The following is a 62665-nucleotide window of genomic DNA, read 5'->3' as shown; positions in this document are numbered from 1 at the left end:
CGTTCTAATACTGTTAATTTATGATTGATTGGTCCGTGTCAGCGTGTAATTCCTTGGGGTTTCAGGTGAGATCTTCGGGGTTGTGCTTCAGTGGTCGGGACGTAATTCCATGGCCCCTGTTAGTGGGTGTCCATGGTGGTGACCCATCTGTATAACTAAGTAAGGATTCAAGGTAAGGATTGCATCCTGACACTCTAAGGGGTCAGTTAGTCTCACTTAGAGCGGACTAACCCCTGTGGTGAGAGTAGCAGGAGGCCTGAAACTCATTAAGGGCTAACCTTGTGGTGAGGGAAATTTGATTCATTGCAACACTTGTAACACTTAGCTCGGGGGTGAGCAGAGGTATCACCACAAGTGCAAGCATCCGCTGAATCCGACCAAGTTATACGTATCCGGATGAGTCGAGTCGAGTCGTAGTGTATCGTTTGGAAGGTCGTAACATGTTTGGTTGTGGTATGAATATTGGATGGTGAAAATGTAATTGACTGTATGATGAATATGTTATTGGCTCTAGCTTATCCTGTTTGTTGTATGATTGTCTTGTATGTGGTTCTTCTTCCTTGCGATGATCATCAATTCGATTGATGTGAGCAGATGGGCAAGGTTCTCGTGGCCAACAAGGGAATGGTGATTCCGCTGCTTAGCCATCTGGGCTGGAGTTCTCTTCATATTTTCTTTAGGGCCAAGGTCCATGTATCGTTTCATGTGTTTCTACTTTACACTCTTTGTTAGGTTGGTTTTCAGTTTTCCTTTGGCATCGTGGTGTGTCCGGTTTTTGTAGGGGTTGTGTTTAGAATCACAGGACTACGCTACATTGTTATCTCTGTGTGACGTTTCCTTTAATTTTACGCATTAAATTAAATGGGGCGTTACAATGTACATGATGAGTAGTGAGTGACAGAGTAAGAAATACTATGTAATGTTTGAATGTGTTAAAGAAAAAAATAAATTAAGAAGCTTTAGAAAATGTGTGATTATTATAATTATTTATTTTTTATTTTTTATTTTGTGTCAATTTTTGAATTCAACTTACGCGTCACTACTTTTTTTTAGTTCGGGTATTTTTATTTCATTTTCTTGCAATATATCTGGTTTTTTTCTAGTCCTTTTATTTGTGCAATGGCTCTGTATTTGGAGGACGGATTCGATGACTTTTTTATGAGAAAAGTAACATAATTTCTCTTAATTTTTATGTGTTGAATTATCAACTTTAATTTTTCAAAAAAAACTATATATATAAAAGAAATGGGTCAAAAATTAACAAAACATATATATATAAAAATGGGTCAAAAATAATTTAGAGCTTACAAAAATAATTCTAAACATAAAATTTACAAGGAAGGAATATAAAAAGTTTTAAATTATGGAAACAAAAAAACTTAATCAAATCATTTAAATATATTTATAGCTTTTTACAAATTCTACTATCTTAGATTATTAGTGTTAGTGTTCACTAAACATACCAAATGCCACAAGTTCACCATGTTTGTGTGATTTATGCTTTCATCTATCTCCAAAAACAATAAGTTTAGGAATTTAAAACTTAAAATCTCATCGAGACACAAGAACCTTAGTCCTTGTTTTCGAACCAAAAATACATAAAGTCTAACTCCTAATTTTTTTTATAATGACTGTAGTTATTAAAATTTGAAATATATTAACATGAGTAATGTGTCTCAAAATTTTCTTAAAGAACATGGAGGTTCTTTGAGAGATTTTTAATTAGTTGTCAACTTATATTGTACAATTTATAAAATAAAATTCAAAATAATTGTATTATGTTTCTCAAAAATTTAGTTTTGTCGTATTTTGAAGTCTAATTCCTCATAACAAATAAATTCAGTGTTCATATTTCTTGTAGGGGTTATACTTTTTATTATTACAAAAATCTGAAAATTTGACAATAGTGCTTACATAAAGTAGGAATAAACCTTGAGAAGATTTTTTTATTTATTAGCAAATATTATTTATCGGTATTAATATTGATTTTTTTTCCCATGCAGCACACTTTTTCCAAAATATTTCCCGGATAGCATACTGTGCACAATATTTACATTCATAGCACAGTTTTATTTTACGTTGAGAATTCGGTTTCCGGACAACCGAATTCTAAATTCAATTTTGCAATTTTTTTTTCTTATACTAGTCTGAATTCGGTCACTAGGGACCCGAATTCTGTACTGGTTTTTTTTTTTTTAAATGATGGAAACATAAAGTTTTTTTATAATAAAAATATAATTAATTTTTATTTTTGTTATCAATAAAATAGAAATAATTAAATAAATTATTTTAAATAATAGAATTATAAATGTGTTATTAGTTATTAGAAAAAAAAATAATTTTATTTGTTTTTGAATTTGTTGATTTTAAAATTGATATAATTATTTTTTTTTAAATAGATAAGAGTAAAAAAAATTAAAAAAATCGAATTAGTAATGTTTTATTAGTTATTTGAGGTGTTATTTGAAAAAAATAGTAAAATAAAGAATAATTTATTGTGTTTATGAATTTGTAAATTAAAGAAATGAATTTGTATTGTATAGTAAGTGAATTTATGTGTAATTTCAAAATATAAAATTCAATTTAATTTTAAATTTTGTTTCATAATTTGTGAAGTATGAATTTTTTTTTAATATGTGTTAACAAAAATTGGAATTATAAGGTTCTTTTAATTTTGGATAATTGTTAAAAATTTTATATTTTAAAAACATTGTAAATTTGTCTAAATTAATTTAGAAATGAAGGAAATAATTAAAATAATTTAAAACGATTTTATTATTGTATATGAAATTAATTTTTTACATGTTTTTGGTTTATGTAAAATAAGTAAGAATAAAAGATAATAAGAAAAGATGTGCCATTGAATTGAATGAAGTTTATATTTATTGAAAACAAATCAAAGTACAACATAAACTATTAGGACAATGATTTCTTGTGTGTCCTTCAGTTCTACAATAAGAACACTTTGTTGATTGTCTTCCTTCCCTAATGTCCATCTCAGTCCTAATTCTACTTGATTTAGGACGACCCTTCTCAGTCCTTTTTGTGGCAGGATGAGGCCAAACCTGTGGCCCTTGGTATGGTGGCCAATATTCTTCATGTCTTAACTCGCCAAATAAATTGTCATATACTTTGACGATGACATTCAACCTGTAATGTGGACTTATGTACATGCTGAAGTCGTGATGTGCATACTTGCAAGCTGCAATAACATGTGAACATGGTAGATGTAGTTTTTGAAACTTTCCACAATCGCACCACCTTTCATCTAACCTGACTACAAATTTTCCTACCGGACGAACCTCTCTGGGATTGACCATCTCCTCCACTCTAAATCTTGTGGTATTTCTATCAAATTCAAGGACGTGGTGCGTGTTGGAGTTGGAGTCTGCATCTTGTAGGAAGTTCGTCGCATATTCAGAATACACATGACCAGCACTAAGCATTGCAGTTATTTGTCTACCTCTTTTGGTAAAGTATGTGTTGCACCTGGTGTACGTGGCCAATACTATGGATGAAATTGGCAAATTTCTTGTCTTCTTCAAGACAGAATTTATTGCTTCAGCCAAATTTGTTGTTACGTGACCCCACCTTCTTCCTTGATCATATGCAAGACACCATTGTTCCCTTGGGCCACTTCAACACACAATGGAGTACATGTCATGGTATACTTCAAACTCATTTTATATTTGTCAGTTCCACAAATGTTAAATGATCCTAGAATGCATCGTCAATCAACATCGACAAATGTCCCTCCACCACCACAAACTACGCATGACTTAAACACTCCTCCCCCACCACAAGGTATGGAGGGAACAAGGAATTCAGTTTCACCAAACTCAGAACTAGGCATACCAAGTATGTTTGCAACTTATGATGAAACTCCACCTTCTGCACAACCGTGGTTGCATACATATTCCCAAAGTCCAAATTTCTTTGAAGGTCTGCATCAACCACAACAAGACTCAGTTTACTACGTCCACAATCCTTACACACAAGCATCATCATCTGCTGCAAATGATGATCATGAACCTGATGAGGAACATGAACGACAATCTTCACTGGTTGAAGAACCTAGACCTGAAGTGCATAGGAGGAACCCCACCAGTAACAGGCGTCGACCTCGGTGTGGAACTAGACACCACTACGGTGATTAAAAGGACAAATATGTACTTTAATATTGTATTACATATGTATTAGGTCGTCTTTATGTGTTTGTAAGAGTTTGTCATGTTTAACACAAATTCGCATATCAGTAATGCAAGAACTTAATCATTCCAAATGCTTCATTGCTAAATAGTGAACAATAACTTCTTTAGATAAAGTGAACAAGTTCAACCATCTTAAAGTACAATGTTAAAACATATAAAAGAAAACTAAATATGAACAAAGTTGTCACACTTCTCAAGGCATGAAAGTGCCACTATTGAAGTTCATGTGCAAAACATTGCACTTGGGTTACCATTTACTAAGTCACGGGTTGACACATAGGGAATGAATTCATATGTTGTTAATTAAATTACAAAAATTTTATTCCTTAACTCACCAACATATACTCCCCACTGGTAATGACGAGAGTGAAGATTGAAATAAGTTTTGTACATCCTTTCACACATGTTCAAAATGTATACCACAGGTTAGCACTTATGTAGCAATGGGTAACCAAAAATACTGCACACTGGTAGTGAAGAAGAAATATATACACCTTTATTTTTCTTTTCCAAACAACAAATAGGGGCAAACTAGACTCACTTGAAGGAATATGAGTATGAAGATTTAACTTTATCATATGAACTCAAGGCATGAAAGTGCCACTATTGAAGTTATTGAAGAAAGAAAAAATTCATGTGCAAAACATTGCACCTGGGTTACCATTTATTAAGTCACGGGTTGGCACATAGGGAATGAATTCATATGTTGTTAATTAAATTACAAAAAATTTATTCCTTGACTCACCAACATATACTCCCCACTGATAATGAAAAGAGTGAAGATTGAAATCAGTTTTGTACATCCTTTCACACATGTTCAAAATGTATACCATAGGTTAGCACTTATGTAGCCATGGGTAACCAAAAATATTGCATAGTGGTTTCACACATCCTTTCACACTTTCTGTTTTTTCCCTTCCAATTTGCATTTCCACCTTTTGTTTTTTCTCTTTTTGCTTGCTTCCAAAGAAAACCAACGTGAAAATTGAAAAACAAAAAAGAAAGTGACAATAAAACGTCAAGTTGTGAGTGAAGTTCTCAATAAATGGATGTTAATATATCATTTTCCTTAAACTTAATACCTACTATAAATTCTAACAATAAATTTTACATTATTTATTTTTGTGTAAAAATAAATATTTTATCAATAAAATTCTTATAAACAAATCAAAATATAAATATATAAATAAAAAATAATTCGTACTTCAAACAAATTTTTTAATTTAAAATATTTAATAAACATTAAAAAATAAATAATACCACACCACATTAAACATTATATATTAAATAATTTATTTAATTATTTCTATTTTATTAATAACAAAAATAAAAATTAATTATATTTATTTTAAAAAAACTTTATGTTTTCATCATTTAAAGAAAAAAAAAACCAGTACAGAATTCGGGTCCCTGGGGACCGAATTCAGACTGGTATAAGAAAAAAAAAATTGCAAAATTGAATTTAGAATTCAGTTGCCCGGAAACCGAATTCTCAACGGAAAATAAAATTGTGCTATGCATGTAAATATTGTGCAGAGTATGCTATCCAGGGAATATTTTGGAAAAAGTGTGGTACATGGGAAAAAAAATCAGAAAGAAAGAGATATAAGCTAATTTTGGGGGAACAATCTTTCTTTTACTTTTTCTTTCTTCTTCCCGCAATTGTGAAATTTGTCACGGGCACAACACATGGGCACCATCACTCATATCAGAGACCATACATAACTTCTCATCATTACACTCTAACTCCTTTTCAGTTTTCTCTTCTTATAACGTACCAGAACACAGATCCAGGATCCACTCCATTTTCACTCTTTATACACTCCACCATCAAGGTTCGTCTTCTCCGCACCGCCTAACCCTTGTCGGAGTGGCTACTTCCCGACGAAAGCCACCGCGCGCCGCCCTTGCCTTAGCCTGTTCGCTTCTCCTCTCGGCGTCGCTATAAAGCGTCGGAGCTCGGGCCTGTCTCTACCGTTTCCGGCGTCCATGAGAACAATCCGCCTCCGTTCTCAGGTAAGCCTGATCCTCTCCTAGCCTTGCTCTCTATCCCCTGTTTTAATCCCTTTATCTTTATAGTCTGGTCTCTATCAGATTCGCTGCTTACCATTTTGTTTCATAATTGTTCGAATTTGGTGTTTTTGGATGGAATTGATTTTAGTTGGTACATGTTTTTATGATTCTGTGAGTTTTATTTGGAATCGGAGGAAGCCTATTTTGAATGTTGGTGACGTGACCAGTTTCCAATGGAAGGATGCTTTTGTAAAATTAATTCAGGATCTTTAAGAGTTATGATTCTCACTCCATAAAACATAATAGAGCACTAACCTTGATCCATGAGAGATACTGTGAATATGCGTTCTTCAAATTTGTAATCTTGTGTGCTCTTCAACCACCGTTTCCCAATCTATCTTTTTGCCTTTCTTTCTCTTCTCACACGTTCTTGATGGGTTACCGTGAAAAGAACCTTATGGCTAGAGACAGAACCCCAAAATCCTTTTATACCAACGTCCATCAAGTTGGTTTTATTTTATCTTTATCTTTATTTTATTTTATTATCACTTCCCATAATAATAACCAATAAGTCTTTATATTTTTTTATTAAATCACAGTTGGGTCCATCATAATATTTCAAATGAGTCACTAATAGAATTAATTCGTCATTTAATTCTAACATTCTCCCACTTGACTCATATAACATTATGTGATTTAATACATAAACATAATGCGCAATAAAAGACCTTGCATAAATTGATTCCATCATTATTCATAATTAAAGATACAGAAATAATAAGAGTCATGGCGGTCACACATCATTTGATCGACATGATCCCTTCTATGTAGTACTATATCATCCATAATGGGTTCAAACATAATGTCATTTTACAAAGCAATAACATAACATAATTTGTTTTCTTCATCATAATTTGCATGCATAAACATAAAGAAGAAAACACAGATTTCAGAAATTTATACATTAGGGAGCTCAGAGTGTCACATAAACATTAAAAAACATTAACATTCAACATTTAACATTCACTAGTAGACATAATGCCCATATTCTTTACACGACCAGCATACAATTTGGGCGGTAACCCTTTTGTTAAAGGGTCAGCAATCATAAGATCTGTGCTAATATGTTCTATTGACACTTTACGTTTCTGAACTTCTTCTTTAACGGCAAAGTATTTCAACTCCATATGTTTAGCACCTTTAGAATACTTGTCGTTTTTAGAAAAGAAGACTGCTGCGGAATTATCACAATAAATTTTCAGCGGCTTGGAAATACTGTCGACTACTCCAAGTCCTGAAATAAAGTTCCGCAACCAATTAGCCTGAACTGTGGCCTCAAAGCATGCCACAAATTCAGCTTCCATGGTGGATGCAGCAATGACAGACTGCTTCGCACTTTTCCATGAAATCGCTCCTCCGGCTAAAAGATACACATAACCAAATGTAGACTTTCTTGTATCCACACAGCCGGCAAAATCTGAATCTGTATAACCTATCACCTCAAGGTGATCAGATTTTCTATAAGTAAGCATGTGATTCTTTGTTCCTTGTAAGTATCTTAAAACTTTCTTTGCAGCTTTCCAATGCTCCAGACCTGGATTACTTTGGTATCTACCAAGCATACCAACTGCAAAGCTAATATCTGGCCTCGTACAGGTTTGAGCATACATCAAACTCCCAACAACAGATGCATAAGGGATATTTTCCATCTGTTTCCGTTCCAAATCATTCTTTGGACATTGCATGAGACTAAACTTGTCTCCTTTCTATATTGGAACAGGAGATGCTGAACATTTATCCATTCTGAATCTCTTTAAAACTTTATTAATATATGCATTCTGAGACAAACCTAACAGTCCTTGTGATCTGTCACGGAATGTTTCTATTCCTATCACATAGTATGCCTCACCCATATCTTTCATTTCAAAGTTATTAGAGAGAAACCTTAGTCTCAATTAATAGACCAAGATCACTAGTCGCAAGCAAGATATCATCAACATACAGAATCAGAAATATAAACTTACTCCCACTGACCTTCAGATATATACACCGATCAACGGTGTTTTCCTTAAATCCAAAGGACATAATAGTATCATTGAACTTAAGATACCATTGCCGAGAAGCTTGTTTAAGTCCATATATCGATCTCTTAAGTTTACACACCATGTGCTCATTTCCTTCTTCAGCGAACCCCACAGGTTGGTCCATATAGACATCCTCTTCTAAATCCCCATTCAGAAAATCAGTTTTAACATTCATTTGATGCAACTCAAGATCATAATGAGCTACTAATGCCATGATAATTCTAAAAGAATCTTTCTTAGAAATAGGCGAAAATGTTTCCTTATAGTCAATGCCATCCTTCTGAGTAAAACCTTTGGCAACAAGACGGGTCTTGTAACGTTCAATATTACCTTGAGAGTCACGCTTAGTCTTAAAGACCCATTTACACCCAACTCTCTTGCATCCTTCTGGCAATTCCACAAGGTCCCATACGTCATTATGTGCCATTGATTTAAGCTCATCTTTCATGGCATCTAACCACTTATTAGAATTATCACCATTAATGGCTTCTGAAAAAGAAATTGGATCATTATCAATGCTTAAGTCATTTTCTGACTCTTGTAGATAAACCACATAGTCATTCGAAATAGTAGACTTTCTATCTCTGTGAGATCTTCTTAATACTATTTCTTGTGGTTGTTCTACTATCGGTTCATTATTAACCTCGGGATCATTAATTTGTTGTTCTTCTTGATTGTTGTGAGTTTCTACAACATGTGGAACAACTACTCTTGATAAAGAAGTACTAGTTATAGGAACTTGTACTCTAACTTCTTTAATCTCCACATTTCGTGAAGCTTCACTCCCACTGGTTTCATCATTTTCAATGAACCGAGCATTTCTAGTTTCAACGATTCTTGTACTATGGGTAGGACAGTAAAACATATACCCTTTTGATTTTTCTGGATAACCAATGAAAAATCCACTGATTGTTCTTTCATCCAGTTTCTTTTCTTGCGAATTGTATATTCTTACTTCTGCCTAACAACCTCAAACATGCAAGTGTCTCAAACTGGGTTTCCTATTCGTCCATAACTCAAAAGGAGTCTTTTGAACAGCTTTACTAGGAACTCTGTTCAACAAATACATGACAATTTTTAAAGCATGCATCCACAATGATACAGATAAACATGAATTACTTAACATACTCCTAACCATATCCATTAAGGTTCGATTACGCCTTTCTGATACACCATTTTCTTGTGGTGTGCCTGACATTGTGTATTGAGCACAAATACCACGTTTCTCAAGGAACTTAGCGAACGGACCAGGGTGTTGTCCACTTTCATCATATCTTCCATAATACTCACCACCTCTATCAGACCTTATGATTTTCACCTTTCTGTCTAATTACCTTTCTACTTCATTTATATAAACTTCCAAGGCATTTACTGACTGAGATTTCTCATGCAGTAGATAGACATGTCCATAACGCGAAAAATCATCAATAAAGGTGATGAAGTATTTTTCTTTATTGAAAGAATTTATATCAAACAGACCACATATATCGGTGTGTATGATTTCAAGAAGCTGAGTACTTCTCGTGGCTCCTTTCTTTGTGTGTTTAGTTTGTTTGCCTTTAATACAATCCACACACACATTCAGATCAGTAAAATCTAAATCCGGAAGGATTTCATTCTTTACTAATCTTTGCATTCTTTCTTTGGAAATATGTCCCAAACGTTTATGCCACAAGTAAGCAGATCGTTCATCCATTAAACTACGTTTAGTGCCAACATTGTGATGCAAAGTCATAAGTTTATGGCTCGGGTTGTAAGAAATCCCTGCATCACATTAGAAAAATGAGTCGTACATCCAGAATGAATCCACCACGTATTATGGGGAACTTCAGTTAAGTTTGATTCAAAACATACTTAAGCATTATGCTCACCTTTCTTTTCGAACCAAGCCTTACGCTTTATGCAGTTCTTCTGGAAATGTCCAGACTTCTCGCAGAAATGACATTTGTCATTTTTCTTCTGGATTTTGGTTGAGGACTCGTCAATCTTCAGTGGTCCTTTACCATTTCCATGTTTCTTAGCAATTTTCTTTCCAACAGCTCTTTGATTCTTCACATACTGAATAGAGTGGCTTCCTAAGTTCTTCAGTCGGGTCTCCTCCTGAACTAGCATACTGTGCAACTCATGCACATTCCACTTGTCTTTCATGGTGTTATGTTCATCTAGAACGGACCATACTCAGACGGTAATGAGTTCAGAATGAACTGCACGAGAAAACCTTCATCTCGATCACATGCTCATGCATAGTACGCGAACCGTCAAACTTCATAGTGGTCAATGTACTGATCAGTGTCCCAGCGAGAGACTTATCAGCAGTTTGGGAGCGCTCTTCCACAAATTTCATAAATTCTTTTGCGTCATCAGTTTTGGGAAGAACTGACTTTATATTGCTTGCTATGCTCATTCTCATAAACATTAAGCTAAGTCTGTTTGATCTTGCCCAAGCTTTGTAATGGGCTTTCTCTTCATTGCTACTAGCATCCGTGATAGCAGCCGACTTTTCAACTAGAAGAGCTAGATCAAGATCCAACACACCTAAGTGAAATTGGACTTGCTCACTCCAGTCAGGGAAATTCAACCCATTAAAGACTGGAACAGATGAAGCATGCGAGTGTAACATCAATGCTTTGAGTCATAAAACTAAACGTAAAAAAAAACAGATTCAGATATAAACAATCCTTCTATGCATACTAATGTTCTCCTTTGGGAGATCCACTAATACACAAACATAAACATAATGATGCTAATCACATTATAACATTATTGATAATTAAAATATGCATCAACTAGAATCACCTACTACCTTTGGGTATATAAATAAAACTAGTGACACATACAAAATTATCTACAATCATGTTCATTAATTATGAGAACAATTAATCAACCTTTGGGCGATCCTTAAATGTCTTATAATTAATGAATTTTAATTAACCCATAAATTTAATTATTCATAATTTAGCATCCATATTATGGGTAATTAAAATAAAAAAACATTAATAATTTGAAATCATATAAACTTTAAAATTTTGGCCACTTTGGTGACTAACAAAATTTATCATACTTAATTTCAAATAAATAAATACACATTTAATTGCTATAAACTTTATATAGCATCTTCATTAATTTTAATTTAACAATAACAAACATAAATATTATTGCAAATTAAAATTAATTATTAATTATTTATATAAATAAAATAATTAATATTATTTATATAAATAAAATAATTAAAATAAATATTATTGCAACTTAACTGATGCATGATGCACGATGCACACATTGGCAGTTCATTCCATTCACATTCACACATTACCCATTCACGTTCACACATTATTCCATTTATTATATTTGATTCCAAAAGAAAAAACAACTGATGCATTCACGTAAAAACCATATCATGTGATTCCACGCATGCACTGTTCAAATCATGGAAAAGATAAATCTCCTTTGACATACGCATGTAATGGAGAAGCTTGATCCAAAAACAGTGACAACGTTTTAACACGCTGCTTTATCCCATCAAAAAGAGAAACGATTATAATTTACATGAACGCAGCAGAAAACAATTAAACCCTTAAATCTTTAATTAGGGTGGGTTTATAACATTAGGGGAAAACATCATAAGGGATCACATAATAGGAGAATCATAAATCCTACAATCTTGCTCTAATACCACATGTAAAATTAATTAAGGATCTTTAAGAGTTATGATTCTCACTCCATAAAACATAATAGAGCACTAACATTGATCCATGAGAGATCCTGTGAATATGGTTTAGCGTTCTTCAAATTTGTAATCATGTGTGCTCTTCAACCACCGTTTCCCAATCTATCTCTTTGCCTTTCTTTCTCTTCTCACACGTTCTTGATGGGTTACCGTGAAAATAACCTTATGGCCAGAGACAGAACCCCAAAATCCTTTTATACCAACGTCCATCAAGTTGGTTTTATTTTATCTTTATCTTTATTTTATTTTATTATTACTTCTCATAATAATAACCAATAAGTCTTTATATTTTTTTTATTAAATCACAGTTGGGTCCATCATAATATTTCAAATGAGTCATTAATAGAATTAATTCATCAATTAATCCTAACATTCTTACTAATATAAATTACTATAAACTTTCTTTGCTTATTATCTTTGTCACGTATTCAATTAATTAAATTAATTTTAAATATTAAATTAATGAAATAAAACTCCAACAAACATATATCATTAAAACATTAATGAGATTACAACTGTAACTACCAATATATTTCTGAATGTTATTCATCATGAAATTTATTGTCAAATAAGAAAATTTTGTTTTTGCAGAGTCACTGGTACTAGAAACTATATTTTACACGAATTCTCAACGGAAAATAAAATTGTGCTATGCATGTAAATATTGTGCACAGTATGCTATCCAGGGAATATTTTAGAAAAAATGTATTACATGGAAAAAAAAATCTATTAATATTTTGTAACTCATAACCTCTTTCGTACCCTCCTTTCCAAACTCATCAAATCAATATTATAACTCCCAAGTATTAGGGGAGAAGTTAAATCTACAATTTTTTTTCACTTTTCTTTTCAACTTTACGACTAAGTTACCTTATAACTTTAAAAAAAGATGAAGTTTAAGCATGTAAAAACGAAATTTAAAAATTTAGTTTTATTATTGACTAGAGTTTTAGATTTTGTCCCAAAAATTGATGTGAGTAAACACAAAACTCAACCCTCTATTTCCAATGTGAGTTGTGCAGACAATAATTGATTCCATGTATCTGTCAAGCCTGCTACACACCAATGAGTACAGTCCATGCCTTTGAAGGCATTGTAAGAACTAGGATGTGCATCTTTTCTCAACTGTGACAGAGTTGTAATGTTCAACAGATGAACAGGTTTGGTTATGTTCTTCAACACATCTTCCACTACATACGATGCTTTTGGCAATCCAGCTGAGTAAGTTGATCCATTTATTGGCCTTGTCTCCTTTGCACAGTTTCTCACTCCTGGCTCATTCCACTCCACGCCACTGATTTATATACAAATTCAAACACCAAATTACTAATTAAACTTAAGATTTAAATGCATTTAACTGATTTTTTTGATCTATTTGGAGTGACACTTTTGTTGTTAAGACACTGATATTTTGATATCTTTTATTTTAAAAATGTAAAAGTTAATTTTGTTAAAACTATTTTACCCTTATATAAGTTGTGAAATAGTTAGAGTTGTCAAAACGGATAATTCGATCCGACCCGACTCAATCCACCACGGGTTGATAATTTAGTGAGCCAACCTAATCCGGCTCACTTTTTTAGTGAGCCAAAAAAAATTTGAACCCGGTCCAACCCATCACGGGTTAGTGGGTTAAACAGGTTGGTTCACGGGTTCAGTTAATTTAAGAAGTATAATTTTTTTTCAGTCAAAACTAAATTATAATTCTAGTTAAAATCTAAATAAACTTTAATACAATTAAAATACAAACCAAAATAAAAAAAAATACAAATTATTTATGTGTTGGCTAAAAAAACAACCTAACATGACCCAAATGTAAAACCCAACTTGATAAAAAACACTTGTGTGACCCTTTTATTTGCACTAACCCGGCTCACCACGGGTTCAACCTGGATGAGCCGGGTTCTAGATGAGCCGGGTCAAAAATCAACGCGTATTGAAATTTGTAAAAAGATTTCAATCCAATCCGAATTCGTGGTGAGCCAGGTTGGCTGGTGGATTCCAATCCATTTTAACAGCTCTAGAAATAGTATCCAACGACATTTTTCCTTTGTTGCTTACATGAATTTATTGATAAGAAAATGTTCAAAACTTACTTGTAATGTTGAGGAGAAATTCCTTGGAAAAGAACTTTGGTTTTGTCTGTATCAACCTCTGCATCCACCCATTTACCCCATGTTGTCAAACCAATTTTGAAAGCTTCCATGCGATCCATGTCTTTCACTATCTTGTCACCTATCTGAATATAATCCCATCTGCAGAACAAACAAAAGGTGAAGTTAATGCTTAACTATTGTTAGAATCACAGCTTCTGCTTCTGCTGCACAAAATAAAATATTTATGTTCTTCAAAAAGTTGATTTTTAACTTGTATATAAGTTATTTTAAGCTGTTCTTTTTATGAAATGTGTACGCAGAATCTGTGTTAGCAAAGATTAAACGACTTTGAAGAGATCTTACGGTTGCTTGGGTCCTCTGCGATACCACCAAAGCCAAGTGTTGAAAACCAGAATGTCCATGTTTTTCCATATGCTTCCACCATTCTTGATGGAATCAAGCTTCAGAACTCGACCAATTTTTTCCACTTCAATGTCAACCAAGTGAGTGGAATGAAAAACAAACAATGAAACTTTGTATTCCTGCAACAGCATTGTAGATGTGATTGCTTCAAATATTTGGTAGAAATGGTGGAAAAAAGTTACCACAGTTATGAAAAAGTGTTTGTTTATGAAGATATATGTCACTAACCGGGAATGTGTAGTTATACACAGTCTCATCAAGCTGATCCAATATTTGAATTTGAGGCACAGAAGAATGAAGCAAGCAAATTAGTGATTGCCATTGGTTCATACTCACTGAATCTCCTACAAACATGATCTGCTTCCCCCTCAGTTTTGTCAAAAACTCTTTCCCATCAAATCTGCAAAAGGGTATTTTCATCATATTCATCTCTCTATCTATCTACATGTTTAATTTGATATTCACAATTTCTTATCACTTTTCAAATTTGAAAAATGAAAACTACTTAGACATATATGATAGTGTTTCAAAATTTGGCTCAAAGTTTAGGTTTGGCGGGGTGGATTAAATTTCTGATCACTAATGCATAAATATTAAGTACAAATAACAGGTGTAGTGAGATGCATGAACTTCTTACGTGAATTCTCACAATTGAGAATACAATCTCAATTCTATAAAATCAATTTATAAGATGAGAATTGTAATTATTTCTATCTTGAAAATCCGTTTTAATTCTTATCTCAAATATAATCCTTACGGTCACGTTAGAAGTGGACTTTAAGCTTAATTCAACTCCACAATTTGTAAGGTTAGGTTTGCAGCTCACTTATATATTTTAAAATTATTTTTTCTCTTTCAACATACCCCTCACACCGAGATAAATACATCTCGTGCGTGAGACCAGAAATTAATGGACAGTTTGATAGCGGATGGTACAAAATGTCAAAAAAACTCGCTAGGATAGACTTTTCTTTTTTTTTAAACAATGACTCTGATACTATATTAGATATAAATCTCAAAAATATCGTTACACACTAATAAGTAATTTAATATAATTCGATAGTAGACAAAATAATAAATTTAATAAACAACAAATTTTATTATAATAGACTTTAAGTTATTCTGAAACTATGTATCTTTGAAAATTAACTTTGGATTTAACTTAAACCTAAAAAGACAGACCTATGTTCATGCCTAATTTGACTAATAGTGATTTAAATTTGAAATTTGTGTGAAGGTTCAGAGGTTCTTGATTGTGAAGATTTTGTGAACCCGAATCAAATACTTTAAGCTCACGGGTTAACAGATGATACTGCAGAAGGCTATCTACACTCTATTTCTTCATTGACCAAGCATGTTGCAACTTTATCACATGTCTCATTTACTAAACCCCAAGAAACAAAACATGTTCTCTATCACATTCCCAAGAGTGATTATATTAAATTTTCATTTATATTGTTTACGTGTAAACACATTACTTTTATAAGACTTCCCTTTTAATTCAATGGAAAAGTCTACCAATACTTAATTAATATTTTATTTAAATATTTAGTATTTTAAAAAATAAAAATATTTATTTTATTTTTGTAATTTAAATTCTTATTTAAAATATAAAATATTAAATTTTATGTATTTCAAAATATATTTTAAAATAAAAGTCCTACAAAATTTATGACCTTATAACGCACATTTACCTTTTATGTTAGAGAAAATTAATTCTAAAGAGGTATATTTTTCAAACATGGAATATATATATATATATATATATATATATATATATATATATATATATATATATATATATATATAAAGTATATGTTTGGTATTATTAGCTTTTATAAATTATTATGAAATTATTTAATAATAATAAATGCGTGTATATCAAATAATTTATTAATAATAAATTATTATTTTAACTTTCGTCAGTGGATTTAAATGTATTTAATACTAATAAACGCCTAGAAAGATATAACGTAAATCTCTTAAATTTGAAAGATTTGAGTTTTGAACATTGTAAATGGGAAAAACATAATTCAGAATAGGATCCTAACAAAAATTGACACTTAAATTCTCCTAAAAATACTAGTCATATGTAAAATCATCCAATACTAGTATTAGGAATAACAAAATTTTCTTAAAAAATACTCTTAAAACCAATGCTTTTTAGATTGAAAGAGTGAAAAAGAAAAAACATTAATAAGATACTAAATATATTGTGTTTCGATGTATCTATGTCCCTATCCTGGCATGAAATGTATATGAGCTGTGCTTTCATTCTCGTCCATGTGAGTTTCAAACATCATTACACCGTGCTTCCACCCGTGACTGTCTTTTTGTTAATCAATAAATCATCAAAATCAAAATGCACTTCAACATATTCATTCATTCTATTCTATATCCAATTCAAACTCACATAAAAATTAGTGTAATTAGTGTTTAATCACCGATTATTTTATATTAATTACATAAAAAATAAATTATATTTAAATTTATCTTTACAAAATTGGTTAATAAAATTGATTTTCCACATAAAACAAAATCAAGAAGACTTTAAGATGAAAACTCAACTAAGTTTATACGGAAAAGTTAGAAGAATGATTGTACTCTTACACAGATTTAATCTTACAAAATTGACTTATAAGATGAAGTTTATATGTAGAAGCAAGAAGATCAACTTATAAGATGAGATTTATACGTAGAAGCAAGAAGATCTGAAAGATGATTGTGTACCTTGGTAAGTTGCATTTGGAGGGTTGCCATCTGTATTTGAGGTAAAAATGATCAGGACGACCATATTTGGAGCAATCAAACTCAGAACGAAGGTGAGGACATTTTGCAGAGTCATAAAGAGGATAAGAATCATCCCAAACCCACTCTCCTTCATACAGGTTGCAACCCAATCCATCTTCTTCTCCACAACAACTCACCAAACTCAAACTCACACACACCAACCCAAAAACCCAACAATTGTATAACCTCATTGCAACATTCATTCTTTCGTTGTGTGTGATTTTCAAGATCAATAGGTTTACCACACAATCTTTGAAAATTGTGTCTCAACCATGGTGGGGGACTTTGCTGCTTCTCTCTCCGTGTCTCTTTATATAGAATTTGGGGGGGAATTAACGCAGATTTTTATTTAAAAATGTGAAGTATTTAATATTTATTTAATAGATTGTGTGCATGTCTTTTTTAAAGCTTTGACTATTTTAATGTAGTTAATATAAAATTAATTAAAATCATTTTGGCCATGTTCATGTGTGGGATGGTCAAAAGAATTACTTTTTATCATTTTCTTTTACTAAGAGACACATCTGGGAAAGTGAGTTGCATAAAGGAGTCTCAATTATTTGTATAATTTAGGTAGAACAAAAAACTACTAGTTAAAACAACATTTTAATTCGTAATGTTATTTTGGTCTTTTTTTATACTTTCTTTTATTTAGTTCTATGATTTTAGAAAATTCACAATTTTATTAGTTAAATTATTGATTTTATATATGCTTAATTTATATTATTGTAGTATAATTAAATATTAAAGAACAACTAATGTTTAAAAGATTAAATTGGTTCAAAATTTCAAAGAGGGATTAATTCATATTTTTACTGAAACTTAAAGGTCCAACAACATATTTAACCATTTTACTTTAAGTATCTCATCATATAATATATTGTTTCGATCCTAGGGAATCATTAGGATCAATCACTCCTCATTCGAGGTATTGTCCGTTTTGGAATTTATGCTCCGTCACGGTTATGTCCTTAAAAGGTGCATAAGAAGGTGTAAGGAGAAAAAGGTATTTAAACCACCTTAGACTTCAACTTCTAAGTTATGTGGGACTATTGGGTACACTAGGAACATAAGCCCCCCATGAGTCAAGGTCTAAGGGGAATGAGCATGTAGAGGGCTTAAGGGACCGATGGTTCGCATGTAGAACCTCGTTATCGGCCCCACAATTTGAGTATGTAGATGTTTATGAATTTTTTCTATAGGGATGGGTATAGAATAGCGAAACTCGTCATCTTCTAGTCTTGATGTCATCCCTAATTGTACCGTGTCTCTTTCTTTTTAACTGTTTCTCTTTCATGTTAATGTTGTTAAAAATTAAAATATAATTAAACGTAAAAAAAACATAAATTAACAAAAAAACAACAAATAAAAGAAAATAAAGTAAAAAACTCAAGATATCAACTATCAAATAATAAAATGTTAAACATCTAAAAATTATAAATAAAATATAATTAAAATATAAATTTTAGACTTCATTTATAACTTTTCAAAGACCTTTTACAAAACAATTATAGAAGTAGAATAAAAAAATAAATTTTTAGAAAGTATAAATTTATATTATTTTAATTAATAAATTAATAATTTCAAATTTTAACATAAATACAGTGAAACCAATACTAATTAATTATATCTTAATTCGTTATCGTTCCATATTTAATAGTGACTTAAATTAGTGATTCAACGTCTGAATCGGTTCGATATTGTTTAATTAAATAAACTTCTTCAAGAGTCAATGCGCTGTCTAGTTGAAAGGATTAATTATTGTTTTCCAATATAAATAAATAACATATACCAGTACTAAACTATTTTAAATTTGTAGTCTCAGAAAAGTTTGATATAAGAAAAAAAAATATTGATGTCGTATATAAATATAAGATGTAATTTTTATATAAAAGCCAACTTTGTAAAATTAAATTAAATAAGTTTTTTTTTTATTTTCTAATTTCACAAGTGGTGGATTTAAAAAAAAAAAAGTGTGAATTTCACATGCAGCACATGAGCAACACCTCACTCCAACAACAACAACTATGTTATTTCTCATTCTTAATTCTACAAATTCTTTTTTATGTATTGTGGATAGAAACAAAGAACAAAGAATAAAGATGGTATGAAAACATATTTGGAATTTGGGTTTTCAATGCAATGTATGAATTTTGGAAGGACATGGGAAAGAACATGAGTGCAAACAATTATTGTTTTATATCAATATTAACTATTAATTATTATTGGCATCAGACAAATTAATTCTTTAGGTAGATTCGTTGACTTTATTTTCCTTACCTTCTATTTTTTTTTTCAGTTGAAATTCTTATTCTTCTTATTATTTCTCTTAAATAAGATTCCGAATATGATATCAAATGGATTTTTTTTATTCTTATTATTCATTCTCTAAAATAATATTCTAAAATTTTCTTTACTTAGTTATTTGTATCTTATAAATATGTGTTTATTGTGTTATTATTTGAGAATGAATATATTGCTACGTTCGCGTCCTTGTCCCTTTGCTACATACAAGTAGGTATCTCACCATTCTATTTGTTTCATTTATGATATAGGTTAATAACATTAATTTGAGCAAATATTTTTAAGCATTGGTGATTTAATAATTTTAAAATAAATTGTTTGTTGTGATATTATAATCATTTTAGAAGTTTCATTACTCACATAGTTATTATAAGCGTGTTTTGTTGCTCAAATTGTGGTTGGAAATTACTTATTACTTATTGCATTACAAGTATTGGGTTGGATCAAAAACAAATAATTTATTACAAAAATGAGACTTTCTATACGTCAAGGAATTCAAAAATTGATTTAGAATGTGTTTTTTATTCCAAAATTCCGTGATGGTAGTGAAAAACCATATGCAACATCGACAACCATCATAGTCATAGTGACACCATATGGATATGGATTATTGTGACATCCATACCATTGTTAACATCAACCATTATAAGTATGGTCATGCACACCATCTATTTAGGTAAGAAGGTTATCTTATCTTGCATCAAGTTTCTTTAATGTGATTGTATGATTTACGCCACTTTTATATAACAAAAAATCACTAAGATATATGCATGACCATACATGTCTTCTCATATTTCGTGTCTAATGAAAATATTTATGTATATTTAAATATGATACAAGTAAAAGAGGCATTCTTTTAATTTTTCTTTGACATAGTAAACTTAAAAGTGATTGTTCAAATATATGTCTAGCCACATATGATATTTTTAAATATAATAAACTTTAAAAATGGTTGTTTAAATATATATATATATATATATATATATATATATATATATATATATATATATTAGTTTCCACTATTTAAAAATATTAGAATATTTTAAAGGAAAAAAGAAATTATTTGAAATATATGTATATGGTAATACATGTCAATAAATAAATGTCATCTCACATTTGAGTATTTAATTATTTAAAGACCATTTCAATATAACAAACCTATTTCAATTATCTTTTAAAATAAAATTTACACTATTTTTTTATTATATTATTTGTAAGTTTATTAATCAATTGTGAATGAAAATATGTAAAAAAATGATTATTTTTATAAATATATTATTTTTGTTCCGGCAGACCCAATAAAGTCTCATATCGCTTAGGAGTCGAGGTCAAACGCAGTTTAAATACTCATATCACCCTCCACCCTTTAAGGCGCCTTTTAAGGACAAAACTGTTACGGGGCCACATGCTGCTCCAAAGTAGACAATACCTCGAGAATGCGATGGTTATTCCTAACGATGGCTGCCGGACGGACTTGGGTTGGATCAGAACAACTAGATCCCAATGTATCCCCCTAACAAGGAGAAGACGACATTCATCACAAAGACTGACAGATACAGTCACGTGTAAAACTGATTCCCAACTAGTAGTAAGACACTTGGACCATGCCACACTTGACCAACCCACTGTGACCCTAATGGATAGCAACACTATAGAGGTAGTTGTGTTAGAGGATGAGGAGTGGTTCTCGATTCGTGTTGATTGGCAAAGAATTGTACAGATGGGGTTTCTCCAACCCTTTATTAAAGTGCATAACAAGTCGTCAGGCTCAATATATTATGGAGGAATTGCACACGGGAATTTGTGGCTTACATACGGGCATGGTAGTCAAAATCGAGATCCTACTCAAGATCAGAAAGGAAAATATAAATCGTAAATCAAAAAATCGTAACATGGATCGTAAGATCCTACAAATTTTATTGTCACTCAAAATTCATCAGTAAATTTTATAATATATGAAATAAAAGAGCACATCACTATGTGCAAATCAATATCCTACGTATATAGGAATAACAAAATAATGATTCTTCTAAATCAAATAGTCTTCTAAGTTAAGTTCACAATCTTCAGCTCCACCATTCCTATCTCCTTCGTCATTCAAATCAGCCATATCTAAGTCTTGACTATGTAAAGTTTCATCTTCCTGAACTTCAACTGGAATCAAGTTCTCATTCAAATCCAATGCTTCATTTTGCTCATGCTCATCTTCCATAATCCACTCTTCATCGGATGAACAATCATCAATGTTAATTCGAGTTGGTTTTCTTGTTTGTTTCTTCTTGGCTAATTTTGAATTGGCCATAACAAAAACAACATCATTCATTGTGCTTTGCTTTAGCCTATTTCTTCTCTTTGTATGGACCTAAATAAATGCAAAGACAAATATAATAAGTGAGCACTACTAGTAATTTATTATAGTGATATACTCTAACATTAACTTACCATCTCAAAGGAACTCCAATTACGCTCACATCCGGAGGAGCTACATGTCAAGCTTAATACATGAATCGCAAATTTTTGGAGTTCAGGATATTCATCACCATAAGACTCCCACCAATCTGCTGGAGTCTTTAAATTAATTGACCTAGTAGTCAAAGGACAACCAAAACATTTTGCTCATTTTCTAAAATCATCAATTTGAACATCAATGAGAGTTTGTTCATCCTCATCCTCGACCATCCTAGTTATACATTCCATCAAACCTCGTTTCACTTCCAAATCTGCTTTAAATCCGGGACGATAATGCATTTGAGGGTTAAGAAAATAATCTGCAGCATGCAAAGGCCTATGGAGCTGCTTGTCCCACCTTTCATCAATGATGTTCCACAAAGGCAAATAATTAACCAAAATACATTATATTGAGTTAGTTTTTTGTTTTCCATTAAAAAATATAAATAGTTAGATGACTAACACCTTTTTTTGACAGCATTAAAAGCCTTTTGAATCTTCTCCTTTGCTTGATCCATTGCTTCATAAATGAATCCCATGGCTGGCTTTTGATTCGAATCAACCAATCGAAGCAATTCAATTAAAGGCAATGTACCCTTCAAACAAGTTATTATATTCTTCCAAAACTTCTTATCTAAAACAATATCTTCAACTATTTTACCATCATTGGTTTTAGCAAACTTGCTAGACTTCCACTCATTACTAGTAAACATTCTAATCAAAGCTCCTTTATTCTCATATAGGCATTCTAATGTCAGATACGATGTAGCGAAACGGGTAACACCCAGCCTCACCAAATCCCTTCCTTTTGTGAAATGTTGTAATAGACAAATTAGAGAAGATCTTGAATAAATAAAGGTAGAAATTTTTTTACCTTTTGGAATTGTCTCCTCATGAATGGGGATCTTCTTTTCATAATCTTCTAACATTAAGTCGACACAATGTGCAGCACACGGTGTCCAAAATAGCCTTTTTCTCTTTGTCATCAACAAGTGGCCAGCAACTTTATAGTTTCAGCATTATCGGTGACAACTTGAATGACATTTTCTTCTCCCACCTCTTCAACAATGTTATCCATCATCTCCAAAACTTTCTCAGCTATTTTAGATATTGAAGAGGCATTTATAGACTTCAAAAACACAGTTCTCTTTGGGCTGTTCACCAAGAAGTTTATATTGTCCTTCTTTTCTTATCAATCCAGCCATCGGTCATAATAGTACATCCCATTTTTTTTCATTCATCTCTATGTGCCTGCAAAGCAAGGGATGTATTTTGAACTTCCTCCTTCAAATATTTAACTCTGATCTCATGATAAGATGGAGGCTTAAATCCAAGACCATGTCTTGAAACCAAATCAAGCATAACAATGAATTCTTAACTTTTTGCCACATTGAAAGGTATAGCATTGTTATAGAAGAATCTAGCAATTTCTTGACAAGCTTCCTCTCTCATACCTTTCTTAAACATGTTGTTGATAGTAGTTTGTGTATCAACTACGCTTTTCTTAAAAATATTTGTAGGACTTGAAGCTTCACTATTTTTTATTTTCTCACTAGCTTCTATTGTTCCCTCCTCCATATTCAACCTTGATTTCTTGTTTAAATTTTGTTGCAAACCAACAACAATTTCCCACATCTCTTTCTTCACTTCATCAGTAACATCCTTGCAAGCACCAACATCCTTTTGAGTACCAATCAAGTGATGCTTCATTCGATAAACTCCCTCTATTACTACCTTCTGACAGTATTTGCATTGCAACTTTCTAGTATCCCCACCAACAGAATTACAATGCTTCCATGCTATATCACTCCTATTTCCTGGGGCATTTTTTGGAGCCATGGGTATAGAAGATTTTGAAGTCATTTTAATAATGCAAAAGTAGAATGGTAGTTTGGGTACATATAGTGAAAAAATAGAGAGAATAAAGGGAATGGTAATTTTACTGCGTAGTACAATAGTCTGTGTCATGTGTGTCATGGTAGTTCTATTTTATAAAGAAGAGGGAGTAATTTTTTCAATCTTAGCAAAAGAAGGGAATTAGTGATTTTTAATTGTAAAAAAGTGGTAGCAAGGAGAGAATTAATAGTTTTTTAAGGTAAACAATCACTGTCCCAGTTTTTAATTTTGGAAATTAGTAATTTTTAATTGTAAAAAGTGGCAGCAAGGAGAGAATTAGTAGGTTTTTTAAGGTAAGTTGTTTAGTTTTTTTTTTTGGCTTAAATACCTTTTCGGTCCTCATTTTCGTAATGTTTGTTGCGAATGGTCATCATTTTCACAAAATGTTTAAAATGGTCTTCATTTTTACCGAATGTTTAGAATGGTCCTCATTTTCGCAATTCGTGTTTTATTTGGTCCTTTTCTGTAACGCCGTTTAAATCATTAACAAAGCATTGTACATGTGGCATGATTTGTATTAGGGTGTATTACGTGTACTGTACAGGTGGCTTAATTAGATATTTGGGGATAAATAAGTGAGCTAGGGTTTTGGTAGGGAATGTTTGGGCAGTTGGTGAGTTTTGGCAATCTTGTTCCTCCATTCCCAATTGGTATTGCTGCAATCTTCTTCTTCCTGCAATCCCATTATATAGGTATGTTACGGTCCCAATCTTCTTCCTTTACCTCTGGTTGTAATCGTTGGAGGCAACCGTGTTGTATCACTTCGTGCACTATTGGTGGTTCAACGAGAAACGAATTAACCCCGATTTGTAGTTGCAGAGAGATGGCTGCTTTGAGGATGGCAAGAACTCCAAAGAATATTAGTAGAAAAAATTTTGGGTACAATCTATTTTTATTTTTGTGTTAATGATAAATTGGTTTTAATTTTTGGTTTATTGATTTACAGAGTGGTGGTTCCAATAATGTGGGCTGTAACTTTTTCAAATGGTGGTGTTGATGAAAAGAATGTCATCATCATGACACAAAAGAGGCAGATTAATGATTTGGAGAAGTCATTGAAGGTTGCTGAGAAGAGGCTGCAATTAGTAATAGGTTTCACTTGAGTTGTTATTGTATTATTCGTACTGTTATTGTGTGTAATCTTTTAAAGTCCAATTTGTTTTGTACTATTGTTAAATGAAGAAATGAATTAGTTTGATTATGTTGATATTAGTCCCAACATGTTCAAAATGACATCTTAATCTGAGCATTGAAGTAAGTGAAATTGATTTAAGTTTGGGAAAAATTAAATTGATATAAGTCTGGAAGAAGTTAAATTCATAACATTAATTCATCATCATCAAAATGCACTACATCAATGTTTGGCAAAAGTGAAACTGAACGAAGTTTAAGGAAAGTCAAAATGCAATACATCAATAATGAATTCTACATCAGAAATTCTAAAAAATAACTAAGACGTTTGTAGTTGCTATCATGGCCTCCTCCTAATCTGTAATTTCATCATAAATAGCTGAGATGGTTCTTCTGGTGTTGGTAGTGGTGTTGTTTGATTCTCCACTTCATTCCTTGGTGGTTGAGTTGTTTGAGTTTCAGCAGTTGGTGCATTCTCAGCAGTTTGAGCATCTGGTGCAGTCTAAGCAGGTGTTGTAGTCTGCTCATCCACAGGCTTATCTAGGCAATTGTTCTTGTTATGTCCAATCTGATGGCATATGCTACATTTTTTTTCTATGACCTCCTTTGCTGATTTGTGTGTTATCCTTTCTCAACTCCCACTCTTCCAACCTTCTTTTTTTCTTGGGTCTTCTTGGTAAGATTCTCTTATGTGGTAGATGGACGTCAGGGTAGGGAGTTCTTTCCCATAAGACTTCACCATTGACTGGAAAGATGATGGATTGATATATTTCTTCATACGTGGATCTCCTGAAACCGATTGGTATGAAGTCCTCAGCATTGACATTGATGAAATTCATTGCTGCAAAATTTCCCTAATTGCAAAATTTCCCCTAAATTGAAAAATTAACGTTAATTAGCCACCGGTACAATGTTCCGTTAATGATTTAAACGGCGTTACAGAAAAGGACCAAATAAAACACGAATTGCGAAAATGAGAACCATTCTAAACATTCGATAAAAATGAGGACCATTTTAAACATTCTGTGAAAATGAGGACCATCTGCAACAAACACTACGAAAATGAGGACCAAAAAGGTATTTAAGCCTCTTTTTTTCTTAATCTTTAAGGAGCAAATTTTTTAATCTTAATAAAATATTTTCTTAATTTTTAAGGAGCAGATTTTTTAATCCTAATAAAATATTTTTTTAATCTTTAAAGAGCAGATTTTTTTAATCTGATAAAATCTTTTCTTAATTTTTAAGGAGCAAATTTTTTAATTTTAATAAAATATTTTCTAAATTTTTTGAAGAGTAGATTTTTTAATTTAATAAGAGGAGGGAAATAATGGAGTTATTATCCCGTTGTTTTATTTTTTTTTAACGTTAGATGTGTGATAGAGGGAGATAGTTTTATTTTTAAATCATGTCACTATTTCTAATGTAACAGAGAGGGAGATAGTAACTTTTTTAAAAAAGTTACTTTTACATGCAATTGTGGTTTTACTGTGCAGGTTTTACTTCTGAGAAACACTGGGCTTTTTGAAAGTTTAAAAAATTAGGTTAGAAATTTAGGGTTTTTGGAAATTAGGTTAAAAATTGATGTTGCCATTGCAATGCGAAGCTGGTGTTGTTGCCGTTGCGAGATGTAAAGCTAGTGCTGCTGTTACGAGATGTGAAGTTGTTGTTGCTGCGAGATGCAAAAGTCGTCGTTGGCGTTGCTGTGAGACTCGACGCTGCTAATAGAGGGCGTTGTTGCTGCAGTTGTCACTGTCGCCACAAGGTCTGCTCATTTCTTCCTCACTGTTTGGAAGGGATTAGCCCCGTCGCAATTAGAAGGGATCACATCTCCGAAATCGCCACTCCCAACCGAGTTGTGATTTACAACGACGATCCAACACGATCCTTGAAGATCGTGTGTTTTAAGGGGAGCGGGATCAGAGAGGTTGCAAAAGGTCGTAGACTCGTACGATCTTACGTTTTGGGTCGCGATTTTGACAACCATGCATACGGGGTCTTGAGCCATGGTGGCACGGGTATTACGAGTGAGATACTACTGGCCAACCGTGAAGGAGGACTGCGACAAGTACGTCAGGAAGTGCGTCCAATGCCAGCAGCATGGTAACATGATACATCTCAAATCCGAAGAATTACATGGCATTACATTTCCTTGGTCATTCACCATATACTACTTTACCAAGTGGATCGAGGTAGAACCTCTAGCCACAATCACGACCTAGTAGGTGTAAAAATTCGTTTAGAAGAGTATAGTGTGCAGGTTCGGTGTCTCGAGCATTATCATAGTGGATAACGGCATACAGTTTATCGACAAGGGACTAGTCGAGTTCTATAAGAGACTCCATATCCAACATATCACCAGCTTGATCGAGTATCCGCAAATGAATGGGTAGGTTGAAGCGACAAACAAAGTCCTACTACAGGAGCTTAAGAAGAGGTTGGGAGATGCTAAGCGCATGTGGGCTGATGAATTACTATGGCATATGGAGTAGATGCAATGATCCCTGTCGAGATTGGAGAACCCACCTTGCAAAGATGTATGTTCGATATCCACCTTAATGAAGAAAGTATGTTGACAAACCTAAATCTGATCCAGGAACTCCTAGATCATGTGTGAGTTCGTGAGGGGGCGTCTAAGCTAAGAGCCCAACGCTGCTACCACACCAAAGTCAGACCTAAGTCCTTTCACCAAAGAGATTTGATGTGGCGGATGGCAAGTGCTGCCCGAAAACATGAAGGAAAATTCTCGACCAATTAGAAGGGACCATTCCGCGTCAAAGAAGTTCTAGGTAAGGGCGTGTACAGGCTGAAGCACCTATCAGGAGTTCATGTCCCAGCAACTTAGAATGCTTCACATCTCAAGTTCTATTACAGTTAGTTTAATGAATGATTATGTTAAATTTCAGACTTTTTTTGTAGATTAGTTGAGGAATAAATGGTCTACTTTTTCTTACCTTGATCTTTTTTCCCTAAGGAGGGTTTTGGTCAAGAAGGTTTTAACGAGGCACCATGGCAATAAATAAGGCATATTTCTCGCTTCCTTTTTATGGTTACAATTTTCATTATTAAAGCACGCGCGTGTTTAAATCAAGCATATACCAATAAGATTATTTTTAAATATTTCTCTCTATGGGAAAGAAAGCTTCATCAAACAAGATGATCCCCCATATTTGTATCAGTGGAAAAGGATGCTTCATCGCTCAAAAGATGATCCCCCATACCAACGTAAAATAAACACCATAGAGACGACGCACAACCACTCGTGAGGGCAAACTTGGTGGCCCAAGGGAACACAAGGTCGGCAACAACTCAACCCAAAGTGACCGGCAACATCTCGGCCAAGTTGGCCAACATCATCCCCACCACTCTAGCTAGCTTCATCCTACAATCTAATCTAGTTGGTACTGTATTTATACAGAGAAGCAAAATATGACAATTGCAAAATGCGAAATTCTAAGCAAGAAGCAAAACGTGATACATACAATCAACATAACCAAATGTAAGGAAACCTCTTGCCTCCTATTTTTGGCCCCAACTAACTCCCTCTGCAGGTTCTCTGTCTCGGCAGTTAACTTGCTTGTGTTTAGAGTTTAACTCAACATCGTCTCCAAATGACGACCCGTCACCATTGCTCTAGCTTGAAATTCGTTCAGTGCATAAAGCACGGTATATGGGCACATGGCTGAAATAATCTCAGCATCCTCCGACGATAGTGAAACCTCTATGCCCTCATTAATTTTGAGTTGGGAGTCGAACAACGCTGCCAAAGAGTCCGTCGTGCCGTCAATCATCGAAGTGCTTTGAGATTTCTTCGGATAAGAAAGTCAGGGAGTGCTCGACTTTGCATGGCGATCCTTGCATTTGCTCTTCCTCTTTTCAATAGGAGAAGGCATCAGATCGCTCCTCTAAAATGGCATCTTTGTGGTAAGATGCCAAGAACTTTCACCTCCTTTTCTCTTCTACTCCTCCAGCATATTTCTCTTCAGTTCTAGAAACACTTCTTACTAGGGGAGCCAGCAGCAGCCATGATATCTGCAAATAAAAAATAAGTGTTAGACAAGAATAACAACTGGCTATCTACATATAGTTAGTCAAACATACATACCGAAAAGGTCATCGTGCGAATGAGAAGACCTAAACACTCGAATAATTTTCTTGGAGGAGAGTTTCTTGGGCACTTGGTCTAAATAGGACAACACATACAGGTCTTCCTGGGTGAGGGATGTTCTCGGCCAAATTCGGTATGGGTGGGATTTTTAGTCTAGTAGAAAGGAAATTTAGATTCACCATTGTCAAAGTAAAAATATTTATCCCTAGCGGACAAGATGACTACCTTAAAAAATCTAATTTTAAACCTTTTAAAAGACTAAGTATAGGACGCCAGTAGGTATTGATGGCTTTGGCCCACTAGGGATATCCAACTGACCAACTCTCCCGGACGTGTGCAATAGTATTGCAAGAACACTTGCGGAGAGAGTTTCAAGTGGAACACTAGTCGCCAAATTCAGCACTCTCAAGACTCTCATGGTAAAATAATTAAAAGGGAGGCACACATGCAAATCTGATATTAAGGCTGAGTACATATAGAAGAAATTGTCCCCATTCTTAGCTCGTTCTGTGCTCACAATACGTTCATCTACTGTACTAGCTATTATATCATCTTACGAAAGGCGACTATGGCAGAGGACTTACCAAACCTAGACAATGGGAGTTTCACTCTAGGATCTACCCATACATACTATGGATGACGCAAGGCCGAGAACTCCTTGAAACCATGGGAGTGTTCATCATTCCCTTGGGAGCTATCACTATCAAGATAGTTGGATACAATGGACTTTTCATCTGAATCACTATGCCTATTGGAAAGATAATAAGCAGAGAAGGATGACATACCTGGGGAGCGCTACGGTGCATGATATACTTGGCTGGGGGTTGGCTTACTTCTAAAGTGGAAACCTTGCCCTAATATGGAGACCTCACCTCTATTCATAGTGGACCTCCTTTGCATGCATAGGCGCCATCCCCACCACCGGATTCAACTTTATCTAATGGTGCTCAGACCGCTACATTTACTTTCCCACTTATTACTATGTCCCATCATTATGGCACTAGCTTCAAACAGCGAGTTGGGTCAATGCCTTTTTCCAATGCATCTTGACACATATCGCAAGGTATGAGTGGTGAGGACATCTCAGCCATCCACACTCCTTCTTTCCTTCCCACTCATTTTTTTGCACTACACTCTCTTGTTTCACTTCATTCACTACGAGACTAGAGGGTGGTGTATAGGTGACAGGTCGGCTACATCCCAACCCATCTGGCTATGGAAAAGGTCGGTCGCATCTCGGCCTCAAGGAGAAGAAAGGAAACCCAGCAGGTGCAGGAAGAAATGGGTTGGCATGGTGCAGAGGCTGGGTATATCTCGGCCCACTACTTGGCCGGGTACATCCCGGCCCACTACTTGGCCGGGTACATCCCGGCCCAATATTGACCAAGCTTGGTAGGTAGGATATTGTACAGGTGCAGACAAGGAGCACACAATCCCAGTAAGAAAGGAAAGAACCAATCCTTTACAAGGCACGCACAATCTCAACCAAAAAGAAAAGAACTGATCATTTATAAGGCGCGCGTAATCTCAATCAGAAAGGAAAGAACGCGCAATCCCAATCAGAAAGGAAAGAGTTAATCCTCGAGTATAAACGGGTTGCGAATAATAATGACAGGATTACAAAATGAATAATAAAAATTAGGGTCTAGCAGCTACATAGAGATATGCTTTTCTCATTTTTCTACATACACCTCATATTAAATCACTATTTGACTTGAGCGTTGGAGTGCTTGTAGGTACCCCACCCTCGGAGTTCCGCAGCAAGTAATCCCAAGGAGAGTCCGGAGAGGAGCGGAAGGAGAATCAACACAAGGTTCTTAAGATCGCTTAGTTCCATATTAGAATAGTTCCGATCAGGTACAATTTTGAAAATCTTATACTTTTTAACATAAAGACTTCGTACTTGATTAAATCTTATTAAAAGATATAATTTTTATGAATAGCTTTTTTTTTTAATTATAGGATTAAATATCAAATCTTTTCCATTAAATATATAAATAAATCTTAATTATTATTTATTTCATGTCTATTAGACAAAAAGAAATTGTAAAACACTATATTTAGAAACATATAATAAAAATACACATGTTTTAAGAAAACAAGTCGCTCTGCAATAAATTATGTATTTCCTTTTAAATAAATGGGTGAGTTAATTAAAGAGTTTTTTTTTTCATAAAATAAGTTATTTTTAGGTTAAATCATTTTATTGGTCTTATTTTTGTAGAGAAATCTCAAAAGAGTCTTTTTTTATTTGTCTTAATTTAGTCCTTATTTTAGTAAATTTGTTGTAATCAAATCCGTTCCATTAATAATATACTAACTGTGCTAACTAATGTGTCATGTGTCAGCCTGTGTTTTTTTTGTTTTTGTAAAAAAATTGCCACGTGTCAAATTTAGATTTTGCCACGTGCCATTGTTGATGTAAAAAAATTCAATTTAGTCCATATATTTGTCATGGTGTCTAAATTGAGTCCCTTTTTTTTAAATTGGAGCAATTTTATACCTTCCAAATTCAGACCAAATTTAACTTGTATAAAAATATTATAATGATATTTTTATTATAATTGATATTTTTAACAAAATTAAGTTTATTTAAATTTATATTTTGAATTGATCTTTATTTTAATTTTGTTTATGTATCAAGAATTTATATACAAATTATAGTGTTAGTTTAAAAATAACAAATTTATAAATTCAAATGTAAAATTTTAAAACAATTTTTAATAATTTAAAATAAATATATTTAACAGTTTATAACATTTTAAATTGTTATAAAATTATTTTAAAGTTTTACATTTCAATTTATAGAGTTGTTATTTTTAAACCAACTCTAACATTTGTCTATAAATTATTGATATATGAATATTTGAAACAAAATTTAAATAAAGCTCAATGTAAAGTATAAATTTAAATAAAATTAATATTGTTAAAAATATCATTGTAACATTTATATAAAAGTTAAATTTGGTATGTAAATGGATAGGGATGAAATTGTTCTAGTTTAAAAAAATTGGGAAGAAATTGAAACAAAATAACAAATAAGAGACTAAATTGAGGTTTTTCAAATTCAGCAATGGCACATGTGTCACCTATCAAAAAAAGATCTACTTGCAACAAATTTACCAAAATAGGGTTCAAATTTAGACAAATAAAAGAAAAGGTCCTACCGGGAGTCGAACCCAGGTTGCTGGATTCAAAGTCCGGAGTGCTAACCACTACACCATAGAACCTTTATTTTGTAATCAAATCTCGTCCTTTCTCTCTCGACGTTTGTACACACAAAGAGAAAAGGTAAAATTTCTATTCATGTAGCAAAATTTGGATGTTATGATTACATTCGATTAAAGGATAAACCTATCTTAAATAGATTTAAACAATCTAGGAATTTTTACCTTAGTTTCCAACATGAGAAGTGTAAAAGTTTGTCTTCATTACTTGTTGTTGTAGAAATTCTTATTCTTCGAACAAGACTTTGTGTTGCCTTGCCTTTGCGTATGATCATTTGCGTGTCACTCATCATGTTTCCCATTTACATCCTAGCCTTCAAGTTCCTCCACATCTCCAATGACATTCCCAGAACTAGCTACCACATTTTCAAGGAAAACTAAACCCTGATTGTAATTATTGTTAAGAAGTGGACTTTAAGGCTAACCTAACCTTATAAAATTGGCTTGTAAGGTGAGGTTTGCACCCATTTATATTTTGTGAATTAACCTTATCTCTAGTCTTCAAGTTCCTATCTTGTATGACCGTATTCATAGTGAAATATTTTATTTTAATAGTACTATGTTATTAAAATGAGATGTTACATAATTATATAATCTTATACTTTTTAGTGATAAATTACTTATATTATTATTTCTTAAAATGATTTTTTTAAAATAAAAGAGAAATTTTATTTTAATAGTACTATGTTATTAAAATGAGATGTTACATAATTATATAATCTTATATTTTTTAGTGATAAATTACTTATATTATTATTTCTTAAAATGATTTTTTTAAAATAAAAGAGAAAAAGTCCTACCGGGAGTCGAACCTAGGTCGTTGGATTCAAAGTCCAAAGTGCTAACCACTACACCATAGAACCCTTACTTTGTAATCAATTATCACTTCCTTCTCTCTCAATGTTTGCAAGCACCAGGAGAAAAGGTATAATTTTTATTCACGTAGAAAAATTTGGATATTGTGATTACATTCAATTAAAGAATCAACTTATCTTAAATATTTTTTAACAATCTAGGAATTTTTACCTTGTTTAGTTCCTAGCATGGGAAGTGTAGAAGTTTGTCTTCATTACTTCTTATTGTTGTAGAAATCCTCATTCTTCAAAGAGAACTATGTGTTGCCTTCCCTTTCCATTCAGTCATTTACGTGTCACCCACCATCTTTCCCCTTTGTGTCCCAACCTTTGAGTTACTCCACATTTTCAAGGAAAAATAAACCCTGATTGTAATTATTGTTAAGAAGTGGACTTTAAGTCTAATTCAACCTTACAAAATGGATTTGTAAGGTAAGATTTGCACTCACTTATATATTGTGAATTGACCTTATCTCTAGTCGATGTAGGACTTCCAACACATACCGACTTGCAAGGTGAGATTTGTACCCACTTGTGAATTGAGCTTATCTCCTGTCGTTGTAGGACTTCCAACACACACTCTCACGTCGAGACATATAGATATTGTGCGTGGGACTAGACACCCGATATTAGGTGGAACAATAGATCCAACAAACATCAAATTTCACTAGAATAAGCTTTAACCCATGGCTCTGGTACCATGTTAAGAAGTGAACTTTAAGCCTAACTCAACCTTACAAAATTGGCTTGTAAGATAAGGTTTACACTCACTTATATATTGTGAATTGACCTTATCTCTAATTGATGTAGGACTTCCAAAAATTATCCCAAATATGCACAAATCCTCCTTAGTAACTTTAGGTTATCCTAAAGGTGTTTCTATACATGACTAACCATTTGTTAGGTTATAATAACGCTCCTCTTTGTACCCGAAAAAAAAAGGGTTATTAATAAGAAAAAGATACTTACCAGCAAATGTGAAAGAAGTTTCTAATCCACATTATCTTCATACGACATGGGATTGGTAGCTAAGTGGAATGAAAGATGACAGCTTATAAGGAACATGTACTCATTGCACGAGAAATGCAAGAAAAAAATTGAAATTTAACTTTGATTTTTTAATTCCCTATATAATAATTTAAATTGGGATTTTAAAATCACATTTTGAAATAAATCTTTAATATTTTTAACATATAAATTTCATGTTAATATAATTTTAAAATACCTAATAATAATTATTTCTAACTCATGACTATGTTTTATATTATTTTTAATAATATTCACAAATCCAAATTAAATATCAATAATTATAAATAATAGTTATTTTTTTCATATTATTTAAAATCTAATAAAATTTATAAAAAGATAATAATTTTTAAGCGACAACAACGAATAGAGAGTCTAGCCTTGTCGCGAAGGAAAAAGAAGAAATCTAAGAACAAGAAGTCATTGATGACGCTAGCTAGTGACACCTCACAGTGTAGTGACAAGTTGTGATGTTGACCAAAGAGAAAAACCACATAGAAGAGGCAACGTTGGGATAAGAAGAGAAATCCACACACAAATGAAGAAGAAGACGACATGAGTTCTAACTGACAACACCTCTTATTGTGATTGTAGTGATTATTTAAATTTATGTATAACTATATATGTTATTTTTAAATATAATAAACTTTAAAAATGGTTGTTTACATATATGTATATATTTAGTATTTTTCACTATTTAAAAATATGAGAATATTTTAAAGGAAAAAATAAATTATTTGAAATATATGTATATGGTCATACATGCCATCTCATATTGAGTATTTAATTATTAAAAGATCATTTCAACTATTTTAATTATTTTTTAAAATAAAACTTACACTATTTTTCTTTATCATGTTATTTGTAGGTTTATTAATTAATTATGAATGAAAATATGAAAAAAAAATTATTTTTATAAATATATTATTTTGAAAATATAATGTACCGTACCTAGCCAAATTCAACCAAGTAAATAATATACACATCAAAACCGCCTAGCATCTAGTACCCGGACAACACCAGCACAAGCCACCTAGGCAGGTAGCCGGTCGAAACCGACTACTTGCCTAGAAAGTTAACTAACATCAATGCCCCGCCTTCAATAGGCCTCCAGGGCCTGTTTTGGGGCCCAGGCCCACTCATGGCCCAAGCTGGGGCCCAAGTCAAAACCCAGCCCATGCAATGGTCAAACGTCATTAATGCTCTATAAATACGCGTGGACCCCATCATTTAAAGGTACGCATTCATTAATTGCTGATTTGACTCCTTGAGAGCTTTGACTTACTTGAGCTTCGGAGATTCTTCTGCAGGTAACCCCTCCTGGGTTCAAGCCGACATGTATCGAATGGGAAGAGGCCAACTGAGGAGATAGCGGACTACATGGTAAGGTGACGCTTGTGCCTGACTTCTTATTTGTTCTCTGCAGGAACATATAATCTTATACTTTTTAAATGAATGGTCTAGGCTCTTCATCTTGTGTCTTGTTGAAGTCAACTATGTATTGGGGTCAGTCTTGTTTATCTTATTCATGGATGCAAAATCATAACATCTCCTCTCATGGTGGTGGATCTAGGGGTTGGGCGTAGCACCAATTTGCCAATTTGGAGAGGTTGTAGTATTGAGAATGGGTAGAACTTTTAAGAATGGTGGGAAACAATTTAAGGGTTGCCCTAACTAAAGGTTAGGTCCATAGATTTTTGTCTGTTTGTTTGTTTAGTTTATGTTTTTAAAAATAAAAATTATTGTTGCTAACATATGTTGATATTGTTATGGTTGTTGTGAAGAATAGAGTGGAAGTGAAGATTTTAATGTGTGCAACTATTTCAAATGGTGCACTGAAGATAATAGGGATCAAAGGGATGTTACTAGTGTGAGACAAAGGAGGAAGATATATAATCTAGAGAAATCTTTTAAGGTTTCTGAAAAATGGGTGAAGTTGTTAATATGGATGATTTTTTTTTTTGGTTTGAATAACATAATTATCGTGTCAATGTTGTTGAAAATTTCGTGATTTGTTGCAAAACTTAGATGTATTGTAATCAACATGGTATGTAGTGGTATGTAGTATGTGTGTTGAAGTGTGTAGGATTTTGTTATGTGATGTTAAAGTTATAGCCTTTTTGTATGAAATCAATGAAAAGTTTGAGTTATATATAAAGAAGCCCTATACGCTAAACATAGGTTGCAAACCAATGAAAAGTTTGAGTTATATAGAATGAAAAGTTCCAAATTATATCTTCAAATGTGAATTGTAAATAAAGATTGGAGCTTCAAAACGTAGATAATTCAAGAATTCCTAATGAGCTTACAAAGACAATTGATTGCTTAAACAAAGGATTTGATATGAAGGATCTTGAAAAGGCAAAAAAAAAAATTTGAGATTACAAATTGAGTATTTAAACAAAGATGTTTTTATACATCAAAAGGCTTATATAATTAAGGTGCATAAAATGTTCTAAATGGACAAGTCACATTCATTATGCACTTTAATAGTTGTGAGGTCGTTAGATGTTGATAAACACTCTTCTTAGACCTCAAGAAAATAATGAAGATCTTCTTGGTCCAGAAGCACCATATCTCAGTGTCATAGAAACACTAATGTATCTTGCTAATTATACTCGATATGATATTGCATTTGCTGTAAATTTGTTAAGCAAGATATAGTTCTTCAACTACAAGAAAAAAATGGTTTGAAGTGAAACATATATTTCATTACCTTAAGGGTACTATGAATATGAGTTTATTCCATCCAAATGATTCAGAATCAGACCTAATGGATTATGTATATGCATGTTATTTTACATATTCTCACAATGTCACAATGGTTGATCACAAATAAGATGTTAGTTCACATGTGGTAGCACAGTGGTTTCATGAAGGTATATGAAACAAACGATAGTAGCACTATCGTCTAATCATACAGAATTACGAGGAAAGTTGTGAATATATTTGGCTAAGGTATATAATTCAACATGTGCAAGAAACTTGTGACTATCCCCGACAAAGATGGAATCAACAACCATATATGAAGACAATAGTGTATTGTTCAATTGAAAGGATGATATAGATATCCAAAAATTCATTCATGTGAAAATATGGAAAGTCTATTTATGAAGCTTTTGCCGAGAATAACTTTTGAGCAAATGATTCACAAGTTCGGACTTTGTCACCTTAATGATGTAAGTTTACATGAGGGGGAGAAATACAATATGTGATGAACAATATTGTATTAAAGAATACAAAATGTTGTATGCTTTTTCCTTCACTAGGTTTTTTATCCCAAAGGGTTTTTCCTATTAAGGTTTTAACGAGACACATTCTTTTATCAATGGACACTCAAGGGGAGTGTTATGAATTAATGATTGTCCATTGATTTGATACACATGTAAATAGATATTTCACTTTGTTAACAAATATAAATTTACTGTATATATTAACTTAATCAATTTATAAATATTAATAATTTGTGCCATTAAACATATGCTTAAAAAATACGAAGACACAGGTGTGATATGTAATAAAGTATGAAATAATCTAACAAAGTTTTTTATGGAACCAATATTTTAGCGTCGCACGAGGTTATCATTATTTATTCGATCTTTTATACTATATGATAATTTTACTATGTTTTATATAAATAAATGATTATTCGATTTCACTAAAAGTATAAATTAATTCAATTTTATCCGTTGATATTTTAAATAACATGCATATAATTAATGTAGTAAAAGATGAAAATAAAAAAATGATTAAAATAAAATAACAGATGAAAAATAAATAGAAAAATAATTATTATCAATCTTCATAGTATTAATATATATTTTTTATAAAAAAAATAATAAATAATAACGTTATTGTATTTGTTATATAAGAAGCAATAAATACTAACCATAAATGTGTACCTTCAATTTACATCAAATTAATAGTTATCCATTTTTTCTCAAGTTTTGTGTTTTTTATTTAATTTTCATTTTTAAAATTCAAATTATATGATTTTTTTTATATTTCATTTAATTATTTTATGTTATATACATGTAGTATTTTGTGATATAGAAATGTAGTTTGCTTGTTTAGTCTTGTTGTAGCTGAGCTAATTTAAGTTTGAACTGAAATCATATGAGCTGAAGCTCACTTCATCAACATGAGACAAAAAAGGGATCTTGTATGGTAGGCAATGTTGAAGCCATATTGACTTTTCTGGAGAGCAGGGACCAGAGCTGAAAGGGTTTTCTCCTTCTGTGGCTTTGAGTTAGTAGTTATTTGCTGAGTGTGGACGTGAGTGGGTTTTGCTGAGTGTAGACGTGAGTGGGTTTTGCTGCAGTGCATGGTGAGTGTGTGAAGTTTAGTGCATATGTGTGATGAGTTTGTGAGAATAGAAGTGTTGCAGGGCCGCTATGTGAGTCTGTGGGAGAGGAATGTGTGAGGGTTAGTGCACTGCAGTACAAATGAGTGTTTTAGGAGAGTGTGTGCGAGGGGCTTGTGTAGAGTGTGTGAGGTGTGTGCGTCAGTGGGTGCATGCACCCATCAATGATTGCTTGTATTCCTGAAATGAATCTCTTAGCCACAGGAAGCTGGGAAGTATTGCGTATTTTGGTTATGATCATTCATTATTTATTAAACCAATGTGAAATCCGAAAAAGGAAAAGATAACAAATATGTTATTACTACTAATATCATGTAAGTGATTTTTGTGTATTCATTTGCTCATTGCTTTTAATGATGCATTTCCTTTGTAGAATAAGAGCTCATTGTAAGTTTCTTATAACTGTTGTTAATATGTTATTTTAGTTTATGCATGAGCTGGAGTTTAGGTTTTTAATATCATTTTTTTTATGTTTTCTATCTTTGATATTTGCATGATTTGTTTGGAGTAAACCTCGATTTTTTTTTTTTTATGTTTTCTATCTTTGATATTTGCATGATTTGTTTGGAGTAAACCTCTTTTTTTTTATGTTTTCTATCTTTGATATTTGCATGATTTGTTTGCATCAAATCTCGGTTGTGCTTGTCTTTCTTATGTTAGGAGCTTTGTTTATGTCAAATAATTTAAAACTAAAATTTATACATAAATTGATATATGGGAGTTTGAAGAAGATAAATATTGGAGAAGAGGAATATTAAATCACACAAATTACAATTTACATTAGATTCTTTAGTTGTAATGTTCCAATTTAGTTCCTCCTATTCTCTTTTTTGTAAAATTTGATTATATTAGTGTGGTGTATTTAACTCAATGTTGATTTGATTATTCTAATTGTTATATGCCTTGTTTGTGTTTTTTCCTATATCTTTCTTATTTCATTTATCTTTTGAAATAGTATTTTATTCCAATTCTGAGTACTAAAATTTAATTTAAGTATTGTGGTATATGCCTGGTATTATTTCATCACGTCCTTAATGTAATTTGTTATTTTATTAATTTGGGATCTGATCTGCATGCATTTTATTGGGGGTATATTTTTTATCTAATTGTTTCATTACAATTTATTCACCAGTTTGTTGTGAGAATATTTTAGGATTTAATGTTAAAACTAGTATTTTTGGGATATCATTACTTTCACACCCAAATTGAATTAATAGGAGATTTTTCGTGTCAAGGTAGCAACAATTTAACTCTAAAAGGGTGGCCATTAAAGGTGAGTAATCTTTATTTATTTTAATGCATATTTTGAATTAGATGTTACTGTTGATATTTTGCCCCGGTTATTTTTGATATTTTGCCCTGGTTCCAGAACCAAGACATATTAGGGTGAGGCCAAAAGGGATGGCTTTTGGCCTCGGGTGTGAACCGAAGCCATAGAGCTACTCTTCTACCTCGTTTCTACTGTGAACCGAAGCCATTGTGTCAACGGTGGCTCAGCCGCGCAATGGAGGCGTTCTCGTCCGCAACAGCGATTGTCAATGGTGGTTTGTGAATCTGCAGGGGTTGCGACAATGTTTGCAGATTTGGTTTTTTGATTTGCAGGTTTCGCAATCGCAGATCTGGTAGAGGTGGTCGCAGGTTTCGCAATCGACGCCGTCTAAGACGGCGTCACCGAGAGGACAAGAGCTCGACTGCTTGCTGAGAAAGTTGTTCCAGATGTAGTTAGCAACTTGTGTTGCGTCGTCGGCGGAGCTGAGGGACTACTTTTATACCTCTGCTCTGGCACCCCTTGATCTGATTACTGAACACGTTGCAGTTGTTGATAGAGGGGTTGCAGTGGCCGGCGAGGTTCAGTTGCGGGGTCTGGCCGCCGCCGAACGTGGACAAGAATGTTATGTTGATGTTGTCGTTTTGATCCTAGTAGACGGCGATTCCTCCAGCGTGGGAGGGTTTGAAGAGAGAAATGAAAATGAGCTACAGAGGGAGTAACAAGGGTGAAAGTTGTTTGCGGGAAGAGAGAGAGGAAGGAGTTGTAGATTCGCGGCACGGGGAAGTAGAAGGGTTCGCGAAATTGAAACCCTAAATAAACCCTATGGCTTCGGTTCCTTTAACAACCGAAGCCATATACCCCTTTTTGGCACCAGGTCTTGTTGGACTGAGGCCAAACACCTAACGACTACTTCACTTTTTTAAAAATGCAGACCCTTTTTGGCTTCGGGTCTTATTGGACCGAGGCCTATAGCACTCTTTGGCACTCTTTGGCACCGATTTTGCGCGAACCGAGACCTATAGCTGTTTTTGGCTTCGGGTGTTAGCTGAACCGAGGCATAAAACTTGGCTAGAATTGCAAAAATGCCACTGTGCCATTATATGCTTCGATTCCTGGCCAACCGAGGCATACAAGGCGAGGTAAAAAGGAAATTTTGCACTAGTGAATTAGTGGAAAAAATCTTGTCTTCCTAAACTTTTTATAAAAGCTTGAGAGTTTTTTTTTATGTTATGCATAGGAATTGGACCTATTATCTTTTTATCTGAAGTCTTGTGCAATCACCCTTTGAACTTTGTGTCTGACAATTTTAGCCTTTATTTGTTTAGGGTGATTTGGATGGAGAGATTAAGATAGGAGATAATTTGAATGAATGTTTAAATATTTCCATTGTTTGTTTACTAGGAAATTTAAAAAGGAGAAGTGATAAAAAGTCCACGAGCCCCACATTTTTTTAATCTTGGACAGTATATTTTATTACGCATCTTAAAGAATAATTTTGAAAGGCACCAAGTAAAGAATACAAGTGTTAGTTAGCCATATTTTTATATTAGACGATTATTTAAATCTAATTTAAAGTAAAGAACATAAACTAGAGCATGAAAATGTTTTTTTCTAAGTAATTAGATTTAAATAGTTGTTTTACGTTTAATGCACATTTATTAGAAACTAATTAAATATAAAATAAACAAATATGTAATTATAATGCATATTTTGTTAGATTTGAATTAAAATTATATTTGATTTAAATTTAAAATTCATCATTTATACAAAATTATATTTTTCATAAAATAAAAATCAATATTCAATTGTTTTAGTCAATCACATGATATTTCTGTATTCATTGAAAATGTTATTTTAAGAATTTATTTGGGTTATTGTTATGGTTATGGTTATGGTTAGGGTTAGGGTTAGGGTTAGGGTTTTTAGAGTTATGGTTAGTGTTAGGGTTTTTAGGGTTAGGGTTAAGGTTTTTAGGGTTAAGGTTTTTATGGTTAGGGTTTTTAGGGTTAGGGTTCTTAGGGTTATGGTTAGGGTTACGGTTTTTAGGGTTAGGGTTTTTAGGGTAGGGTTAGGGTTATTGGTAGGGTTTTTCGGGTTAGGGTTTTAGGGTTAGGGTTAGGGTTATGTATATGGTTAGTGTTTTTAGGTTTAGGGTTTTAAGGTTTAGGGTTAGGTATACGGTTTTTAGGATTAGTGTTAGGGTTTTTAGGATAGGGTTATGGTTTTTAGGGTTAGGATTATGGTTAATGTTAGGGTTAAGGTTAGGGTTATGGTTAGGCTCAGGGTTAGGGTTAGGTTTATGGTTAGGGCTAGGGTTAATGTTAGGGTTGTTATGGTTAGTGTTAGGGTTGTTATGGTTAGGGTTAGGGTTACAGTTAGGGTTACTTTTGAGGTTATGGTTAAGGCTAGGGTTAGGGTTTTTAGGGTTAAGGTTAAGGTTTTTAGGTTTAGTTAGGGTTAAGGTTTTTAGGTTTAGTTAGGGTTAGGGTTATGGTTTTTAGGGTTAGGGTTATAGTTAGGGTTACAGTTGAGGTTACGGTTAAGGCTAGGGTTTGGGTTTTTAGGTTTAGGATTAGGGTTAGGGTTTTTATGGTTAGGGTCAAGGTTGGGGTTAAGGTTTTTAGGGTTAGAGTTAGGGTTATGGTTAGGGTTACAGTTTTTAGGGTTAGGGTTTTTAGGGTAGGGTTATGGTTAGTGTTAGGGTTGTTAGGGTTGTTAGGGTTAGGGTTATGGTACAGTTAGGGTTACTGTTATGGTTACGGTTAGGGCTAGGGTTAGGGTTTTTTAATTTAGGATTATGGTTAGGGTTAGGGTTACGATTAGGGTTAGGGTTAGGGTTTTTAAGGTTAATGTTAAGGTTAGGGTTATGGTTATGGTTTTTAGGGTTTTTAGGGGTAGGGTTTTTAGGGGTAGGGTTATGGTTAGGGTTTAGGGTTTAGGGTTTATGGTTTAGGGTTAGGTATACGATTTTTAGAGTTGGGGTTTTTTAGGTTTAGTGGCAGGGTTAGGGTTTTAAGGTTATGCTTTTAGGGTTAGGGTTATGGTTAGGGTTTAGGGTTAAGGTTAGGGTTAGGGCTATGGTTAGGGGTTTTAGGGTTAGGGTTTTTAGGGTATGGTTAGGGGTTTTAGGGTTATGATTATGGTTAGGATTAGAGTTAAGGTTAATGTTAGGGTTAGGGTTAAGTTTATGGTTATGGTTAGGTTTAGGGTTAGGGTTAGGGTTATGGTTATGGTTAGGGTTACAGTTAGGGTTACTGTTAGGGCTAGGGTTAGGGTTTTTAAATTTAGGATTATGGTTAGGGTCAGGGTTTTAGGGTTAGGGTTGGGTTACGATTAGGGTTAGGGTTAGGGTTTTTAAGGTTAAGGTTAAGGTTATGGCTATGGTTTTTAGGGTTTTTAGGGTTATGGTTATGGTTAGGGTTAGGGTTAGGGTTATAGTTAGGGTTTTAGGGTTTTATGGTTAGGTATACGATTTTTTGGGTTGGGCTTTTTTAGGGTTAGTGTTAGGGTTAGGGTTTTTATGGTTAGGGTTTTAGGGTTAGGGTTATGGTTATGGTTATGGTTAAGGTTAGGGTTTAGGGTTTAGGGTTAGGGTTAAGGTTAGGGTTTTTAGGGTAGGGTTAGGGTTTTTATGGTTAGGATTATGGTTAGGGTTAGGGTTAAGGTTAGGGTTAGGGTTAGGGTTAGTGTTAGGTTTATGGTTAGGGTTAGGGTTAGTGTTAGGGTTGTTAGGGTTAGGGTTACGGTTAGGGCTAGGGTTTTTAAATTTAGGATTATGGTTAGGGTTAAGGTTTTAGGGTTAGGGTTATGTTTACATTTAGGGTTTAGGGTTAGGGTTAGGGTTTTTAGGGTTAGGGTTTAGGGTTTAGGGTTAGGGTTTAGGGTTTAGGGTTTAGGGTTTTTAGGGTTAGGGTTATGTATACAGGTTTTAGGGTGAGGGTTAGGATTAGGGTTAGGGTTATGGTTAGGGGTTTAAGGATATGGTTAGGGTTAGGGTTAGTGTTAGGGTTGTTAGGGTTAGTGTTAGGGTTGTTAGGGTTAGGGTTACGGTTAGGGCTAGGGTTTTTAAATTTAGGATTATGGTTAGGGTTAGGGTTTTAGGGTTAGGGTTATGTTTACATTTAGGGTTTAGGGTTAGGGTTTTTAAGGTTAGGGTTAGGGTTTTTAGGGTTAGGGTTATGTATACAGGTTTTAGGGTGAGGGTTAGGATTAGGGTTAGGGTTATGGTTAGGGGTTTAAGGATATGGTTAGGGTTAGGGTTAGGGTTAGGGGTTAGGGTTACTGTTAGGGTTACAGTCAGGGCTAGGGTTAGGGTTTTTAGGTTTAGGGTTAGGGCTAGGGTTAGTGTTTTTAGGGGTAGGGTTTGGGTTAGGGTTTGGGTTAGGGTTGGGGTTAGGGTTTTTAGGGTTAGGGTTTGGGCTAGGGTAGGGTTTTTAGGGTTAGTGTTAGGGTTAGGTTTATGGTTATGGTTAGGGTTAGGTTTAAGTTTATGGTTAGAGTTAGGGTTAGGGTTAGGGTTAGGGTTAGAGCTAGGGTTATAGGGCTAGAGTTAGTGTTTTTTGGGGTAGGGTTTGGGTTAGGGTTTTTAGGGTTAGGGTTTGGGCTAGGGTAGGGTTTTTAGGGTTAGTGTTAGGGTTAGGTTTATGGTTATGGTTAGGGTTAGGTTTAAGTTTATGGTTAGAGTTAGGGTTAGGGTTAGGGTTAGGGTTAGGGTTAGGGTTTAGGGTTTAAGGTTTGGATTACTGTTAGGGTTAGGATTACGATTACGGTTATGGTTACAATTACGGTTAGGGTTATGATGAGGTTTAGAGTTAGGATTTGAGGTATGTTAAATTTATATTTTAATTTATTTATAAATAAATTTAAATTAACTTATGTTCTCTGTTAACTAATAGGTAGCAAGTGACAATTTCTGAGATTTTTTTTTATTAACTTTGCATCCTTATCTTCGTAGGCTATTTACAATTTATGAAATGAAAAGATTTGAAAAATATAACAAATATCTAATTATTTTTATTCAAATTAAAGATTTACCTGAACCAGTTTCTCGCGTATTATTTTCTACCCATTTGTATATATTTTCTTTCCTACTTTTCATGTTAGTTTAAAAATTATATTTTTAAATAAACTTATATTTTCAATTATATTCATTGATAGATATTTGCCTTTTAAAAAAAAATTAAAATGGTTTACCACCACTAGGTTGATTAAACACTCTCCCTAGAAGTGTGGCATATGACAAATTTGTGCTTGTGTAAGTGAAAATGGATGTGAAACTAAAAGGAATTTGATAGGAGAGATATGATAGGTTCCATAGATCTCGTCAAGACAATATGTCATGAACTCAAATGTGTTACGATCTTCCACGATCACTTGTATATTATATAATAATATTATATAATAAGAATATTAACTATCAACACCTAATTTCGTTTGGCTTAATAAAATTAATAATAATAATAATAATAATAATAATAATAATAATAATAATAATAATAATAATAATAATGACAATAAAATAATAATAATAAATAGATAAAGAAAAGAAAAAGATTGTTTTAATTTTTTTTTTGTTAAATTACTCTTTTGGTCCCTCTATTTGTCATAAAATTTCATTTTGGTCCTCAAGTTTATCATTGTCTCAATTTGGTCATCATTTTCTTAAAAATGAATCAATTTGGTCTTCATCATTAACTTTGATCAGACGGTATTAAGTCAACGTCACGTGTCAATTTTTAGTTTTTTTGAATTTTTTTAATATTTTTTTAAAATTTTAAATTTTTTTTATTTTTGACACTTGTCACTTCACAGTTGAGCCACGTGTCAAAGTGACTCAATTTGGTCCCTATATTTGTTTTTAGTTTCAATTTAGTCCCAAGAAGTAATATTGTCCTCCTTAGAGTGAGACTCAATTTAATCTTTGTATACAACTTATGATGATATTCTTAATACAATTGAAGTTTTTATTAAATATTTGTAGAAATATTTTTAAATAAGATTTTTTTTTTAGTTTTATTATTAAACAAAGTTAAACCCCAAACTTAATTTCAAAAGTTAACAATTTTGTCATCATATATAAAGGCATCAAGTGTATCATATTATACAAACTTAGTAAAAGTTAAAATCAAATAACTTGTCACACATAAGTTTAGGAACTAAATTTCAAGTTCAAAACAAAATCAAAGTCTAATGTTTTGTGTAGAATTTAAAGTTAATTTAAAATATTTATAGAAATATTTAATAAAAACATTAATTTTAGTAAGAATATCACCATAAAATTTATAAAAAAATAAATTTATTGTCAATTTAAGGAAGGACAATATTGCTTCATTTTTACAAAAATTAGGACTAAATTGAAACTAAAAACAAATATAGGGACCAAATTGAGTCACTTTGACACGTGGCACAACTATGAAGTGACACGTGTCAAAATAAAAAAATTTTAAAAAATTTTAAAAAAATTAAAAAATCAAAAAAACCAGACATTGACAAGTGGCGTTGACTTTAACACCGTTTGGTCAAAGTTAACGGTGAGGACCAAATTGAGTCATTTTTAAGAAAATGAGGACCAAATTGAGACAACAAAAAACTTGAGGACCATAATGAAATTTCATGACAAATAAAGGGACCAAAAGAGTAATTTAACCTTTTTTTGTTTCTATTGAATTTTCTCGTTTTATTATTTTGGAAAATAAACATTTAAAGAAAACAACATCCATTTGTATTTTAATTAAAGGTACAGTCTTGGGACGGGCGTTGTAGATGCTAACATCTTCCCTATGCATAACCAACTTCCATACCTAAAATTTGTTTTTGTAGACCTTGTTCTCTTTTTTATAGTTTTTCATTTCCTATAACAATATGGTGGCGAGTTCAAACCTCTTTTTTTTTTTAATTTTTTGATTTGTCATCCCGTCACGATTTTGATTGTGGCACTGTCCTAAATCAAGATTAGGATAAATGTAATAAAATCAAATAACATCACCAAAAATTAACGGTTTAGGTTAAAAAATGACAAAATCTCAACCACCAAAAATTGGCATATTGGGGTAAGTTATCAACTAACCAAAAAGAAAGTGAGAAAATAAGAGAAGAGAACACACTCTGATGGAACAAGTGGACTATAAACAATACTTTATTCCTTTATCTCGCCAAGAACTAAAATGGTTCCTCCATCACCATCTCCTTTCAAGCAATGAGAGAAGATTTTGGGTGTTAAACAGGAAATGAAAGAAAAATTATACAAACCCGTCATGAATGATTGAAATAAAGCCCATGATGCTACTAAGATTCATAGCAATCAGCAAGTATCTTAGATACAAGCATGATAAATATCTTTACCCAAACAATATGGAAGAATTAATGGTCAAGAATTGCTCATTTGACATTTTATCCTCTTAATTATTATTTGTCAGTTTTATCATTTTACTAATTTTAGTAACTATTTTTTTCAATTCAAATAATCATACAGATGTAGAGATAAAATTAATAACAAAACAACTAAAAGGTGCAAGTAATTAAGATATAATCTCATAGTAAATAAAAGTAAAATATGTGTTTAACTATAATAATAATAATAATACCACAATAATAATAATAATAATACCACTATAATAATATCACGTAGTGTCAACAACAATAATAACAATAATAATAATAATAATAATAATAATAATAATAATAATAATAATAATAAACGTAAACACAAGCGCTATCGTGCCTTGTGTGTACGCATTTTTTATATATGCATGCATACGTGATTTTGGCCAGATGTCTTACCCTTTACAAGTAAGGCAGCTCAAGAAAAGTTACTTTCCTGTGTGATGTGAGGAATTCAATACCCAGTACTTATAGAAAAATAATATATTATGTTTAAACTGCTTATTGTTTTGATTTGTACTTACATTTTTCCTGCAATAATTGTTTTTTTACATTTGTGTTGTAAATTATTAATGTTAACATGTATGTTTTCATTTCCTATTCATAGAAAATGTCTCGAGTCGAGGAACTTTGGGAGCGGTTAGTCCGTGCTGCATTGAGGAGGGAAAGGACTGGTGAAGATGCATATGGATGACCGGTTGGTGGCTCGAAATGTACCATCTGCCCTGGTTAAAAATAGGGATATCGATGAAATTTTGAGAGTTGCTGACGAAATTCAAGATGATGATCCCAGTGTCTCAAGAATATGTATTTTTGTCTCATCTTACTTCATTTCCCTTGTATTTTTATTAATTTAATAACTCCTTTTCAACATTTAACTGATGCATAAATGGATTATTTGGTATTGAAGGTATTGTCTGCAACTCTGCATACTAAATGTTATGTCAAGAAAACAAGAACAAAGAGAATAATAAACAACAAGTTGACATTATTTTTTAATTACTAAATAAAGTAAAATTGTACTTAAAATTAGTTTATAATATGTATTTTTCTTTGGAAGAAAGCTAATTCTTTATATGACATTATGTTTGGATAAGGAAGTTGGGAAGAAGAGAAAAATAGTAGATGGCTTAGATTACAAGAAAGAAGTGGAAAAGAAAGAAATTTTGAACCCACATGTTTGGTTTAATATAATTCTTTTCTTTAATAACATGAGTATCAAGGGGGATTCATACCAAAGGAGGGAAATAATAGATGGGTATATTTAGAATAAGTGAATTATTTCCTTAAAATTTTTGTTTCCTATCCACGTGAGTTTAGAATGAAACCTTTTCATCGGCCTCTTAGTTTTGTCCTTAATTTTATTAAAAAAAATCCTATATGTACTCTGCAACACTAAACCATTCTTATTTGTCTGCAGTATGTGAGCATGCATATTCTTTATCTCAAAATTTGGACTCTAACAGTGAAGGTCGAGGTGTGTTACAATTCAAGACTGGTATGTATGTTATTACTTTTCCATTTCCCATGCAACCACATGGGAATATTTTCTGAACTCGTATGATTGATATTCATATGATTCATTAGTTTTGATGTAAATATTTGTATTAACTAAGTTGATTTGTTTCTTTTATGGATTACATGTTGTATCTATGAATAAGACTCTTCCTATCAATAATAATACACAGATGAGTTGCTCCTTATTCTCTATTCTCTATTGTTTCTTCTCTTCTCTATTATATATTATTCTCTCTGTTGTTCGTTTTATTTCATAACAATAACAATCTCTTTATTTCATATTTTCTTAATATTCACAGTTCAATATTTTAACACATGTAAAAAATAATTTATAAATTATTTAACTTTATTTTTATATTATCATCTCTTTCGTTTAAATATTATTATATAAACAAACAATTCATATCAATATACTAATTATTAAATTAATATTATAGTAAAATAAAAATAAAATAAAAACGACCCGTGCGTAAAGCACGGGTCCAAAACTAGTAAAAATATGAAAAGTGAGAAGACAAGGAAAGAAAAAAGTGATATTGTTCTATGTGAAAGCAGAAGAGTGAAAAAAAAATTAATATTCAGAAGTCATGCAACATCAAAGATAATATGTATAAACCCTAAACCCTAAATTCAAAGAAATAATATGTATAAACCACATAGATAAGTAATATAATATGTTGGCTACTTATTACATTGGTTACTATTAAAAGTAATATGTATGTACTATATTAGTCCAAAACATATATGATATTTTATGATACATAACTAATGTCATTTGGCGACATAGAATCTTAATTTTACATTGATGTTATAAAATCTTATTAAAAAATAAATTTTATAGTATGAAAATATTTAGTGAAGAAAAGAAAGAATACATTATTCTTCAATTAAATTAAACGAACAACATATTAATTTCTATAAAGATTTTAAAAATGAAATAATAATAATATTATTATGGCTTAAATACCATTTTGGTCCCCTAATTTGTTGGATTGGTTCATTTTGGTCCCCTTATTATTTTTTGGTTCAATTTGGTCCTCTAATTTTTTAAAAGGTTCAATTTGGTCTCTGCCGTTAAGTCTACGTTAACACCGTCTCCGTACATGCCACGTGTCATTTTGTGAAATTTTCAATTTTTTTTTAATTTTAAAAAAAAATTAAACTGCCACGTGTCACCTTATGGTTGTGACACGTGTCAATTTGAAATTTTTTTATTTAAAAAATATACTGCCACGTGGCAGGTCACGATTGTGCCACGTGTCAAGCTAACATTGGTTGTTTTCAATTTAGTCCCTCTATTTACAATTTTGATTCAATTTAGTCCCCCAATTTTTTAAAATGATTCAATTTTGCCCTCTCCAATTTGAGACCAAATTAATAATTAAGCTTAATTACAATTTATATATTTATGTTAAAATAATTTTTTACCATTTATACATCAAATCATACCCTAAATACTCATGTTATTTCATTTCTTACATTTTTTACTTGTAATTTTTTACACTTGAAATTTTCTATACATGTAAAAAAAATAATAATTTGAATAGTTAGATGGAGTAATTTAATCTATAAATATAATAAAAGTTATTTTAATATGTATATATAAGTTGTAATTAAGCTTAATTACTAATTTGTTATCAAATTAGAGGGGACAAAATTGAATTATTTTAAAAAATTGAGGGACTAAATTGAATCAAAATTGTAAATAGAGGGACTAAACTGAAAACAACCAATGTTAGCTTGACACGTGGCACAATCGTGACCTGCCACGTGGCAGTACATTTTTTAAATAAAAAAATCACAAATTGACATGTGTCACAACCATAAGGTAACACGTGGCAGTTTAATTTTTTTAAAAAAAAATTAAAAAATTTAAAAAAAAATTAAAAAGAAATGAAAACTTTACAAAATGACATGTAGCATGTACGGAGACGGTATTAAAGTTGACTTAACGACAGGAACCAAATTGAACCTTTTAAAAGATTAAAAGATCAAATTGAACCAAAAAATAATAAAGGACCAAAATAAAAAAATAAAATAATAATTAAGCCTATTATTATTATACTTAAATACAAACGACCATGGGAGGGCCCAGTAGCTGCCCATGTTTGCCGACCACAACGTTTTGTCTTTTCCGTAATGCTTTATCCTTGCCTCCTAAACCTAGTTGCCACAAAGATAAAAGAATAAAACATAAAAAATCATATTCAAAAAATTGCAAAATGATCAACTAGATTACGCAAACGGGAGATATTGCGAACTTAGACATTATAAAAAATAAAAAAAGGATTAATTCATAAATATATAAAAAATAGGAATGAGTCATTCAACTTTAATATTTAATATTAAATTAATCTTAAAATAAAAAGCAATTCAAAATAAAGTTGACCCTTAAAATTAGAGTTTGACAACTTTAAAATTAGAGTTTGAAAACAAAATATCACCGAAATTAACGGTTTCTATCTTAGAATAAATAAATACTTAATATGGTAAGAAGTTCTATAAAATATTAAATTATTCAAGATGAATTGATGTAAAACTAGAATATAAGTATTCATATACATAGAAAGAGGTCAAATTTTGATTTATAAAATGAAGCAAGACTTAAAATAAAATAAAAAAAATAAAAAAAAAGGAGTGAAGTATATAATTGTTTAGTCTTATTCTATTAAACATTGGCATGTAGCATTATCATGCGTTAAAATAGTGTTAGGTGGCTTACGTGACACTACAAAATTGAGGCATATGGCATTGGAAAAATCAGCTTAATCATCTGAACATGCGAAAGTCCAAAAGAGGTGGCAAGCTACAAACCAAACTCCACCGATTAAGAGTTTCCATGGCTCTTACTTAACAAAACTTTCATCATCAAAACATCCTTTTTTTTTAGTACTACACATTGTTTGGTGTTCATGGCTGAGGAAAAGCAAGAACAAGGGACTAACCCTTCTCAGGAACAACCCAATGTGCCCTTGCCAAGTGAGTACTATTCTTCCTCTTTTCAAATATGTTCAAGTCACATTTGGATAAAACTTTCATGAATGTGTGTGAATAGTATCAAAGTATGTTTGGTGTGCAGGGAATTACAAACAGGCTTTGGAAACTAACAACCCTACAAAGACAAGTTGGCCTGAACTGGTTGGTGTCACTGCTGAAGAAGCAGAAACAAAGATCAAACAAGAGATGAGTGATGCTCAAATTCAAGTGGTGCCTCATGACTCTTTTGTCACTGCAGATTATAATCCTAAGAGAGTTCGATTGTATGTGGATGAATCTAACAAAGTCACAAGGACTCCAACAATTGGCTAATACATCTGATATCTGCTAATTGTGTATCATCATCATTTCATGGAGATCTTATTTGCTTTTGAATCTGAAGTTTTTTTTTGGTTTAGTATGAATAATATGTTTTCTTTCATGACACAATATTTTGTATCCATATATGATGAAAGTGAAAACAGAAAATCACATGATAATTAGTTGTCCTGCATTGTACAAACTAGCAAATAAGTTATCAGAATCCAGAGGCATGGATAATCTTCATCAACACAATATATTAGTGCATCAAATACAAACATATGTAACAAAGTAAACAACACATGATTAAAGTTCACTGAACATTCTGGTAAAGCAAATCCATAAAGCTAAACAGCAACCACAAGTTCCCCTTCTGGAGCTTCACTCTTCATTTTACTGTTGCAAGTCCTTGATGTTTGAAGCTGAGTTTATCCACGTTTCAGAAAGTTGGATATGCCAGCCAAATTTACTTGGTGCAATGGCACATTTCTCTTCAGATGTTTGGTTATGCTTCCCGTGCAAGAAGATAACACTTTCTCTTGGTTCACCTTTCGTGACAGAAGACTAACCAAAACAGAAAAAGGAGACAGAAACATTGTGTTCAGGGACTGATCTTGTATTCACACTTGAAAACAAAAACAACTTCATGCATAAAGAAACTCAAATTCATTAATCATATATACGGAAAGTTCTGCTTTAATTTAAACTCTTTAAGATATGAAAACGGGTGTGTGCTCCTAGTGATATAAAGAATCTTAATGTGCATAAGTTCCCATGTCAAGGATCATTTTAAAATGCTGAAAGACTGAAATAATTGCTGATGTTAATGAGGAGCTTAGAAAGAATGAAAAAAGGGTTATGTTTTCAATTTTTACCTCAGCGACATCCATCAGCTACAAGCTTGAATTCTTCCTGCATGACCAAATGCTGAATTGTTTCTCACACGGTTTTCACATTTGGGTGCTGGCATCACCGTTTCAAAGGCTTCAACTAGCAGTGCCACCTTCTTCTTCCTAGCTGGTGCAAGTTTTGTCACAGCTTGTCTGAGTGCACAATCAAGCATCCATTCCTCTGAATTCTTTCTCTCATCCATCATTTGATGTCTCAGGTCAACCTTTTCATTTTCTGGTTCAGGAACCAAAGGCAGGAAATTTGGCTCTTTGGGGTTGAACTTTCTCATTTCATCATCATCTTCAACACCCCTCTTTCTCCCAATTGAACCTTTCCAATTCTTGCTTGTGTTTTCCTCTTCACCACCTATGCAACTTGTTCTTTGGAACCTTCTACCTTTACCTTGGCCTTTTTCCAACAAATCCTGATCTTGATCCGCCATGTTACTTTCCTCAGACACATTCACCAACTCAATTACCCTCTCCATTTTACTGCTCTGATCATTGTTCCCTAGGCTGCTTAAGCATCCATCTTCCCCTGTCTCGTCAATTGTGCTAGTGCCACTCATCTTCTGATTCTGAGTGCTGTCAAATGTCTGTTCATCAAGTGTCTTTGAGTTGCAACTGGCCTCATCATCCACATGTTTCTCATCTTCTCCACCATTATCTCCTGCAATCATCATATACTCAAATATTTCCTCTGGAAATGAAGATTGGTCAATTTCTTTGGCTTCAATGCTTCCATTCGTGTCTTCAAGGACGGAACTAATGCCAATAGATTCTTCAAAATGGGTGCTTTCTTCTGAATTGGCCTCTTTGTGTGTTTCATCAACCAAAAAGTCCTCATAGTAGCTACCAAGGATGTCATCTAACCATGTGACTGACACATCATGAGAACTCTTTGATGAGGACTCAACTTTTGAGTCGTTGTCCTCTTCTGTGTAAACTGAAGAATCAGAATCCTCTTCGTGATCGAATCCGCAAAATCTCTCCTCCTTCCACTCCATTGCGTAGGTTCTGGAATCAGAATCATCCATGTCAACATCCCCCATGTCTTGTTCCCCATCGCTGCAGTAGCTTCCCATGCTCATTTCTTCATGACACCAGACAGTAGGTTGGTGATCTTCAATTGCATATTGTGAACTTTGTTCTTGGAGAAATTTGCCGTTGGTATCTACTCCGATTGCAACGTCATCAAAGGGCTTTTTCAAATCCTCTTCAAGATCAAGTTCACGTACATAGGGAGAAGGAATACCAATGGTTCTTGCTGCTACGCCATTATCTTCAATCGGTGACTTGTTATCTGCTTGATCCTCAATCTCTTTGAGAAAATCTCTTCTCCCCATTTCTTCTTCTCCGGTTGGTTTTGCATCCTTTTCGTTGGCATAGATTTCAATGAAGATATCAATGCCGATTTCATCACAAGCAGGTTTTTCATCAAAAACATTCTGCTCAACATCAGATTCCTTCTTATCTGTCTCAAGGGGAACCTTCAGTCTCCGGGGGCTGAGAGCTTCAAGCTTGGCGCGCTTCTGCGTCTTCAGAAGGCGCCTCCTTGCTGACACGAAGCTCTTCAATGGCGGCAAATCAACATGATGATGACCATTAAGGGAACAATATGTGTAAGGGCAAACCTTCATGGCTGAAGTTCCCTCTGACTCGGTTGCCCCAGGGCTAAGCATGAGGTACGAAGGGAACTTTGAGTCCTTCAAAGTTGAAGAACAAGTGGCTCTCTGTGGTGCAGTCATATCTGCACACATAACAGCCCTGGAGGATTTTCTAGAACAGGCTCTAGAAGCCTTGAAACTAGTGGTTTTTGTCAATGTTCTCACCAAACTCAAACTAGACGATCTTGCCAAGGCTTTGGCAGGTTTTTTAGCACAGGCAGCTTTGGAATCAGTGGAAAATTTTCTTGGAAGATTCTTAAAATCAGAACCAGATTGAGCGTTCCTGTGGCTTACCGGGAAAAGTTCCTTTTTTGCATGTGAACTGCTTGTTGGTTTCATGTAATTGGGTGAAACATCTGTTGTTCTGAACAAAGGTTGCTGCTTCTGAGGTGATGCTGATGCTGATGCTGATGCTGCAGTGGTTGGAGTTTGAAGAGGAGGTGGCTTTCCTGGTTGAGACAAGCTTCTCCTTGAAGGTGTTGATGATGATGATGATGATTGAAGAGCCTCAAGATCAGAAAGGTTTATTGACCTTGATTTTCTCATTTTCTTCTTCATATCAGCCCCTCTAGTTTTGGCATCTTGGTGCTGAGATGAAGATAGCTTCATATTTGCCAACCTCTTGTCTGATTTAACATGTTCAGCTTGGATTCCAAGCTTGCCAGGAACCTTTCTTTGAACCATATTATTCTAAGGATAAAGCAGAGGTTGAATAAGTGGGAAGAATAAAGGATGAGGTTTTTGTTTTCCTAGTGAGGAAGAAGTTCACAGAGGAAAGAAAAGAAGAGGAAAGAATGAAAGCTTGAAACCCAAACAACCAGAGAGATATTCTCTCCCCTTGGTTTGGTTTGGCATGCTTGAGTTTGATGTGGTTTTTCTCTTTTTGTTTATTCTCAACTGTGGTTTGGCAGGTGATGTTATTTGAATATGGTTTTGATAAGTATTTGATGTTGACCAGCACTAAGAGGTGGTTTTTGGGGCCCTTTTATGCTTAGCATTTTCTTACATGAATAACTAGTATTTTAAAATATGGGAACTTTTCATTGGCTATTTTCAATACCTGAGCCTAAAATTGTTGATGCTGATTTGATTTCTTAACTCATCATCTTTCACATGAAATGACCAAATCACCCTTCTTGGTTTTGGATAAGGGAACCCTGTGGCCTAGTTTAGGTATAGAGATGAGGACAAGGTGCTTTCATTAATGCAGTTGCTTTAGTTTAAGACACTTTTGAGTAATGTGAATTTGGCTTCATTGAGGAAATTGGTTTGATTCAGGAAACAAGGATCATGGGTTATGTTTTTCCATCAATGGTTTAACATAACATACCTGTGATGCTGCTTCACAAACAGAATTGCAAATGGTACTTGATTCATCAAAAAGAATTGATGGAAGGAAAATTCTCTGTAAAGGATATTCCTTCATGCAGCAGTTTCTGGTTGGTGCAGCTGAGAGAAAAGTAGGTGGCAGTTAGTAGATCTGTTAGCTTAATAAAATCAACTATGTGTTGTCAAAAGCTTCATAGTTCATAAATTGCATGTGTGTGTTTCAACGTTTGTTTTCCTTAACAACCAAGTTTTTCTTCAAATTTTAATGAATAGTTTGTCACTTCTTTTTTTTTTTTTTTTTTTTGAGTATTTTTAAGGATTAAATATGTTTTTGTCCCTCAAGTTTTAGTGTATTTTGAAATTGGTTTATCTTCGAAACTTTATACTAATTTTGTCCTTCATATTTAAAAATGCATGTATTTAGTTCTTCTTACCAAATTTTGTTAAGTTTATTTGACATTTTAAACTCATTTTATGATAATATTTGAGTTAACATTAAAGTAAAAATGTGTTAAACAGTATAAACAATTTAAATATTATCATAAAATGCGTTTGAAATATCAGATAAACTTAACAAAATTTGGTTAAAATGACTAAATTTATGTATTTTTAAATATAAAGGACAAAATTGGTCAAAAATTTAAAAAAAGAACTAATTTCAAATTTTAGTGAAGACCAAAAGCATATTTATCTATATTTCTAATGTCATCAACATAAAACTAAGACACTATATGTAAAGCAAAAGGGTAAAAAGAAATACAATATGTAAACTTTTATTTTGAGATGACTGTAATTTTAATTAATTACTATTAAAATTATTTGTTACTATTATTGTTATTATTGATTTTTTTTTCATGAAAAATATTAATAATGATAGTCCTTAAAATGATTTAAATTCATATAAAAAAGTGACATCAACCTTGTATGTTAATTATTTTCAAACTTGAATTATTATTAGTATTTATCATAGACGTTGCAAAATACCTTTTAAGTCACCGACAATATATGCTTAAGTTGTTGTAGAACAGAGTTTTCAAACACTTTTGAATATCCACATCTATATTTATACGTATGTTGTACCGAGGTATTTCTTTTACATTATTTTTAAGTAATAAATAAAATACAATATATGTTAAGATACTTTCTCTATCTCTCTTTTCTTTTTCTCTCGAGACGAGTACGATCCTTTTATATTGTGTTAAAAATTCATTCTTTTTGTATTTTTTAACGAAAGAAAAAATAGCTTCTTCAACCTTTTCAAAATAATTTTAAAAATTAATACAGATTACAGATCAATTTCAAATTGGTAAGGATTCTACGGTGATTTTTACACATTAACATGAAATTAATTACACTTTTAAATAAACAACTTGAAGTGTTTTTATTCAACATATTTTGACCAAATAAGATCTTAATAGCTAAGACCCTTTTCTTAATCACCGAAAGAAAAAGGTTTAGAAAAATTACTTATTCTATAAAGTTTCATTTTGGAATTTATTTAAAAAAAAGTTTGCATGAATATCAAAAGTTGATTTCATACATAAATAAATTGTTTCAAACGCTCCTAATTTGGTAACCCGATAACGGTTAAGGACGGAATAAGTTTCACAAAATGTCGAGGATCCAAAATTTCAAAGACTTTGAATATGTATTATTCAGTTTTAATCACACTTTTAACCTTTGAATTAGTATTATTCTTTCGTATCTTGTTATGTGTCGTTAAGTTTATCTTGGAAAAATTAAGAAATACAATAAAGAAAAAGTGTTAATAAAATAATTATTAAATTTTATTTATTTTTATTCATTTCTATATATGTAAAGTAATTACAAATTACAAATTAGTTAAAAAATAAAGTTATATTTCTTATTAATATTTAATTTATTTAGAAAATAAGAAATTTTAGAAAAGAAAAGTAAAAAATAAGTTTTTCTGTAAGTTTAAATTAATTTCCGTAAACACATATTAATGACCTTCTTTTATTTAAAATTGACTTCTCTAATATGTTTAGGAATGTAAAAGAAATCTGCTATTCGGAGGTATTCGCGGATAAAACCCATAACGGATAAGAAATGGATATTGTAAATGGATATTCGCGGGTAACAGGTATGAATATTGTTTATACCTGCATGTTAAGAGGACATGTATCATTGTATACGTACTTGTAGATAACTATATTTTAATTTAAATTACAAAAATAAAAATACATGATTAAAATATTAACATATCAATTTTCAATAGGTTATTTTTTATCAATTGATTTTAAAAAATCTTTATTTCTTCTAAACTATCATTCAATACTGTTTAAATGAGTTATTTGCACTTTGTTTGAAAACTATGAATGTTATGCATTGTATTTTTAGTTGAATTTATAATTAAAATATGTTGTTAAATATTAAATTTTTTCTTTATAATACCTGCGAGTACACGTAAATATTCATGGATATTAATAAAATATGCGAGGTATCTGCACATATATAAATACGGGTATGAGACATATATTTATTTAACGGGTAGGATAGATACGAAAAACCTACTACTATACCTTATTCGCCCATCCATCCCTAATTATGTTTAAGGTTGAACGTTTAATCACAATTCTCTCCATCTCGTGAGCATTAATTAAATACATTTAATCACTAATTTAAATTCTTAAACATAAGAATCAAACAAATTAAATAGATTTAACTTCGTCATAAGTTAACATCACTTATACACACCAATTCAAACCAAAGCTAGTTATATACAATTAAAAATAAAATTAGATAAAGAAAATTTTACAGATTAATTTAAATTTGAGTTTGATTTTGATTTTTTTTTTTCATGTTTTTCTGTTAAAAAATTCTCATAAAAAAGAAGAAGAAAAACTTGTCTGAAACATGTGCTATGTTTAAGAAGTTACTCTAACTTTTTTTTCCTTGAAAGGGGTATTACTGTAAATTAACCCACTAAATAAGCTTTTTGTACTGAACAATTTTAAAGTAAAAATATGTTTCGGTTTTTTCTTTGTGGATAGTAAGGTTTGGGAGGCAGAAAGAAAAAGCACTGTGGAAAAGACAAAGCCGTGTGGTCGGCAAACTTGGGCTGCTATTGGGCCCTACATGGGCGTGGAGCCCACATTTGCATACGCTCCTCTCATCCAAAGATTCAAACAAATAATAATAAAAAAATTAAAAGAAATAATAATAAAGCTAATAGAAAATAGAAAGTGATAAAGTAAAGAAAAAAAAAAAGAGTGCCCTAATTAGATATGCCACACGCCACCGCCCCATGCTACCTTAATGCCTCCTAATCCTATTCATTTTAATAATCTTCAGAAAGAATTAGGTCATCAATTCTAGCCCCTTCTTCTTGTTTCGGAACATTTCAAATTGGTTTTGAATGATCAACTTGTTTGAAAAGCTTTCAAATTTGTTGATAATTATAATTTTTGAGCAAAATTCATTAGAATTTGTAAGCTAAAATGAATTTCAATAAATAAGTAAAATTACATTATAATGTGTTAAACATCGTATTGATAGTATTTCTCTTTCAGCCAATTGTCAAATCATATTATTACAAAAATTTGATATATACATAATACATGTCAAATCTGTAATTGACACTTAGAAAGGAAAAGGAAAAGAAAAGACAATAATACATGTATAAAATATATTTTTTCAGCCCATAAAAAATTATATATAATATATATACTTTTTTTATACGTAGACAAAAATGTATAATAGTCGAAAGTGAAAACAAAATATCGAGAAAGAAAAAAGTAACAAAAGAAAGAAAAAAGAAAAAGAAAAACAAAGGAGTGACATAAACGTGAACGATAAAAGTTACTTTACATAAGTTGTTAAGCTTTTTATGTATGTATATTACAGTATCACTATGATGAGAATTTGCTGGTGTCAGTTTAATTTTAAGTAAAAATTTATATATATTTTATCTTTACTTTTCTTGATATAAAATTTATGGTTCATACATTTTACATAATACGTATCTATAATATATACTCCTATTCTTTCTCTTAATATATCAAATGTATAATCTTTTTTACAAAAAATAAATTCACATTGAAAATGATTATATTATAAAAGATTTAATTGTTTTAATATTAAATATGAAAGAAAAATTTATAGTTGTACAAATTTTCAAATAATACAAAATAATTACTAAAAAATAAATAATTACACATAATTAAAATTTTATAGCATTTTCAACATTTATTATTCCTATAAATATTAAGAAAAAAAATAATTGAAATATATAAATCAACTTGACAAATATCAAGTAAAAAATAATTAAGCGAGAAAATAAAATTTATATATAAAAAATATTATTCAAATAAAATAAATCCTAAATGAAAAATAATTTATTTAATTACCTAACAGTAAATTTAAAGTGTTTTAATAATTTAAAATAAAATAAATATATAAAACCAAAAACAAGTATATAGACAAAAACAAAATAAATATATTTATTTTCGTCCCTGGTTTAAAAGTTATGTATTAATTGTGACTGAGTTTATTTGACATTCTACAGCCATAAACGTATTTTAGTTTAGATGCACATTTTTACTTTATATGCTTTTATATGTAAAAAAATATATTTAAAACATTTGTATATTTAAAATCTTTTGTGGATGAAAACAATTTTCTTAAAGAAAATACTATTATCTCAAGAATGAAAAGTAAATGCCTAGTGTTGCATGAGAAGGTCCCTCTAATGATGGGTAATAATTCCCTAATTGTCATCTCACCATAAAGTAGTGTAGGGTATACACGTGCATTGTGAGTTGTTATTATTAATTATATGTAGACTATAATATATTCCAGATACATAAATCTCATTTTATTATATCTAAAGATGCATTTTATTAGTGCTTCCTAAATATTGCTACCATTCAAATTTTCTTACTTTAATGATACTTCTTACATTGTAAGAAAGAAAATATTCTTTTTTCGTTTTTATCAAGGACAAGCATGATCCTCTTCTTTTTCTTTTCAATGTTTATATCAATTTTCTTTTAATTATAACCTCACAATTGGCTGTTTTTTCTATGGTCAACTTTATTAACATTTTATGTTTATGAAAAAGGGATTTATTCTGTCTGTACTCTAGAAAATATATTTTACACTTTTGTTCATTTAATATTTTACATTTATAAATAATTTATCACTTTAGTGATTGAATATAGGATATAAGATTGATTTTAGTTTTTGCAAGAATGATTAATCTGGTGTTATCCATAAATAGATAACAAAAAGAAAAATAATCATGAATATTATAGCTTTAGTGTCAAAATGGTCTTCAAACTTATATTGTATTGACATAATATTTTTGCAAAACTAAATAATTAATGTTAAGTGATAAATCATACTTTTGGTTCTTTTCATTACTAAGTTGGTAGTGGTGCATTACTTGTTCAATGACCCAATTAGTGATCCACCTTTTATTAGTCTACTCTTCTTTTCAAATCACCAAATATGTATTGTTATTTTAAATATTTATCATGAAATTAAAATAAAAATTTGATGTTTATCACTTTTCTATAAGGATCTAATGGTTTAAATATGGTAGTCATTAAGAATTTAAATGTGTTTGGGTAGAAGATGAAAAAAAAATTATAAACAAATTATCTAAATGGTGTGTTTGGATGAAGCAATTTAAGAGAGTAATTCATTTATTTGGAAAATTTGAATTTTTTTTGGATTAAAATTACTTGTTTGGATGGAGAAATTAAAAGGAAATTGAAATTGAGGAATTTTAAGAAGATATTTCAAATCACTAAAATAGTAGAATTTGAAATTCACTCAAAAATGAAGGAAATTGAAATTCCACAATTTGTGGAATTTCTCATTGTTCAATATCAAAAGTGTCAATTCAGCCTAGATGACCTAAACAGGCTCGGCCGGTCTGACGACCCATACAGGTCGGGCTGACCAGATGATTTAGACAGACCGAGCAAGATTGGCGACACAGATGGGTCGAGCAGGTCCAACTACCAAAACGAGCCCGGTAGGCCCGACAACTCAAACAGGTCAGGTGTAAGACCCGATAAATTTAAATAATTAAATGAATAATTATTTAATAAATGCGGGTAATATGAGTCCTTATGATATTTAATGTGAATTGTTATGACATGGAAAAGTAGTAGCTCAAATGGTTGAGAGGACTTGAGTTTGAGTCTTATGTATAAGATGGGTAGCGTAGGGGGTTGGGGAGGCAGCCACTAATGGTCTTTGAATGGCCATTAACTCCACCTTCAAAGCCATTTTCGTTTTCATCTCATTAACAAGCATTAAGGCTTAGTTAATGGTCTAATTAAGTGGTTTTTAGAGAAGAAAGAGAGAAAAAGTGATGGAGCAAAAAGGGCACACGAATTTGGTAGTGAGGGAGAGAGTTTGAAGGTGTTTTTGAGGGGAATTTAGCATAAAATGAAGTGCATTGAGAGAAGTCCAAGGCTGGACTAGTGGTGGCACAAGAGAAGTCCTAATTCTTCCAAGTGAGCAAGAATTATCCAGGTTAGGGGAGCTTCATCACGATAATTTTATGTTTTGATTCATTGTATAATATATATATATATATATATATATATATATATATATATAACTTGATGATGCATGATTC

General features: G+C 32.1%; 3 protein-coding genes, 2 non-coding genes and 1 pseudogene across 5 annotated transcripts; 1 reads left to right on the top strand and 5 right to left on the bottom strand.

The window, feature by feature from the left end:
* Positions 1 to 12940: 12940 nt before the first annotated feature.
* On the bottom strand, positions 12941 to 17629 carry LOC114162555 (protein trichome birefringence-like 38). The gene is made up of 5 exons (XM_028046485.2): positions 17285 to 17629; positions 14783 to 14954; positions 14495 to 14673; positions 14132 to 14290; positions 12941 to 13329 (listed from the first exon to the last, which is right to left on the bottom strand). The coding sequence occupies exons 1-5, from the start codon at positions 17545 to 17547 to the stop codon at positions 13026 to 13028; spliced, it is 1077 nt and encodes a 358-aa protein (XP_027902286.2). The 5' UTR covers positions 17548 to 17629; the 3' UTR covers positions 12941 to 13025.
* A 4048-nt stretch (positions 17630 to 21677) lies between these two features.
* LOC114194784 (uncharacterized) lies at positions 21678 to 23941 on the bottom strand (annotated as a pseudogene).
* Positions 23942 to 32386: 8445 nt separating this feature from the next.
* TRNAQ-UUG (transfer RNA glutamine (anticodon UUG)) lies at positions 32387 to 32458 on the bottom strand. The gene has a single exon. It is a non-coding gene; the product is annotated as a tRNA-Gln (tRNA).
* Positions 32459 to 33246: 788 nt separating this feature from the next.
* Positions 33247 to 33318, bottom strand: TRNAQ-UUG (transfer RNA glutamine (anticodon UUG)). Its single transcript has one exon. It is a non-coding gene; the product is annotated as a tRNA-Gln (tRNA).
* Positions 33319 to 51688: 18370 nt separating this feature from the next.
* On the top strand, positions 51689 to 52292 carry LOC114176033 (subtilisin inhibitor 1). Its single transcript, XM_028060965.2, has 2 exons — positions 51689 to 51845; positions 51946 to 52292. Exons 1-2 carry the CDS (start codon positions 51779 to 51781, stop codon positions 52173 to 52175), a joined length of 297 nt encoding a protein of 98 aa, XP_027916766.1. The 5' UTR covers positions 51689 to 51778; the 3' UTR covers positions 52176 to 52292.
* Positions 52293 to 52377: 85 nt separating this feature from the next.
* LOC114175951 (uncharacterized) lies at positions 52378 to 55630 on the bottom strand. The gene is made up of 2 exons (XM_028060849.2): positions 53039 to 55630; positions 52378 to 52727 (listed from the first exon to the last, which is right to left on the bottom strand). The coding sequence occupies exon 1, from the start codon at positions 55402 to 55404 to the stop codon at positions 53053 to 53055; it is 2352 nt and encodes a 783-aa protein (XP_027916650.2). The 5' UTR covers positions 55405 to 55630; the 3' UTR covers positions 52378 to 52727; positions 53039 to 53052.
* Positions 55631 to 62665: the final 7035 nt, after the last annotated feature.

Source organism: Vigna unguiculata, chromosome 1 (genome assembly GCF_037176805.1).
Source record: "Vigna unguiculata cultivar grain cowpea cultivar isolate G323 ecotype 2 chromosome 1, ASM3717680v1, whole genome shotgun sequence".
Taxonomy (NCBI): Eukaryota; Viridiplantae; Streptophyta; class Magnoliopsida; order Fabales; family Fabaceae; genus Vigna; species Vigna unguiculata.
This window is presented reverse-complemented; position numbering and strand designations above follow the sequence as displayed.

Coding starts and splice junctions, on each gene's coding strand:
- LOC114176033 (XM_028060965.2), top strand. CDS start 51,779: ATGGCTGAGGAAAAGCAAGAACAAGGGACTAACCCTTCTCAGGAACAA. Junction 51,846..51,945: donor ACCCAATGTGCCCTTGCCAA/GTGAGTACTATT, acceptor TTTGGTGTGCAG/GGAATTACAAACAGGCTTTG.
- LOC114162555 (XM_028046485.2), bottom strand. CDS start 17,547: ATGAATGTTGCAATGAGGTTATACAATTGTTGGGTTTTTGGGTTGGTG. Junction 14,955..17,284: donor TCCAAATGCAACTTACCAAG/GTACACAATCAT, acceptor ACCCTTTTGCAG/ATTTGATGGGAAAGAGTTTT. Junction 14,291..14,494: donor CGCAGAGGACCCAAGCAACC/GTAAGATCTCTT, acceptor TTTGTTCTGCAG/ATGGGATTATATTCAGATAG.
- LOC114175951 (XM_028060849.2), bottom strand. CDS start 55,404: ATGGTTCAAAGAAAGGTTCCTGGCAAGCTTGGAATCCAAGCTGAACAT.